The sequence below is a fragment of the Macaca mulatta genome, chromosome 13 (assembly GCF_049350105.2).
Source record: "Macaca mulatta isolate MMU2019108-1 chromosome 13, T2T-MMU8v2.0, whole genome shotgun sequence".
Lineage (NCBI taxonomy): Eukaryota > Metazoa > Chordata > Mammalia > Primates > Cercopithecidae > Macaca > Macaca mulatta.
The window spans coordinates 86,294,601-86,346,666 of record NC_133418.1 but is presented as its reverse complement, the minus strand read 5'-3'; the positions used below and the strand labels follow the sequence as shown (position 1 = coordinate 86,346,666).

At 42.9% G+C, this 52,066-nt stretch overlaps 1 long non-coding RNA gene and 1 other non-coding gene across 4 annotated transcripts; one reads left to right on the top strand and one right to left on the bottom strand.

Moving 5' to 3' along the window:
- The first annotated feature begins 1,062 nt into the window (after positions 1–1,062).
- On the top strand, positions 1,063–1,169 carry LOC114672075 (U6 spliceosomal RNA). The gene has a single exon (XR_003722265.1). It is a non-coding gene; the product is annotated as a U6 spliceosomal RNA (small nuclear RNA).
- A 9,671-nt stretch (positions 1,170–10,840) lies between these two features.
- On the bottom strand, positions 10,841–44,372 carry LOC144333791 (uncharacterized). 3 transcript variants are annotated; one of them, XR_013402847.1, is made up of 7 exons: positions 44,253–44,370; positions 38,810–38,931; positions 36,501–36,574; positions 35,129–35,246; positions 23,351–23,422; positions 19,519–19,614; positions 10,841–11,072 (listed from the first exon to the last, which is right to left on the bottom strand). It is a non-coding gene; the product is annotated as an uncharacterized LOC144333791 (long non-coding RNA). The 3 variants fall into 3 exon arrangements; XR_013402846.1 differs by lacking the exon at positions 35,129–35,246; XR_013402848.1 differs by lacking the exons at positions 35,129–35,246; positions 38,810–38,931 and having other exon boundaries at positions 44,253–44,372.
- Positions 44,373–52,066: the final 7,694 nt, after the last annotated feature.

The following is a 52,066-nucleotide window of genomic DNA, read 5'->3' as shown; positions in this document are numbered from 1 at the left end:
TCATGGTTGCTTGGTGCCTGTTGCCTCAGAATCACATAGAACCTGTTATAAGATTTTAGTTCCCCTTAACTCCTCAATAGATAACAACTGGAACATTATAAAATGTTTAGCTTTATGTTTGAGATATTCTTTCTGGTCCCACATATCAACAACAGTACTGACATCAGCTGGTCTGAAGGAACCCCCAGGATCTCACTCACCAAGGAATGCAGTTTTTACATCCTGATTATTTTATTCCCCTTACACTGACCAATCAAAAACTCCAGTTTTCCAGCCCCTCAGCCTCCATGATCATCTTAAAAGCCCCAGCCCAGAACTCCTGGGAAGAAAGGATTCGAAGTTCTCCTCCCATCTCCTCACTCGGCGCCCTCTGCTGCAAACCTTGCTGTCTCAGTGTAACTGGTCTGTTACTGTGGATCAGGCATACAACCCTGTGGGTCCTACAACATTGCCACAAAACATAATAATTGTATGGGAACACACGGCTTCCTCTGCTGTCATCTGCCCCAGTAAAGACAGTTACATTCAGTTAGTCACTTCATGTGTTACCACTCCTACGTTCAACAAACATTTATGATAAACATTTCAACCTGACCCTGTCGTAGGCCCTAATAAAAGAATAAATAAGACACAGTCCCAACCCCCTCTGTGTCCATTCCAAGTACTCATATCTTAAAGACGGCTAAGGCAGATGGTTTTATCTTTTTTCCTCCACAGACTTATGTGAGATTTCAAACACAGTGGATAACACAAATGAGGGTAAAGAGATATCCTCCCTTCATGTAACATGAAATGATGTCATTACTCAAAAGCTAAAACCACGAGCTAGAATCCTCCCCCAGTGCCATTCTTCCCACTTACGAAACAATAGCATTAGAAGCTATAGTCAAAGGCAGACTTTAACTCTCTCTGATAAACTATTAATAACAAATGCATTTTACCAAAGTTAGCAAGATCCCCATACCAACTATAAGAGCCATAAAAATGATAATATCCTTTGTCAAAGTAATTTTACTCAGGAGAATTGAAGCTTAGTCCAAACTAATATAGAAGTCATATGTGGCGCTCGCTTCGGCAGCACATATACTAAAATTGGAACGATACAGAGAAGATTAGTATGGCCCCTGCGCAAGGATGACACGCAAATTCGTGAAGCGTTCCGTATTTTTAATGAGATCACCTGGACACAGGAAGGGGAACATCACACACCGGGGCCTATTGTGGGGAGTGGGGAGCGGAGAGGGATAGCATTAGGAGATATACCTAATGTAAATGACGAGTTAATGGGTGCAGCACACCAACATGGCACATGTATACATATGTAACAAACCTGCACGTTGTGCACATGTACCCTAGAACTTAAAGTATAATAATAAAAAAAAAGAAGTCATATGTGTAGAGACGTTCACAATATTATCTATGACATCTAAGAGTCAAGAAATCGTTAGATAAATCATGATTGTCAACTAGATATACTGAGCGGTAATTATAAGACTCTTGTGACAATAAAAAACAATTTATTATTTAATGTAAAGTTTTGAAAAGTCTAATTTTTCTTCTTTTTTTTTTTTTGAGACGGAGTTTTGCTCTTGTTGCCCAGGCTGGAGTGCAGTGGCACCACGATCTTGGCTCACTGCACCCTCCACCTCCTGGGTTCAAGTGATTCTCCTGCCTCAGCCTCCCAAGTAGCTGGGATACAGGCATGCACCACCACGCTCAGCTAATTTTGCTTTTTTTTAAGTAGAGACAGGGTTTTACTATGTTGGTCAGGCTGGTCTCGAACTCCTGACCTCAAATGATCCACCCATCTCGGCCTCCCATAGTGCTGGGATTACAGGCGTGAGCCACCGTGCCTGGCCTGAAAAGTCTAATTTTTAAAAGTCTGACTGTGTGTACCAGGGCTTCCCAACCTTGGCACCATTGACGTTTTGGTCCAGCTAATTCTTCGCTGAGAGGGAGCTGTACATTGTAGAATGTTTAGCAGCATTCTTGGCCCCTACCCGCTGGATGCCACTAGCGCCACCCATCCTCAGTAGTGACAATCAAAAATGTCTCCAGACATTCCCAACTCCCCCCAAGGTGGCAAAATCACCCTGAGTTGAGAACCTTGTGTTATACTCTATGATCCACAGCTATGTAAAAATGTATGCATATGTGGACAAAGCTGGGAGGAAATTTGGAAAACTTTAAAAGGCATTTCTAATAGGATTATGAAGTTACTGAAGTTTTTAAACATCCTCTTTAATACTTTTGCAATAAAAATACTAAAGGTTAAAATTGAATACTGTTATGAGTCACAAACTCTTCTAAGGAGTTTTAATCTTTAAAAGTTATTATACAGTTTCATTATTAGCGATAATTTTAATCTCCCATTATAATGACATCAAAGGAAACTTTATTTAGTGGATTGCAAAATCATTTTTTAAAAACCCGTAAGGCCAGAACTGATATGTGATTCAGATGGAGAAGGACAGAATGACTCATTAGTACTAAGCATAATTCTTATTCCACAGAATGCTTCTTGGAGCTTGCTCAAATTCAGAAAGAATTTCTAAGGAAATTATGTATAAGAAAAAAATGAATTCAGAATGATTCCATCACTGCTACCCAACACTGGATTTGAGTAAGAACTTAATGTATGTTTGGCGTCAATGGGAAAGTCACTTAAAATATTTTGACAATTCTCAATTTTATTTTTTAAAATGTATTAAGGATTATAGCATCTAACATTCGCAGAATGTTCTACAGTGTTCATTCTCTCATTTAGTGAATTTGAGCCCAAGAAATAGAACTTCAGTTGTGAACATGTGCTGAGTAATATAAGTAGGTAATATAGAACAAAAAGTGTAGGCTACTCTAACACTGTAGGGTTGAGAAAGAATAAAATTGTCAATATTCAAATAGCCATTCTCTTCCTTGCTCCAGTAGAACAGCTGATTTTAAACTGTTTTAGAAAGTCTCAATGATATTATTCTACAAAGCAATATATCTGAGAAGTGGGTAACCCAGTGCCTAAACCTTGCCAGAGAGGCAGGTGTAGATGGTTGACAATCACCCCCTCCTGTTCTGAGGCATATGTGTGATTCCATAAATAAACGCAGGGGTATCTGATGCTTGACTTAGACAGCTATGCCTGGAGGCTTGGGGAATTTGGAGGCTGAGGAAGAAAAGAAAAGGTAAAAGGCTACAAGCAAGAATCTCAAGAGACTGGAGAGAAAAACATGGCCTCTCACTCCTCCACATTTACTCTACCCCAACCCATTTGGTCCCGTGGACCCAATTAGGTCTTTATGAAGATCAGTGTTAGAAGATGAAGGAACTTTCTCATGCCATATTGTCAGATTCAGCATGTACAGCACTGTTTGAGACCCAGGTAATAAAGGACGAGTGGGCTGGGGGCATTGCCTTCATTTCTACACAGTGGGAGCAAAGCAGTCCAGTAAGTGCTGTGTAGGACAGGGCAACAGAAAATCAGAAATTACAGGAAGGGCCCCATCAGCAGGGCCAGCACCTCCATCCAACAGATTTGGTACAAGGGACTTCTGCCAGGAGACTGGACCTTCACAGGAACATAAGCAGACTTGTCCCTAAAGACATATAGGAAGCTCACTCACAACTCCCAAATTAACTGGTGCAGATTTTATGAGGGGAAGTTATTGAAACCTTTCAGCTAGGCATTTAGTGTTATTATGAATTTTTTTGGTTTCCATGGGTTGACTAGGTATGGGAACATTCCGACTACATCTGATTTACAAAAAAAAATACCCCACCAATTCCCGGTTTTACATTTCATAGGTGTCCCTCACTTTAAAAATAAGTATTTCATAAAAGTTCACTATAAATAAGATATGAAGCAAATTCTATTTTCTCATAGGTAGCCATTTTTAAGTATAATTTACATAAGGAGTCGTCATTAAATTCTTTTTCAGTGAACAAAAATTCCAATAAGTGGATCAAAAACTTTTGATAATGAAGGACAGTGAGATGAAGGCTAGCTCAGAGTAGGCTAGGCACTGCAAGCCAATAGAGACACATCTCCAACTCTAAAAGTATTCCTCCACCATTAGCCACTGCCATGGTCACAGTTACCAGATTGTCAAATTCATATTATGAAGCCTAAGAAGTAACAGTGTAATAGCATCACTTCTGCAGGTACTATGATCATGACTCCGAATTAAAGTTCACTTAAAGCGACATAGAACAAATCAGTTCTGTGTCCATTCTGAAAGTTTAGAATGTTTTATATTGAATGAGGTGATCTGTGTTAGGGGCTATGCTAGCCGGCACACAAGGGCAAGATTCTAATCCATCAGTGGTAAGAGAACCTGTAACAGACAGCTCTCATTTTTAATAGCCGGTTTCCTCCTTATGACAGAACTCTCATTTCCTGTAAGGAACCCGATCCATGTGTCTCAAGTGGAACTGAACTCTCACTCGGGGCTACACAGCCATCATCACAGGAGTGGGCAAGTGACCCGACCAAGCCAACCAGAGTTCCCCATTTCCCTAGTCTGCTTGGTTATTCCAGAGAGATATATGTGACCAAGTAGAATGTATCAGAATCAACCCCAGGAGCTTTTTGTCAGAGCTACTGGGAAAGACTGGCTCTTTTTACCAGATTTACTAAGCTAAGAACATAGGAGCCTGGGATTGGAGAAGGTCAGAATGAAGCTGCAAGAGGTAAGCAGAGCTAAGAGATAGAAAAACAGCCCTAAAGACATCCTTTGAGCCCCTGGATCCCAGTTATGTCTGAAGCTGGTTCCACATTGACTCTTTTTTTTCTCATACCACCCATTCAGGTACAGTAGGCTTCATTGCTCCAATCCAGACAGTTTCCCAAGGTCATCAGGAGTAGAGATTCCCAGCATTTCCCAGTTGTGGGTTCCTGGGGTTTCTTCCAGGCAATGGTGCCAACAAAACAAGTGGTGGGACAACAAGAATACACAAGCACTCGATTCACTGTCTTTGTTAACTTTGACCAAAGTCAGGGCAAGAGACAACAGTTGGAACTACCTACAATCACTCCCAAGCCTGCAGAGTCTAACTAAACCTTTTTATGTAACATACACTATTTTCCTTCTGATATTATTTTATATTATTTTATTTTACTTTATTTTGAGATGGGGCACGATCTCGGCTCACTGCAGCCTCCACCTCCTGGGCGCAAGTGATCCTCCCACCTCAGCCCGCCAAATAGCTGGAACTACAGGTGCACACCACCTTGCCTGGCTAATTTTTTTGTGTTTTTTTGTAGAGACAGGGTTTTGTCATGTTGCCCAGGCTGGTCTCAAACTCCTGAGCTCATGCAATCCGCCCACCTCAGCCTTCCAAAGTGCTGGGATTATAGGCATGAGGCATGGTGCACCCAGCCAATATTATACTTTTATCAGTGGTACAAATCACTTTCAAAGCTCCACTCCAGATAGTCCCCCAAGGTTCAGTTAGCTAGACCACCTATAGTTTTGCCCCTAATTGTTTACTTTATTCAATGTGGTCTTTGTCATTATCATAAAGAGGGTGTTCTATTGTCAGAACTGGAAGGGGAGCAAAGCAGCAACCACAATCATACCAGGTGAAATTCCCATGGATTCCTGGCTCCCTTTGCATTTGTTTTCACATAAACATTCTGCAATTTCTGCCAATTTGTGTCCTTGCCTTCTCTCCCTTTCTAAAACTTCTGGCTGACAGGTTCACTTTGCCCTGAATTTACTGATTTAACTCATTTTACTTCTACTAACTAACCTAAGGAGCTTTTCTTCCTCCCACATAATAGATTCACTCTCTGAATTTCTCCTTTAGATCAAAATTGTCCATTCAACTTGAGCCACCCACTTTAGTGAACCAATAAATTCCTCTTTTGGAATTCCTCTTTTGGAATCCTACCTGTTTGGGTAGGATTTCTTTCACCAATAAGTGATTTGAGCTCCTGCCACAATCTGCTGAACTATTCAGTTCTTCTCAGGGTTTTCATTCCTACAGCCAACTATTGGGATGCTACTATGGTTTGAATCTGTCTCCCAATATTCATGTGTTGGAAACTTAATTGCCATTGTAACAGTATTAAGAGGTGGAGTCTTTAAGGTATGATTAGGCCCTGAAAATAATGTTATCTTAGGAGTGGGCTCCTAACAAATAGATAAGTTTGGCCCCTGTCCTGTCTGTCCTGTGTGCTCTCTTGCCTTTCTCCATGGTGATGACACAGCAAGAAGGCCCTCCCAAGATGCAGACCCCTCAACATTGGACTTCTCAGCCTTCAGAACTGTAAGAAATAAATTCATTTTCTTTATAAATTACCTAGTCTGTGATATTCCATTATAGCAACATAAAACAGACTAGGACAAATGCTCATTACCATACATTCTGGGATTCAAAATAAAGTTAACTAGAAAAAGGAAGGAAAGCATGGTAGAGTGACGACACTTCTGTGCCTCCTCCCAAACACCAGTGACACAATAGTAAAGGAATACACAGAAAAGAGGTTTTAGCCCCCAGCAACAAGTTGGAAAAGGAAACAAGAACAAAGAATGTTCAACAAGGCCGAGCTCGGTGGCTCAAGCCTGTAATCCCAGCACTTTGGGAGGCCGAGACGGGCGGATCACGAGGTCAGGAGATCGAGACCATCCTAGCTAACACGGTGAAACCCCATCTCTACTAAAAAAAAATACAAAAAAAAAAAAAAAACTAGCCGGGCGAGGTGGCGGGCGCCTGTAGTCCCAGCTACTTGGGAGGCTGAGGCAGGAGAATGGCGTAAACCCAGGAGGCGGAGCTTGCAGTGAGCTGAGATCGGGCCACTGCACTCTAGCCTGGGCGACAGAGCGAGACTCTGTCTCAAAAAAAAAAAAAAAAAAAAGAATGTTCAACAAACTTAGGGAAGATAGAAAGTGAATGGAGAAGTAAAAATTACTTAATAGGACAGAGGAAGTGGAAATCTAAGCATCTTGGAGGGGAACTTCAATGAGTAATGAGCTATAAACAGTCTCAGTGCTTGCAGGCAGCAAGAACCACAGAAGGTAGAAGTGAAGCTGTGACTCCAAAATTAGTAAGATTGGAGGGCTACATGTGGTTGGACTTCCAGTCTCCTGAACAACTCTCCAGCAGCCAGACCCCTGTCTGCTCACTACCCAAAAAGAGAACGGAGGTTCATACTCTGATTAACCCAACAGTCTCTGAACTTGAAGATTAAGCCACATGCAGAACAAAATGAGTTACAGAGCTGAAAAGACTGGAGTTTCATGTAAGAGACTATGTACTGAACTGTGAACATGTCAGGCATATCCCTTTCCTGCTCCCAAAATGCCAGCAACCAAGCATGTACCTACCCCCACCCCATGCCCCCCCACCACCAAACCTAATCAATCCTCTGGAGAAACTAGATAGTCTCAGAAAAAAGGCCTTCAGGCTCTGACATTACAGGGTTCTGCAATAATAAAGCTGGTTCACCATATAATCATCCTACAGAAAAGCCCTTTAGGCAACACACGTTGCCAATGCACCCAGAGTTTCCAAAGAGACTTTTTAGGAGGCACTCTTAAAAATAATAGCCAGCCAAGGATCCCAGACATTTCAAAAAAGTCTGCAACATGAAAGACAAATACCAAAACAGAGAAAAATGGAATTCAGATGTTAGAAACCAGAGAGTTCTTGACCCTGAAAAGAGTAAAGTCAAGTTACAATCACTGTTTGTGAAGCTGTTTGATCAACAGAGTTAGTGCTGCTATGGCTACAGTCTCATATCGCCAAGGATAACATTCAACTACAAGTAATAGAAAACCAGACTTCAATGGCTTAAACAAACAGCCGTTTATTTTTGTGACATAACAAGAAGTTGGAGGTGGCAGCTGCAGGCATTCGTTCAATATCTCAATCATGGCAGAAATGGCACCTCTGTAATTTTCCACTCTTCTCTTCAGGGTCCAAGATAGCTGTTGCAGTTTCAGGAATCACATATATATTGTTCAAGGCCACAGACGGAAAAAAGGAGGTAAAGATAGTACCAACTATACTGTCTTTATTGTATCATCTTATTGGTCAGAAGCATGTCATGTGGCCCCCGATTTGGCTGGGAAAGTTCATATCTATACCCGGAAATGCCATTGCTGCCCTAATAAAATTAGGATTATCTCAACAAGAAAGAAGAGGGAAATGGTCACAAAGCAGGTAACTAGCAGCGTCTATCACAGTCTTCAAAACAAATTGTAGTTCTCTGGAATTTATACTTACATAAGATCATAAATGATTTTTAGGTGGTGACATAGAAGAAAGACCTGGAAAATGTTGATGAAACTAAAGGTAGAGATTCTGGTGTTTTATCTTTCAGATGACTAGAGTTTAGCCTTTTTATAGCTGACATCACTTAAATGTCTTTCCTGTAACAAAGACCAGGAAGAAGCCACAGTTCCACAAAAATATGAGGTTATAAAGACATGGAATTCAACCTAGATGCCCATTAATGGTGGACTGGTTAAAGAAAACGTGGTAATACACACCCTGGAATACTATGCAGCCGTAAAAAGAATGAAATCATCTCTTTTACAGCAACATGGATGGAGCTGGAGACCATTATCCTAAGCAAATTAACTCAGGAACAGAAAACCAAATACTGAATGTTTTCACTTATAAGTGGGAGTTAAACATTAAGTACACATGGACTTGGCCGGGCGCGGTGGCTCAAGCCTGTAATCCCAGCACTTTGGGAGGTCGAGACGGGCGGATCACAAGGTCAGGAGATCGAGACCAGCCTGGCTAACACGGTGAAATCCCGTCTCTACTAAAAAATACAAAAAACTAGCCGGGCGAGGTGGCGGGTGCCTGTAGTCCCAGCTACTCCAGAGGCTGAGGCAGGAGAATGGCATGAACCCGGGAGGCGGAGCTTACAGTGAGCTGAGATCTGGCCACTGCACTCCAGCCTGGGCGACAGAGCGAGACTCCGTCTCAAAAACAAACAAACAAAAAAAAGTATACATGAACTCAAATAAAGGAACAACAGACACTGGAGCCTACTCAAGGGTGAAGAGTGGGAGGAGGGTGAAGATCAAAAAACTACCTGTTGAGTACTATGCTTATTACTTGGGTGAGAAAATAATCTGTACACCAAACCCCTGTGACACGCAGTTTACCCATGTATAAAACCTGCACATGTACCCCCTAAAACTGGAATAAAAGTTGGGGGGGGAAGAAGGGACATATTTTAAAAGGAGAGAGAACTTAACTTTAGAAATTAACAAATGTTCACAAAATTGAAAAAAAATATATATATGGCATTACCATAACATTTTCCAGCCATATTTCCCACCTCTAATTTCAGTTTTGGGTTTCTACATACCTTCCTGTATATGGTAAATGTTGGCTCACCAATGGCATCAAGAACAGCACCACTACAATTGCTGTAAGAATTCTCACAGGTGAATATTTGCATTTAATATCGATGGTATGTTCCAAGATAGCTATAAGAAGTATACTGTAGACTCAAATGAGAACATTACACATCACTATGCGCCAACAGTTCCCATACTCATGTCCAGTATAACCTTATTCCAGTTAGAATTCCAAATGTAGAGATCTTTGTTTTGCTTCTATTAACAGTGCCTGGAATATTGCTGGAATACAGTAGGGCTCAATGAGTATTTCTTTAATGAATGACTGAATCTCTTCGGTCATTTCCCTTTTCTCCTTACTTCCCTATTCCACCTCCCACTTCTTTTGCAGAAGAAAACCACAACATGTCTGACATGTGAGGGCCTTGACCACAAAAGATAGAATTGTCCCCTACTTCTCATTATATGCTATAGTATTTTCACACTGTGCAGCCAGCAAAATGGTTATTACCAATCACCTACAGATAGTTGAAAGTCTAGAATTTTTAAATTACATCTAAAAGATTTGATGAAGAAAAATAATTTGCATAGGCTTTACCTCTGCTCCTACTATGTGTAAAAAGCATATTGTCATGGTTGGTTGTGGATTCTTCCTGACCTGTGCCACGGGCAAATGCTCCTGTGTTTTTTAGGGTCTAGTTTTAAGGAGCGGGGAGTGAGGTGGTCAGGATAGGATGTGTTTGCAAGACCAAATACAACATAAGTTTGAAGCAGGACATTTTTAAGCAGACATTTTGATGTAGCCAGGTCAAAATGGCCCCGTAAAAGTGTAAAATCACTGTTTTTTTAAAAAAGCACAAGTAATAGATACAACAGACATTCTTGAACTTAGTTCACCTCCTATCAGCACTATCACTAAGGTACTACCTACAAATTTAATGAGTTTTTTTTTTTTTTAACTGAGAATAATGGAATCTCTTTGGGGGGGGGTGTGTATGTGTATTTTTTCCCCCAACCAGAGTCTAATGTATAGAATAAGATCAAGGATAACGTAATCAGGAGGTCTACAGAAAGCAGACTGTCCATCCTGTAGCGTAGAACAGTTTAAAAACACCATTAAAAAATTTTTCTCTGGCACAGTGGCTTACGCCCATAATCCCAACACTTTGGGAAGCCGAGGCGGGTGGATTACCTGAGGTCAGGAGTTCAAGACCAGCCTGGCCAACATGGCAAAACCCTGTCTCTACTAAAAATACAAAAATTAGCCAGGCATGGTGGTGAGCACCTGTAATCCCAGCTACTTGGGAGGCTGAGGCAGAGAAAATTGCTTAAAACCCAGGAGGCAGAGGTTGCAGTGAGCTGAGACTGCACCACTGCACTCCAGCCTGGAAAACAGAGCAAGACTCCATCTCAAAAAAAAAAAAAAAAAAAAAAAAAATTCTCCTTTTTCAGTACAAAAACCCAAGATCCTATAGCAATTCATTTTCCTATCACCCAAAAAGATTTCATCAAGCTTTACATTCTTTAATAATTTTATTAATAATATTAATCATACTAAGTAATTATTATTTTACCATCAGAAAAAGTGGGCCACTAATTTCTCAGCCTGGAGGGATTCGAGAGAGGTCCTCAGCTCCACAGCTCCCGTCGCTTTGGTTCCTTCAGAGGCAGTTCATTGGTCATTTGGGTCAGCAGATTTGCATGAGGCCTGGTAAGCCAAGGAGGAGCAATCGTTGAATAGTCCATCAGGATTGGTCGCTATGGAGAAAAAGACAAAAACAAATAGATGTCTATCATTTAACTGCTGTGGCCTGTGAGCACCAGAAGACAATGTGTGCCTCGCTGAGGGGGAGTAAAAGTCAAGGTGGAAAAGTGAATCTGAGATGAGAACCGGGTTCTAGATTCCAACTATTTGAAAACTGACCAGCCAATCAAAAGTCTCATAGCCTTGGCTTTTAAACAGTCTTCGGGATGATTCAGTCATGGGGACAGATGTCCAGTGGCATCTTCAGGATGGTGGCTCAGTGATACTGGATTGCAGCATTCTGGGGCACTGAGGGGAGGGGCTTCAGATCCAGTTGGTATCCAGGATCTTTGCTGGTCTCTGCTGTGGAAGGACTAGTTTGGTCTTATTCCTGGATGATGACCCCTGAATGAAATGTTTGTTTCTCTCTGCCACTCATGGTATTCTGCTGCCCCCACTGATGGAGTTGATGGTTTTGTCCATTTGCATTTTCGTCCTGAAGTCTCTAAATACAAGGCTTTTTGTCCAAGCACATACCTCTATTCAGGGTGTGCTGGTAAATGTTTAACTGGCTATCTCCAAATTACTTCTTGTCCTCGGGCCCCTAACTGCTCGGGGCTGTCTCTAGCATGCCTCTTCTAGGACTGTCAGTTACTCTGGTTGTGCCCTCATGGACTCTACCTAATCTCCGAATACGCCACATGTCAAGCATTTTGTCAAACAGCTTACATATATGAACTCATGCAATCCTTACAGCAACCCTGGCAAGTAGATACCAGAGGGTAGAGCGTCTCAAAGATCGCACAATGTTTCTTCTCTGGTCTCTAGGTAAATAGAGATGAGAGCTTAGGGTGGCCAGAAGCAGACAGGGACTCCAGAGAGCGGCACTGAGAAAACTGATGGTAGTGTCCCACACTCCCTTTCCCTTCAGCCCTCTTCTCATGCAAGACTGTGTTACTGGCCAAACCAGAAAGGAACTGGGGAACAGCCAGCCTTGCTGTCACCTCCTGGTCCCAGTCCTAGCCTCCACACCCCCATGGTGATCAGCCCCATTCACTTTTTTTTTTTTTTTTTTTTGAGATGGAGTCTCACTCTGTCGCCCAGGCTAGAGGGCAGTGGCGCGATCTCAGCTCACTGCAACCTCTGCCTCCCAGGTTCAAGCAATTCTCCTGCCTCAGCCTCCTGAGTAGTTGGGCTTACAGGCATATGCCACCACACTCAGTTAATTTTTTGTATTTCTAGTACAGATGGAGTTTCACCATCCTGGCCAGGTTGGTCTTGAACTCCTGACCTCAGATGATCCACCTGCCTTGGCCTCCCAAAGTGCTGGGATTACAGGCATGAGCCATGGTGTCCTGCCCCCATTCACTTTTTCAATAAATATTTATTAACTGTCTTTTATGGACAAGGTACACACTAGGTATTTCAGGGAATGCAACCGTGAGTAAACCATGATTCTCATTTGTCTTCTGAGAGATTATAATCTAGAACAGATGAGATGTGTACACAAATTATGATTTTTAAACTTTGCTACTTTATAAGTGTCAGAAGAGTTTTAGAGACAGTGAATCAAACCTCTTGTGTGACCCTATCCCCCAAATGCTCGGTGAGCATCTCTCATAGCTCAAGAGCAGCTTGCATTTAGATTGGTGATTTGTCCTTTAAAGAAATATGCCAATCACCATTAAAGATATATGGACTGAACACGGAAAAATGAAAATGGTTTATTTGTTAAAGTAGTGGAATTACGGGTGATTTTTTCCCCAGTGGTTTTGATTTACATTATCATTATATAATGGTGCTTGAGCTTTGTTATGTTTAAAAGAAAAAGTTGAAATTATTGTCATCCACAACTCAGCTCCAGGGACTGATTCCCAAGTTAGCTTAGCTCACCTCTGAATTAATCTCCTGAGGATCTTAGAAAACTCTATAGAGTTCCACAGAACACTGCCAGCTTTACATAGTCACAGCAACATATTTTTAAACCATTTGTGGATGTTTTCTATATCATATGTAACATGAAATGGTTTTTAAATGGTGTTAAACCTTTGAAAAGTGATGTGCTTGTAGAACTGTCTTCTTAAGACCCACTGTGGGATTTTTCCCCTCCCCCGCCATCCTTTTGATGTTAGTGATAACAGTCCCACAAGGGCACACTGTCAGTTAACTAGATAGGAAGTTTCATTAGGCAAACAGGTGTCAGCAGTGGCACAATCTACTCATTTATAAATGATTGTATTAGGGTTCCCTAGAGGGACAGAACTAATACACACATATAAAGGGGAGTTTATTAAGGAGTATTGACTCACACAATCACAAGGTGAGGTCCCACAATGGGCCGTCTGCAAGCTGAGGGGCAAGGAAGCCAGTCTGAGTCCCAAAATCTCAAAAGTAGGGCAACCAACAGTGCAGCCTGCAGCCTGTGGTCGAAAGTCCAAGAGTCCCAAAGCTGAACAACTTGGAGTCTGATGTTTGAGGGCAGGAAGCATCCAGCACAGGAGAAAGACAGAGGCCAGAAGACTCAACTAGTCTAGTCTTTCCTCATTCTTCTGCCTGCTTTTTATTACGGCCATGCTGCCAGCTGATTAGATTGTGCCCACGTAGGTTGAGGCTGGGTCTGTCTTTCTCAGCCCTCTGACTCAGATGTTAACCCCCCCTTTGGCAACACCCTCACAGATACACCCAGGAACAATATTTTGCATCCTTCAATCCAATCAAGTTGACACTCAATTTTAACCATCACAATGATCATTACCTGATTACTTGCATTTAACACCAATCTAAGCCAAGAGTCCTCTGATGAGAAATTGGGCTCTATAAATATGAGGAAAGATTTCTCTGAGCCCTTGGCAGCCGTTAAACTACTCCCATTAACAGCCTCCCTCATACTCTGTATAGGATTTCCCACTCATAAAGAAGGGCATGGGGACTGCATCAGCCTTTAACAAGATATGATTCCTGAAACTGCAGTCACCATCTTGGACCATGAGGAAACAAAGGAGAAAATCACAAAGGTGCCATTTCTGCCATAATTGGGATATTGAACCAATGCTTGCAGCTGCTACCTCCAACTTCTTGTTTTGTGACAATAATAAATGGCTATTTGTTTAAGCCATTATAATCTGGTGGTGGGTTGCTTGCATCTAATCCTTAGTGATATGAGACTGTGGCCATGGCAGTGCTAACATTGCCGATCAAACAGCTCTACAAGCAGTGACTGTAACTCGACTTTACTCTTTTCAGGGTCAAGAACTCTCTGCCTTCTAACATCTGAATTCCATTTTTCTCTGTTTGTTTTCGTATGTGTCTTTCACGTTGCAGGTTTTCTTGAAATGTCGGAATCCTTGGCTGGTCATTAGTTTTTAAGAGTGCCTCCTAAAAAGACTCTTTGGAAGCTCTGGGTGCATTGGCAAGGTGTGTTGCCTCAAGGGCTTTTCTGTAGGACAATTAGATGGTGAACCAGCTTTATTTTTGGGGGGACCCTGTAATGTCAGCAGCAGCCCCTCCAGAGAGATCCTTCCACCATTTCTCCTCATCAACTTCCCCTCCACTCTTCCCAACCCCAACTCCAGCCTCTCCAGTGATCTAAGACTTTCAGGAAATAACTTAGGGAAAATAGATCTTTATTTTAGAGGATGATATGGCCATATCTGAAGCTACGTGTCAAGTAATGTTATAGCAGTGCTCTATAATTCTTGGTGATATCACAGTATGCTGTACTCAGTGACAGCCTAACTGGAAAAAAAATTAAGTAGTAATAATGATATTTGACATATTGAGAACACACCATGTGCCAAGCAGTTCATTAAACACTTTATACATATTAACTCATTATCCAGCCAAGTATATGCTCAGTATCCCATTGTACCAATGAGGAAAGGGAGGCCAGGAGGTTATGTAACCTGCCTAGAGTTACACAGCTAGTGAATGGATCGTTGGAATCAGGTTTTTCGTTGTTGTTGTTGTTTTGTTTTTTGTTTGTTTTTGAGACAAAATCTCACTCTGTTGCCCAAGCTGGAGTGCAGTGGCGCAATCTCAGCTCACTGCAACTTCTACCGCCTGGGTTCAAGCTATTCTCCTGCCTCAGCCCCCTGAGTAGCTAGGACTACAGGCACCTGCCATCATGTCTGGCTAATTTTTGTATTTTTTAGTAGAGACGGCGTTTCACTATGTTGACCAGGCTGGTCTTGAACTCCTGACCTCATGATCCACCTGCCTCGGCCTCCCAAAGTGCTGGAATTACAGGCATGAGCCACCGTGCCCGGCCTGGAATCAGGTTTTCTTACAGTGCAAGCAGGTATAAGCAAATTATGTTTGGCAGGACACACTTTAAAGTCAGACTTCAAAGAATTCTCACAAAGTTCCAAGGAACATGACCTCACAATAAAAAATTATATAACACACAAAGAAACAAGCCACAATATGTGAGAGTCATCAGAAACAACAGCAAAATCAGTTTGCAAAAACTTTTGATATTAGATGATCAATTATAGATTTATTTTATAAATATATAGAATGTATTTAACATTGAAAGTATAAACAGGAGAATATAAAAACTGACAAAGCAGATCTGAACAATTAGAATAACTAAAAATTAAAAATTTTAATTGAAATAAAAAATCAAAGGGACTGGTTAGCATATTAAAAACATGAAAATTTAACAATAGGCTGCCATGACAAAAAAAAAAAAGAGAGAGCGAGAGAATCAGGCCAGGCACAGTGGCATATCCCTGTAATCCCAGCACTTTGGGAGGCCGAGGCAAGTGGATTGTTTGAGCCCAGGACTCCAAGACCAACCTGGCCAACACAGTGAGAACCCGTCTCTATCTTAAAAAGTAAAAAATATTTTAACTAAAAAAAAAACATTAGTATACTAGAAGATAGAAGTCAAGAAGTTTCTCAGAATACAGTACAAAGAGAAAAAGAGTATCTTCAAAAACCCTCTAGCAGGTGGTACATTAAAATCATATCCATTAAAATCAGACATTTAAAAATGATGGCCACTATCATCACATCTATCAAATATTGTACTGGGGTCTAAGCAGCCCAATAAGATAAGAAAGAAATAACTGGAAAAGTAGAAAGAAAACTGTGGTTATTTGAAAATGACAGAATCTGATGGAATAATCTCCAGATAAATTCTTAGAATAAGTAAGGTTCTTAGACACAAAAATCAGTTCACAAATACCAACAGCATTTCTATAAAGTACAAGATATAATAACATTAGTTTTTAAAATACCATTAAAATGGCAATGAAAACTATAAAGTGATTAGAAATAAATCCAGCAAGTTATTTGTGTAACAGCTATGTGTAGAACAATATTGCATTTGTGTCCTATTGCTGCTGTAACACATGACCACAAACTTCGCATCTTAAAACAACCCAAGTTTATTATCTTACTGTTCTGGAGGTCAGTAGTAGGAGAGAGTTTTATGGGCCAAAATCAAGTTGTCATAGCCACATTCTTCCTGGAGGCTCTAGGAGAGAACCTTTTCATTGCCTTTTCCATGTGATACAGGCTGCCTGCATTTCTTGGCTAGTGGCCCCTTTCTCGATCTTCAAATTCAAACCCTGCTTCAGTCCTCACATCTTCTCTCTGACTTTGACCCTCTTGTCTCCCTCTTATAAAACCCTTGTGATTACATTGGGCCCATCTAGATAACTCAGATGTAATGTAACATATCACAGGCTCTGGGCATTAGGACATGGACATCTTGGCAGGTGGCATTATTCTGTCTACTGCAAATATAAATGGAAAGACATATCAGGTTTTTTGTTTTTTTGGGTTTTTTTTAGGTGAGATCTCACTCTTAGCCCAGGCTGGAGTGCAGCAGTGCAACCATGCCTCATTGCTGCCTCAATCTTCTGGGCTAAAGCAATCCTCTTGCCTCAGCCTCCCAAGTAGCTGGGACTACAGGCATATGCCATCATGCCCAGCTAATTTTGTATTTTGTGTAGAGACACAGTCTCACCATCTTTCCCAGGCTGGTCTCGAACTTCTGGCCTCAAGTAATCCTCCTGCCTCGGCCTCCAAAAGTGCTGGGATTGTAGGTGTGAATCACCACACCTAGCTAAGACATACCTTTTTCATAAACAGAACATCATAAAGATGTCTGTTCTCTCAAACTGATTTATAGATTCCATGCAATTCTGAATCATACGCCATTAGGTTTTTTTTTTTTAATTAAACTTTACAAGTTTTTTCTAGCATTTATATGAAAGAACTAAGTGCTGAGTATAGGCAAGACACTCCTGAAGAACAGATGCCCTACTGGATATTAAGACTTAGTATGAAGCTATAATATTTAAGACTTAGTGGTATTGATCAGAGACAAATCCACCAGGAGAACAGACTCATGTACAGACCTGATATATGATAGAACTGTACTGCATGAGGTCATAGAAGCAAGCATACACTATAATTGCATTGATGCAAAAGTTGAAAACAGGAAATATCAAGCAATATATTATTTAGACACACACACACACGCGTATGGTAATACTACAAAGAAAAGCAAGGCATAAAATTTACGACTGGTAACCCCAAGACTGGGACGGTTGAGACTGGAGAGTTTTACATAGTGCTTTCCAAAGTACTGCTAATGTTCTACTTCTTAAGCTGAATGTGGGGTGTAGAGGTGTTAATTTTATTATTAGTCTTTTTTTTTTTTTTTTTTTTTTTGAGACAGAGTCTCACCATCACCCAGGCTGGAGTGCAGTGGTGCAATCTCAATCTCATCTTACTGCAACCTCTGCCTCCCAGGTTCAAGCGATTCTCATGCCTCAGCCTCCAGAGTAGCTGGGATTACAGGTGTGCACCGCCATGCTTAGCTAACTTTTGTATTTTCAATAGAGACAAGGTTCCACCATATTAGCCAGGCTGGTCTCGAACTCCTGACCTCAAGCAATCCTCCCACCTCAGCCTCCCAAAGTGCTGGGATTACAGGGGTGAACCACTGAGCCCAGCTTATTATTAGTCTTTAAATTGTGCAATATGTTATAGATACCCTTTTGTTTGAATACTATCTTCATATTTTTAATTTAAAAGGTAATCTGAGTTCATTTAAAAATCTCCTTTAAAACAAGTTAAAATGCATAAAACAATGTAAAGTTAAAGTATCAGTGTTGTATCCAGTTCATATAATCAGATAAACATTAAGACTACGTTAGAAAATGACATAGAAGTCATTAATAAACAAATTCACACAAGAAGAAATCTAAATGGCAATTAAATATATGGAATTTAAAAAAGAAACTTCCATCAATCTAGTAGTTTAAAAATCAAATATTTAAATATTATCGCCTCTCTAATTCAAAGGGGGTTAAAAATATCATACTGGTTGTTGGTATGATACTGCTGATAGGCAAACACATCGACAAGAATTTGTGAAAAAACAATTTATCAATACCTGTCAAGGGTCCTAAAGTGTTTATGCCCTTTTGTTAAATAATACAATTTCCCGAAATCTGTACTAGAGATAATTCTTATATATCAAGAAATATTTTTGTGACAAAAAAATAATATTAACTAAATGCTTATGCTGGTGCCAAGCATGGTGCTAAATCCGCCCCACAAATTAGGAGACTTGGGTTACTGCCAACACTACTCAGCCTGGAGATACTAGGAGGGTCAGGATCGAAACCCAGCAGTGTGATTTCAGAGCCCATATTTTTAAGTGCCACACCATATTGTAGCATTGCAACCTGGTTTCTAATTGTTGAGAGAGAAAAAAAAATTTTAATGATTAAATAACCAATATGAGACAATTATTCAAAATGAAAATGAAAGAAAAAAACCTAGAAATGACCTGAATGTTCAGTAACAGCCAAACAGCAAAATTAAGCATGGTATATTTATATGTAATAGGCAGGGGGAAACCACTCATTTCAAAAATTTTAATAAGTGGAAAAAATACATCTTAAAATTGAATAAATGTGGTATTGTGATTCAGTGCAAATGTATCACTGTTATAATTAAACTAAAAATTAAAGTCCTACTGATAATGGGTCGATAGTATCATCTTAATCATCTTAGCAAAGAACCACACATTGTTTTGTTTTGTTTTGTTTTTTTAAGACGGAGTCTCGCTGTGTCTCCCAGGCTGGAGTACAATGGCGCGATCTTGGCTCACTGCAACCTCCATCTCCTGGGTTCAAGCGATTCTCCTGCCTCAGCCTCCTGAGTAGCTGGGATTACAGGTGCCCACCATCATGCCCAGCTAATTTTTGTAGAGATGGGGTTTCTCCATGTTGGCCAGGCAGGTCTTGAACTCCTGACCTCAGGTGATCTGCCCAACTCGGCCTCCCAAAGTGCTGGGATTACAGGCATGAGCCACTGCACCCAGCCCACACATTCTTTATTTCTACTTTAATCTAATGTGAATAGATAACGCATTCATTCATTCACATTGTCCAAGCAGCAAACAAATATAAAAATATACACAATAGGAAGTCTCACCCCTACTCCGCTCCAGGGCCCACTGGTTTCCATTCTCAGCCTCAAATGGGTTGTCAATACTAGTATTTTCTTGTCTGGCCTTCCAGAAGGCTGTTCCTAGTCAAAGACAATATACATACATTCTTTGTCCTCTTCCTTTTTTATACAAATTATAAAAGACTATACACATTTCTCCAGTAAGTTACTTTTTGCATTTAATAGATCTTGAAGATCTGTCTAAATCAATACAAAAGCACTTACTCATTTTTTAATAGCTATATAGTATTCCACAGTGTAGCTATGCCATAAATAATTTAACAAGGTCTATACTGATTGACATTTATGTTGCTTCCAATTTTTTTTCTAAAAAACTTTTCTGGGCCGGGCGCGGTGGCTCACGCCTGTAATCCCAGCACTTTGGGAGGCCGAGACGGGCGCATCAGGAGGTCAGGAGATCGAGACCATCCTGGCTAACACAATGAAAACCCGTCTCCACTAAAAATACAAAAAAATTAGCCGGGCGTGGTGGCGGCGCCTGTAGTCCCAGCTACTCGGGAGGCTGAGGCAGGAGAATGGCGGGAACCCGGGAGGCGGAGCTTGCAGTGAGCCGAGATCGCGCCATTGCACTCCAGCCTGGGCGACAGAGCGAGACTCCGCCTCAAAAAAAAAAAAAAAAAAAAAAAAAAAATTTCTGAAGTGACCATTTCTTTTGCTATTACAAAAAAAAAAAGCAATGAATAATATTCATTCAATACTATCTCTAGAAATCATTATTAAAAGTATAATAGAATGCTGGGTCCAAATGTACATACACTTGTAATTTTTAAAAATAATTTCAACTTTTGGGCCAGGCACGGTGGCTCATGCCTGTAATTCCAGCACTTTGGGAGGCCGAGGCGGGCAGATGACGAGGTCAGGAGATCAAGACAATCCCGGCTAATATGGTGAAAACCCCATCTCTACTAAAAATACAAAAAATTAGCTGGGCTTGGTGGCGGGTGCCTGTAGTCCCAGCTACTCAGGAGGCTGAAGCAGGAGAATGGCGTGAACACAGAAGGCGGAGCTTGCAGTGAGCCGAGATTGTGTCACTGCACTCCAGCCTGGGAGACAGAGTGAGACACCATCTCAAAAAAATAATAACAACAATATAATAATAATAATAATAATTTTAAGTAGTCCCCAGTGTCTTTGTTGCCGCCTTTATGTCCATGGGTACCCAATGTTTAGCTCCTACTTATAAGTAAGAACATGCAGTATTTGGTTTTCTGTTCCTGCATTAATTTGCTTAGGATAATGGCCTCCAGCTGCAACTATGTTGCTGCAAAGGATATGATTTTGGTTTTTTTTAAATGCACAATTGTAATTTTAATGGATACCGCTAATCTCTAATCGGCTAACATCTTGATGCTGTTAGGCTTCCTACCAAGAACATAGTCTACCTTTCCATTTGTCCCAGGCTCTTTTTGTGAAGAGCAACACAATCTGGATCCATTACTTTTCAAAAAGCAGTGCGTATATGCAAAACTTTACCCACCAATGATTTCAGCGACGCACCCTAAAAAAAGTTAAAAGGAAATGGGTCACTATGTTAATACTAAATAATCTATCAGGGCAGGTGGGATTTGGGATTATATGGGTATTCTTCTTTATTCTTTCTTGCATTTTCGCCCATACCCTGGGCGACAGAGCGAGACTCTGTCTCAAAAAAGAAAAAAAAAAAATTCTTTTTTCTTTAATCACAGAATAGTCAGTAACTTTCAAAGTAATAAAATTTAGCATCATTCACCAGAGAAAAAGCAATATAAATCTATGAAAATTTGCCCCAAAGGATTAGGTACTTTGAGAAGAAATTTTAAACTGTCTAGATAAAGCACATTCCCCCTTTGACCTAACCATGTCCCTGTATCAGATGACAAACTCATGAAAGACCAGTAAAGAGGAAGCTGTACCCTTGCTCTGAGTTTGACCTTTCTCAAAGCAGAATGTGGTTTTACTAAAATAAGAAAATAATCTATCAAGGTCATGCAGTACTTGATTGTTATCTTACAAAATTTGGCAGAAGTTTTGCCCTAAACATATGAGCAATGCTGACAATTCCATTACAAAATTTATTTAAGCTGGTGCCACTGCTGCTGATGTATAATCTCATTTTAAGAAACTTCATTGTTTTTGGAAATCACAGTTTTAGAGATTCGTAATTTGATTTTTAAGTAGGATAATTTAAATAAAGATTGCCTGAAAGGAAAAATTCTAATATAATTGAGACTCATTGGAGGAAAATTTTACTGAGAATTTCCTTTAGGGGACATTTCCTATGTAGTACAAATGACTTTTCCCTTTTAGTCAATTTTTATAATAATTCTTTTTTATGGCCCCAAACCTTTTGTTTGTTGTTGTCATTATGTTTTGTATATTTGAAATGGGGTCTTACTGTGTCACCCAGGCTGGAATGCAGTGGCACCAATCATAGCTCACTGCAGCTTCAAACTCCTGGGCTAGGTGTCCCTCCTGCCTCAGCCTTCCAAGTAGCTAGGACTACAGGCACATGCCACCTCACCTGACTTATTTTTTAAAATAATTTTTGTAGATACCAGGTCTTGGTATTTTACCCAGGCTGGTCTTGAAATCCTAGCCTCAAGTGATTATCCTGCCTTGGCCTGGCAAAGCACTGGGATTACAGGCATGAGCCACTATATCTCAAAACCTCTTGAACTTCTTATTCTGGGAAGAAGAAAAGATGGAAGAAAAGGAAAGCAGGTCTTAAAATCCTGGGGGAAGAAGAGGAAGGACCATCCTTAATTACATTAAGGGCTCATCCTAGGCAAAATTACAAGGAAGTTTCCTCTTCTTCTTCTATCATACCTCCTAGTATCCTTTCCAACTTACCTATTTTGTATTTCTTCAAACTCTTGCTCCTAGCCAGATGTCAAACATGGACAGCTATCTAATAAACAAATCATCACCGAGATGGTTTCCCTTTCCAAAGAATATTCATATTTCTAAAGACCAAACAAACATAAGTCTGATAGTGGTATTTTAGAAAATATGAGAGAGCATTGGGTGCAGTGGCTCATGCCTGTAATCCCAGCACTTTGGGTGGCCAAGGCAGGTGGATAACTTGAGGTGAGAAGTTCAAGATCAGCCTGGGTAACATGGTGAAACCTTGTCTCTACCAAAAATACAAAAGTTAGCCAGGCGTGATGGTGCACACCTGTGGTCCCAGTTACTGGGGAGGCTGAGATGGGAGGATTGCTAGAGCCCAGGATGCAGAAGTTGTAGTGAGCCGAGATTGTACCACTGTACTCCATCCTGGGTGACACAGTAAAACCTTGTCTCAAAAAATAAAAAAAAAGAAAGAAAATATGAGAGGCTGGTGGAAAAACATAGGAGGCTTTTATCAGCATCCCTGACTCACAACACACAGGTTAGTCACATATGCCACCTGCTTAAGATTAGTGCCAGGTCCCCAAAATGCCCTAGAGAAAATATCTTGATTACTTCTGCCTTCAAATAAAGAAAGAGGGAAAAGATTTAAAGTGACAGCATATAGATTTTGTTCTTTGAAGCAAAAGAAAACCTCCAAATCATACATCATTAGGGTTTCATTTAACGTACTCAAAATATATTTAAACTATTAGATACAGGAGATTCACAAAGTCTTCATAGAAAAATTAAAAATGAAGATATATACCACATCCAATGTATATCTCAGTACCAGAAATAATTAATCCTCCCAATTATAGGAGGATTTTTTGTTACTTGGCAGGTCACTGAGTTTTTCCAGATTAGGGGCAATGAAAGCTCCCACCTACTATATATTTTTATTCTCCTGGCTGGGTGCAGTGGCTCATACCTGTAATCCCAGCACTTTGGGAGGTCAGGGCAGGTGGATCGCTTGAGGCCAGGAGTTCCAGCGAGACTCCATCTCAAAAAAAAAAAAAAAAGAAAGAAAGAAAGATAATGAGTGAGTTTTCCTGAGATCTGGTTGGGTAGCACCTCCCCTTTCTTTATCCTGCTCTGCCATAAGGCCTGCTTGCTTCCCCTTCACCTTCTGCCATGATTGTAAATTTCCTGAGGCCACCCAGCCATGCTTCCTGTACAACCTGTGGAACTGTGAGTCAATTAAATCTCTTTCTTCATAAATTACCCAGTCTCAGGTAGTTCTTTATCACACTGTGAGAACAGATTAATACAGTTACCAAGAGACTAAGATGCAGAATTGTAGCAGGGAGAAGTCAAGATATATCTAGAAGACAGCATCCCACTAGATCTGACGGCTAGAGGGGACTCACAGACCACTTCTTCAAGGCCTGGTGTCTGGGGATACAGCTGCCACCTGGCATACCCCAATCCAGCAGGGAAAACTGGAAGTCCCAAGATTAAGAGCAAGCAGCAAGAACTCCATCAGAAAAGGGAGGGAGGGAGGGAGGGAGGAAGGAAGGGAGGGAGGGAGGGAGGGAGGGAGGGAGGGACGGACGGCAGGCCGGCCGTGGTGGCTCACACCTGTAATCTCAGCACTTTGGGAGGCTGAGGTGGGCGGGTCACGAGGTCAGAAGATCGAGACCATCCTGGCTAACATGGTGAAACCCCGTTTCTACTAAAAATACAAAAATTAGCTGGGCGTGGTGGCACATGCCTGTAGTCCCAGCTACTCGGGAGGCGGAGTCAGGAGAATGGTGTGAGCCCGGGGGGTGGAGCTTGTAGTGAGCCAAGATCGCACCACTGCGCTCCAGCCTGGGCGACAGAGTAACACGAAAGAAAGAAAAGGAGGGAGGGAGGGAGAGAGGGGGGCGGGCAGGCAGGCCGGGCTCGGTGGCTCACGCCTGTAATCCCAGCACTTTGGAAGGCCGAGGCGGGCGGATCACGAGGTCAGGAGATCGAGACCATCGCGGCTAACACGGTGAAACCCTGTCTCTACTAAAAATACAAAAATTAGCTGGGCGTGGTGGCACATACCTGTAGTCCCAGCTACTAGGGAGGCTGAGGCAGGAGAATGGTGTGAGCCTGGGAGGTGGAGCTTATAGTGAGCCGAAGTCGCGCAACTCTCAATTCCATAAGGCAAGAAAACTTTATACTTTTCTGTATTTTTAATTTAAAATTTTTAAAAATGGAAGAGACTGAAGACAAGGGGGTGAATTCATAAAGGATTCCTGAAGAAGATGAGTTTTCAGTATGTATGTAATGTACCCCTAAATGTAAAAAATGGACCTTGGAGGAGTTTTCCTTTTGGATCCTGTGATGACACAGAAAGCACAATTAATAGTCCCTGTTTTTCAGAAGCTAGTTCGGGATATAAAAATTAGCTATGTGAAACACTCAGTGACCAATATATACTAAGAGTTTAAAGTTATCATTTATTACTAATAAAAGAGAAAGCAAAAAATTACTCAGAATGAATGATCCAGAATTTTTCATGACCCCATCTCAAATATATCATCTCCATTTCTTTCAACTTTCCCACCCACTGTCATCTACACCTATGCCATCATCACATCAATGATGCCTTTGGAATGGTCTTAAACTAAAAACGAAGGAAGGAAGAAAAGGAGGTAGGGAGGGAAGGAGAAAGAGAAAGAATGGGGGGACAAAGGAGGGAGGGAAGGAGACAAAGAGGGAGAAAGAAGGAGGGATGGAGAGAGACAAGGAGGAAAGAGAGCAGAGAGCTCAATGTATATTGATAACTCACTAATGGGCAGGATTATCATTCATTCTAGAAAAAAAGGAAAAAGCAGATAAACCCACAATATCACACTGGACAATAAGAAGTTTTCTTTTTTGAGGGACAAGAGCAAAAGTTGTCCTAAAAGGATACAAATCTCCAACCCTGTGACTAAAATATACCAGAATATTTTTGGCTCTTTTGGGTTGGCTATTTTTATGAGTATATGATTTCAACACAAATCCTTCTTCTTCATGTTTCTCAATCCTGTGTGTATCCACTGAAGTTCTTTTTTTTTTTTTTTTTTTTTTTTTTTTGAGACGGAGTCTCACTCTCGTCCAGGCTGGAGTGCAGTGGCACTATCTTGGCTCACCGCAAGCTACGCCTCCAGGGTTCCTGCCATTCTCCTGCCTCAGCCTCCCGAGTAGCTGGGACTACAGGCGCCCACCACCACGCCCAGCTCTTTTTTTTTTTTTTGTATTTTTAGTGGAGACGGGTTTCACCGTTAGCCAGGATGGTCTCGATCTCCTGACTTTGTGATCCTCCTGCCTCAGCCTCCCAAAGTGTTGGGAATACAGGCGTGAGCCACCACGCCCGGCCTCCACTGAAGTTCTTGATGTCATTTTTTGTGTTAGGTCTTTTTCTTTTTAAGAATAATTCATGGCCGGCGCTGTGCAACCCTCCAAGTGTGAAGTGACAGCCCTGTGTGTGATCTCCCCAAGTTTGCGTTTTCAACATTAAAGTTTACTTTTTATTAAAAAAAAAAAAAAGAAAAGAATAATTCATGGCTAGGTGCAGTGGCTCACGCCTGTAATCTAAGCACTTTGGGAGGCTGAGGCAGGCGGATCACCTGAGGTCAGGAGTTCAAGACCAGCCTGGCCAACATGGTGAAACCCCGTGTCTACTAAAAATGCAAAAATTAGCCAGGTGTGGTGGTGCATGCCTGTAATTCCAGCTACTCGGGAGGTTGAGGCAGGAGAATCGCTTGAACCCAGGAGGCAAAGGTTGCAGTGAGCCGAGGTAGCACCATTACACTCCAGCCTGGGCAAAAGTGCGAGACTCTGTCTCAGAAAAAAAAAAAAAAAAAAAAAGAATAATTCATTTCATTATCTCGCTATCTTTGAGTACCATGGTATCAATTAACAACATAAGCCACAGGACACCTGTCAACAGGAGACGTTGCCACAGCTGCAGAACTCACCTATGCCATAAAGCTGCATTTACATTTTGTCTTTGAGAGTTTGAATAAAATCTGATTTCATTACTATGCTATTGAGCACATTTATAGTGTAAGCATTCATAAACACCCCTCCATGATAAGATGTCTCAATTGCCCTTTTTTCCTGAACTGCTGAAGCCTGAGATGCTACCTGTGAACAGCCTAAAATGTGAGGTCAGAGTCAGGCTAAAAGTATATAAAACAGTATGTCTTTCCCAGAGAAAATTTTTAAAAAGAAATTCTGATGCAGATAAAATATTTAAATGAAGGGGGAAAGTAAAAACATGCAAGCCACTCTGAAACTAAATAATGGTAAATTATAACAGCTTTCAACAATACTTAGTTCTCATGAAAAGTATTTACCATGGCAACCATTGCATCCAACTGCTCTTAAACAAGGAATAAATTCAAGAGATCTATTGTACAGCATGGTGACTATAGTTAAAGACAATAATATTGTATTCTTGAGAAATGCTAAGAGAGTGGATGTTAAGTGTTCTCACTACAAAAATGATAACTATATGAGGTAATGTATTTGTTAATTAGCTAGCTTTAACCATTCCACAATGTAAGATATACTTTAAAACATTACGTTGTATAAATTCTTATAATTTCATATCAATTTTTTTAAATAAATAAATTTAGTTTGTTCAGCAGCAATAAAAAATAAGTAATTTAAAATTTTAAATTTTTAAAATTACAGGTGGCTCACACCTGTAATCCCAGCACTTTGGGAGGCCGAGCCTGGCAGATGACCTGAGGTCAGGAATTCCAGACCAGCCTGGCCAACATGGTGAAACTCTCTCTCTACTAAAATCACAAAAATTAGCCCGGTGTGGTGGTGGGCGCCTGTAATTCCAGCTACTCAGGAGGCTGAGGCAGGAGAATCGCTGGGACCCGAGAGGCAGAGGTTGCAGTGGGCTGAGATCACTCCATTGCACTCCAGCCTGGGAGACAGAGCAAGACTCCATCTCAAAAACAAATGGCTAGGCGCGGTGGCTTATGCCTGTAATCCCAGCATTTTGGGAGGCTGAGGTGGGCAGATCACCTGAGGTTAGGAGTTCAAGACCAGCCTGCTCAATATGGTGAAACCCTGTCTCTACTAAAAATACAAAAATTAGCCAGGTATGGTGGCGGGCACCTGTAGTCCTAGCTACTCGAGAGGCTGAGACAGGAGAATTGCTTGAACCTGGGAGGCAGAGGTTGCAGTGAGCTGAGATCATGCCACTGTACTCCAGCCTGGGCAATAGAGTGAGACTCTGTCTCAAAAAAAAGTAAAAAATAAAAAATAAAAAATAAATTTGAAGAAAATTGTTCTTAAGCAGGTCCCAAACTATAACAAAAAAGGGAAGCAAAAAAAGGTTATCTCCTAGAATTATACACTTTCCCTACACATGCTTATCCATTTTTACGAACTCAAAAGCTCACCTTAAAAACAATAGCACCTTTTGACCCAGCATGTCACTTCTGCTTCTAAGTACAAATATTAGAGAAGCACTCACAAGATAATATGTACATAAACATACATAGCAACAATGGAATTACAAAAATTTGAAAATGAACTACATTTCCATCAATAAAAAGAGAGTTAAATGAATTATACATATAATTCATACTAAACTACACAGCACTTATGAAACTGAACAACTTGAACTACATATAACAACAATAGTTAATCTCACAGATAAAAAGTTGAGCAAAAAAGCAGGTTGAGGAAGATTACAGTATGTAGCACTAAGCCAGATATGGTGGCTCAGGCTTGTAATCCCAGCTACTCAGGAGGATGAGGCAGAAGGATAACTTGAGACCAGCCTGGGAAACATAGCAAGACTCTGTCACTTAAAAATATATGTATATATATATTTTTTCATATTCATATGAAATATAAATATAAGTATTTATATATAAATATATATTATCTATACATATTTACTAAATATGTAGCACTACTAGAAGTATACCAAATAAACATTTTGGCATAAAGTCAATAAATTGAAATCAATATTTAGTTGAGGAGAAAATGAATATTAACATCAAAGAATTATTTCTGGGGTACAAGAACAAACCTGAAATCATGGCCAGGTGCAGTGGCTCATGCCTGTAATCCCAACACTTTGGGAGGCCAAGGCAGGTGAATAACCTGAGTTCAAGAGTTCAAGACCAGCCTGGCCAACATGGCAAAACTCCGTCTCCACTAAAAATACAAAAAATTAGCCAGGTATGGTGGCAAGCACATGTAATCCCAGTTACTCGAGAGGCTGAGGCAGGAGAATAACTTGAACCTGGGAGGCAGAGGCTACAGTGAGCTGAGATCACGCTATAGTATTCCAACCTGGGCGACAGAATGAGACTCTGTCTCAAAAAAAAAAAAAAAAAAAGAAGAAACCTGAAATTATATGTAAAACATTGATGGCTATTGTATTATTAATTTTAGTAGTAATTGCATTATAGCACATGAACACTATTTCTTTAGCACTGTCAGATGCTGTGTTGCTCTCGTAGTCACCGATCTGCCCATGTGTAATAACAAAAAAACACTCGCTTGCACCTGAGTTCAGTTGAGGAGCAAGATATTTGGGGGTCATCTAATTTTTCTCTAATACTTTTTTCTTTTCTTTATATATTTTATATTTTTATTAGGTTTGACTCAAAAACTGATTCGTTATAGATGTTGTACATGAATTTGGAGTTTTTCTTGGTGAAATTTTGAGATGACAAAATTAATATTCTACTGTAAACGTATCCTCATAAAGGCCAAGCGCTATGGCTCACACCTGTAATCCCAGCACTTTGGGAAGCCGAGGCAGGCAGATCACTTGAGGTCAGGAGTTCAAGACCAGCCTGACCAACATGGTGAAACCCCATCTCTACTAAAAATACAAAAATTAGCAGGGCATGGTGGCAGCTGCCTGTAATGCCAGCAACTCGGGAGGCTGAGGATGAAGAAGTCCTTGAACTTGGGAGGCAGCAGTTGCAGTGAGCCAAGATTGGGTCACTGTGCTCCATGCTGGGCAACAGAGTGAAACTCGGTCTCAAAAAAAAAAAAAAAAAAATTATCCTCATAAAGAAAAAAGAGGCCATGCTTGCAATCCTAGCACTTGGGGTGGCTCATGCTTGCAATCCTAGCACTTGGGGATGAGACAGGCAGATCATTTGGGGTCAAGAGTTTGAGACCAGCCTAGCCAACATGGTGAAACCCCATCTTTACTAAAAATACAATTAGCCTGGCATGGTGGCGCAGGCCTATAGTCCCAGCTACTTGGGGGACTGAGGCAGGAGAATTGCTTGAGCCCAGGAGGCAGAGGTTGCAGTGAGCCAAGACTGTGCCATTACACTCCAGCCTGGGTAACAGAGCGAGACTCTGTCTCAAAAAAATAAATAAATAAATAAAATAAAAAAGAGAAAATAATTTCCAAATGACACTTTTTCTTAACACTCATGATCTAAATGGAATTTAAAAGCTAAAAGTCAAATAGAGTTCTTAAAGATTATTTGTTTTGGATACTAGTATACAAGCAACTGTAAAATGATTGAAATTATAATATAATGTCTATTATTCTAACTTGTATTATTTTTATAAGGCGCTATCAAGTCAATAAAAGTCTACCATTCTTCCTAAAATTGTCAACGAATACACTGTCAATATTTTAACTATTTATTTCCCTATTTAACTATTAAAAAGTTCTTAATAATTTTGTATGTAAATTAACAGCTTTCAAAATAGTAATTATTACAGCATATTCCTCTTGCAATAATAAATATACATTTGTACTTCAACCTACTGAAAATCTCAACATACACAGGAATACAAAGATATTTTCAGTACCAGTTATATCTAGAATATGCTTAACTATGTTTGGAAATGACTTTCCAGCTATTAACAATAAATTGAAATAACATGTCTTGTGTAACTGCTACCATGGCCTAAATAACTATGATCTGCCTACACAATCACATGACTGGGCCTCGACCGCTGAACCAAGTGCCAGAAACTACACTGAAATAGGCATTCCACTGTTTGGCTTTCCAAAACCCAAAGCTGAGGCAGGAATTGTAGTCCTTCCCTCATCTTGAAGTTTAAAATATGCAGAAACAACCTGATTTTGTTTAGAGAGCATCATATGAGTATTTATCACAATTATAAAGATATGCCTGAGAATAGACATGAATTTGATTCTTTTTGGGGAGAAGGTGGGGAATGCAATGGGGAAAGATACACAAAAGGGCCAATTGTGTTTGTAGTGTTTTTTGTTTGTTTGTTTTAAGATGGAGTCTCACTCCTGTCACCCAGGCTGGAGTGCAGTGGCGTGATCTTGGGTCACTGCAACCTCTGCCTCCCAGGTTCAAGTGATTCTCTTGCCTCAGCCTCCTGAGTAGCTGGGATTACAGGGGTGTGCCACTACGCCTCACTAATTTTTTTTTTTTTTGAGACGGAGTCTCGCTCTGCCGCCCAGGCTGGAGTGCAGTGGCCGGATCTCAGCTCACTGCAAGCTCCGCCTCCCGGGTTTACGCCATTCTCCTGCCTCAGCCTCCCGAGTAGCTGGGACTACAGGCGCCCGCCACCTCGCCCGGCTAGTTTTTTGTATTTTTTAGTAGAGACGGGGTTTCACCATGTTAGCCAGGATGGTCTCGATCTCCCGACCTCGTGATCCGCCCGTCTCGGCCTCCCAAAGTGCTGGGATTACAGGCTTGAGCCACCGCGCCCGGCCTGCCTCACTAATTTTTGTATTTTTTGTAGAGATGGGGTTTCATCATGTTGGCCAGGCTGATCTTGAACTCCTGACCTCACATGATCCCCCTGCCTCAGCCTCCCAAAGTACTGGGATTACAGGCAAGAGCCGCTGCACCTGGCCTGTAGTGTTTTATTTCTTAAGCAAAATTTGGAACTTGAGTGTTTATTATTCTCTATCTCTTTTTTGCATGGCAAAATATTTTAATAGCAAAAGGGTAAGAAAAATAGCAGCTAAGCAAACCCTGTGATTATTAAGAAGCCCATACATTCTAGAAACCAGAAATATTACTTTCTCATTTATGAACTTTGTAATTTGGAAAAAATATTTGAAAATAGGGACTTTTCTTCAGAGAAGACATTATTGGTTTTTTTTTGTTTGTTTGTTTGTTTGTTTTTTTTTTTTTTTTGGAGACGGAGTCTTGCGCTGTCGCCTAGGCTGCAGTGCAGTGGGACGATCTCGGCTCACTGCAAGCTCTGCCTCCCGGTTTCAAGCCATTTTCCATTCTCCTGCCTCAGCCTTCTGAGTAGCTGGAACCACAGGCGCCCACCACCACGCCTGGGTAATTTTTTGTATTTTTAGTAGAGACACAGTTTCACCGTGTTAGCCAGGATGGTCTCGATCTCCTGACCTTGTGATCTGCCTGCCTCGGCTTCCCAAAGTGCTGGGATTATGGGCATGAGCCACCGCGCCCAGCCGACATTATTGGTTATTAAAGTGATGCCGACTACGTTCACTCTGCCAGAACCTAGTAGAGAAATCACTGTGACAATGGGTTTTGCAAGAGAAGATTTATTCCCAGGGCAGCCCAGCAAGGTGGTGGAATAGCAGCTCTCAAATCTGCCTCTCCAAAGATAAGGCTTAGGAATATTTATGGGTTAGAATAGTGGGGTGGTCTAAGGAATGGGGAAAGATGACTGGCAGTGGGGAAAAAGAAGTAATCAGTGATCTGTGCAAGCATAGTCCGGGTTCGTGGCTCTTCACAGGATGCATGTTCAGAAAATAGTGTTAGCATGATTTGAAGGTGGAGTTTTTGGGCCTCTGACATCAAAAGGCCACGTCTCATGCATCTGAACAGGTCCAGTTGAAGGGGAGGTGGTCTCAACCGGTTTGAACAGAACAGGAGCTGCTCTCAAGTTCCTGACAAACAACTTAAGCAACTGTTACCATGGTGACATATACATCAGAAACGTTATCAGTAAGGTAACCAGTGAAGGTTAAGTAATAGCATTTAGCAGCATGGCTTTTAGATATATGGGTAAAAAAATTAGCAAAAAGCAACCAACCAAAAGAAAGCCAGGCCAGATTAAATTTGGCAGACCGAGCCAGATTATCAGATTAGCCCTTCAGTTTCGAAAGCATCCACTTAATGAGTGATTTATGTAAATCTCAAAAAATAAAATAAAAATAAGAAAAAGCTAACTTTCTAGTCAATCATTTTATTTATTTATTTATTTTTGAGACGGGGTCTCGCTCTGTCGCCCAGGCTGGAGTGCAGTGGCGTGATCTCGGCTTACTGCAAGCTCCGCCTCCCGGGTTCACGCCATTCTCCTGCCTCAGCCTCCCGAGTAGCTGTGACTACAGGTGCCCGCCACCATGCCCGGATAATTTTTTGTTTTTAGTAGGCATGGGGTATCACTGTGTTAGCCAGGATGGTCTCGATCTCTTGACCTCATGATCCGCCCACCTTGGCCTCCCAAAGTGCTGGGATTACAGGCGTGAGCCACTGTGCCCCACCTTTATTTCATTATTTTATTTTATTTCTTGAGACAGGGTCTTGCTCTGTTGACCAGGCTGGAGTGGGATGGCGCCATATCCACTCACTGCAACCTCCACCTCCCGGGTTCGAGTGACTCTCCCAGATCAGCCTCCTGAATAGCTGGGACTACAGGTGTGTGCCACCATGCCTGGCTAATTTTCGTATTTTTAGTAGAGATGGGGTTTTGCCGTGTTGGCCTGATTGGTCTCCAACTTCTGGTCTCAAGTGATCCACCAGCCTAGGCCTCCCAAAGTGCTAGAATTACAGGCGTGAGCCACCTCCTCCAGCCTACTGGGTCATTTTAAATAGCAAACTGATACAAAATGTCTTTCTGCTACAGCAATCATAATTAAAGGCAAAAGAAAACAAATAGGTCAAAAAAAAGAAACTTGGTAGTCTGATCCTGATTGAAACCAAATGAACAAGATTCAAATCTGCAGTCGTGAGGGGCAAATAAGATGTCTACCTTAAGTGGTAGTAACCCAGTATCAAAAGCCAACTCACTGGGATGTCCCCTCAATTCTGTTTGGGCACAGCTTTCTTTTCTACTATTATCTGGTACAAATCTGGTTTTCTCTACATCTCCTCAACCTCTGACCAGAAAGCCTTCGCCTTGGAACCTCTTGGTGATAGTTGTTTGCCCGTGCTAAACAACCTCATTTCCTGTTTTCTCTTTTATCTCAACACAACAGGTACAGAGTGGAGGATGTAACAAGTTAGAGGGAATGTTGCAACAATAATGAAAGCAATTAGTCTTGAGTCTTAGGTTTCCTTGCTGGTTTTCATTTCAGTAGATTTATTTCTTGTGAATAACACTTAAAGTGGACAGGGCCTGTACAGATACCAGGGGAGAAGAAAAGGCACGTGACTCCAGTGTCACTGTCAATGAACAGCTTGTCTGCCCGCTTCTGGCATTGGGTAAATTTTGTTTTTGTTTTTAATTAAAGCCTTACCTATCATCAGACCCTCAATTTCTTTCTTTTCTTTTTTTGAGATGGGAGTTTTGCTCTTATTGCCAAGGCTGGAGTGCAGTGGCATGATCTTGGCTCACTGTAACCTCCACCTCCCAGGTTCAAGCGATTCTCCTGCCTCAGCCTCCGGAATAGCTGGGATTACCCTGCCACCACGCCTGGCTAATTTTTGTGTTTTTAGTAGAGACCGAGTTTCACCGTATTGGTCAGGCTAGTCTCGAACTCTTGGCCTCAGGTGATCTGCCCTCCTTGGCCTCCTAAAGTGCTGGGATTACAGGCGTGAGCTACTGTGCCCGGCCCCAGACCTTGAGTTTCTTTTTGAGTTTTGTAATTTTATATCTACTTTATGTCTTTATAAATCTCACTTACCTTAAAGAAAGGCTGAACTATAAGACAGCCACAATTTAGAAAACAGCATGATTATTTAGGACAGTGCAATGAGGAAAGAAATAAAGTGCTTAGAAATTTTGCTTTCACTAAGTGCAGTATGAAATCAGTTCCTTCACAACAAACTCTCCTACAGCAGATGAATTGCCTTTCATGATATATTTAAATTTAAGTATCTACCCTGCAGCTCATTTTTATAGTGTTTTCTACTGACTTTCTAGCAGAAAATCTGGCTCTTTTAAACATTTTTGCTCAAATAGAAATTAAATGAGTGGTTGCCTGGCGGTGGGGTTTGGGGTACAGGTAGGATTGACTCCTCTGGGGTGGGAGTTCCTTTTGGAAATGATGGAAATGTTCTAAACTTGGATTTTGGTGGTAGTTGCACAGTTCTGTGAATATGCTAAAACCATCGAATTGTACACTTTAAATGGGTGAATTTTATGGTATGTGAATTATATCTTGATAAAGATGGTTTTTAAAAATCTATTCTGGAGGAAGAATCTAAAAGAGGAAGACTGCCATAAGAGAGAAGTTAGAGGTCTCTTAGATTTAGGTGATTTCTTTGCTAAAGTGGAGAGCCCAAGAAACCAATGACAGACTTTGTTGGTCAGCCTGGTCTCGAACTACCGACTTCAGGTGATCTGCCCGCCTCGGAGTCGCAGAGTGCTGGGATTACAGGCATGAGCCACCATGCCCAGCACTGACTTTTTTGTTAACGTACTGTTATTGCTGTTGAAACCAATATCCTGTTATTTGTGAGCAAAAGCACTCGAATAAAGGCCAGGAGTGGTGGCTTACGCCTGTAATCCCAACATTTTGACAGGCAGATCGCTTGAGCTCAGGAGTTTGAGACCAGCCTGGGCAACATGGTGAAACTCCATTACTACAAAAAATACAAAAAATTACCTGGGCATGGTTGCATATGCCTGTAGTCTCAGCTACCCACGAGGCTGAGGTAGGAGAATGGCTTGAGTCCAGGAGGCAGGGGTTTCAGTGAGCCAAGATCTTGCCACTGCACTCCAGCCTGGGTGACAGAGGTGAGAGGTGACAGTGTGCTAGCAGCCCTCACTCTCAGCGCCTCCTCGGCCTCGGCGTCCACTATAGTGTCACTTCAGGAGCCCTGCAGCCCGCCAGGCACCGTGGGAGCCCCTCTCTGGGCTGGCTAAGGCCCGAGCCTCCTCCCACTGCTTGCGGTGCCCACTGCTTGCGGTGAGGTGTAGAGGGAGAGGCGCGGGCGGGAACCCGGGCTGTGCTTGCGGGCCAGTGTGAGTTCCGGCGGGCGCGGACTCGGGCTCGCCGGGCCCCGCACACTGAGCCGCGGGCCGGCACCGCTGGTCCAGGGCAGTGAGGGGCTTAGCACCCCGGCCAGCAGCTTTGGAGGTTGCGATCCAGCAGTGCCGGCCCCACCGGCGCCACACTCAGATTCTCACTGGGCCTTAGCTGCCTCCCCGCGGGGTAGGGCTCGTGACCTGCGGCCCGCCATGTCTGAGCTCCTCCCTCTGTGGTGGGCTTCCGCAAGGCCTGAGCCTCCCCAATGGGCGCCGCCCTCTGCTCCGCGGCGCCCGGTCCCATCCACAGCCCAAGGGCTGAGGAGTGAAGGCGCGGCTCGGGACTGGCGGGCAGCTCTGCCTGCAGCCCCGGTGCAGGATCCACTCGGTGAAGCCAGCTGGGCTCCTGAACCAGATGGGGACTTGGAGAACTTTTATATCTAACTGGAGGATTGTATGTGCACCAATCAGCACCCTGTGTCTAGCTCAGGGTTTGTAAATACACCAATCAGCACTCTGTGTCTAGCTCAGGGTTTGTAAATACACCAATCAGCTCTCTGTAAAATAGACCAATCAGCTCTCTGCAAAATGGACCAATCAGCAGGATGTGGGTGGGGCCAGATAAGGGAATAAAAGCAGGCTGCCGGAGCCAGCCAGTGGCAGTTTTCTCAGGTCCCTTTCCACATTGTGGAAGGTTTGTTCTTTTCCTGTTTGCAATAAATCTTGCTGCCGCTCCTTCTTTGGGTTCGTGCTGCCTTTATGAGCTGCAACATTCCTGGCAAAGGTCTGCAACTTCACTTCTGAAGCCAGTGAGACCACAAACCCACAGGGAAGAATGAACAACTCCAGACGCACTGCCTTTAAGAGCTATAAGACTCACCAGGAAGGTCTGCAGCTTTTTTTCTGATATCAAGACCACGAACCCACCAGAAGGAAGAAACTCCAGACACATCTGAATGTCTGAAGGAACAAACTCCAGACACACCATCTTTAAGAACTGTAACACTCACTGCGAGGGTCCACGGCTTCATTCTTGAAGTCAGTGAGGCCAAGAACCCACCAATTCCGGACACAGAGGGAGACCCTGTATCAAAAGAAAAGGAGAAAAAGAAAAAACAGTCTAATAAGCCAACTCTGAGATGTTCATAATTTATAATTATGTAAACATGTCAGTGTCTAAAGTGAGTTTGTTTTAATGACCAGAGGTGGCTTCTTGTGAACAGAGAAGAGCATTTGTTGTTAATTGGGTTTTTAATTACTATATAATTTATTGAAGAAACATTTTTCTTAAATTTTTAAGTTTAAAATAGTTCAGCTTACTTATAAATGTGATAAGTGACATACTAGAGATCTGTGCAAAGAGAAAAAGAAAAAAAATTTTCACAGAGAAGCGTTTGAGCTAGGGCTTAAATAACGAAAAGAAAAGAAAATTTAAGGCAGAAAAAATAGCACATGGGGTCCTAAAAGGGTGTATTATGTTAGATGTCCATGTGAGGCAGGAAAAATAGAGATAAGGCTGGAAAGTAAACGAAAGCCAAATTGCTTAAAGTCTTACTTATACCAGACTAAGCAGCTGAAAGTTTATCCTATTGAAAATTGAGGTTGGGCATGGTGGCTCATGCCTGTAATCCCAGCACTTTGGGAGGCTGAGGTGGGTGGATAACTTGAGGTCAGAAGTTCGAGACCAGCCTGGCCAACATGGTGAAACCCCATCTCTACTAAAACTACAAAAATTAGCAGGGCGTGGTGGTGGGTGCCTGTAATCCCAGCTGCTCGGGAGGCTGAGGCAGGAGAATCACTTGAGCATGGGAGGCAGAGGTTGCAGTGAGCCAAGATCGTACCACTGCACACCAGCCTAGGCAACAGAGCAAGACTCTGTCTCAAAAACAAAAAAAAAAAAGAAAAGAAAATTGGAAGCTCTTAAGAATTTTTTATGATCTTCTGGGTATTTTAGAAAGATGCTCTGCAGCTGTGAGGAAGAGACTGGAGGAGGCCATAGGTAGAGAGGCCATTTGGAGACAATTATGGTGTAACTAATAAGAGAGGACACGAGTCTGAACCAAGAGAAGCCCCACTGCATAGGCTGCAGCAGGCCACTGCTACTACAACACCAGGGCTTCGGTCTAGGTCCTAGTGTTGGCCACACAGAAACCCAGTCACTGGAGCAGTGAGTATTACCAGGGAAGAAGGCTTTAATTGGGGGCTACAGCCAAGGAATTGAGAGATCAGTCTGAAATCTATCTCCCTGATCAACTAAAATTAGGGGTTTATATAGCAAGGAAGAAATGAAACTACATGCAGGAAAACAGGAATTAGGGAGGGGTGAGGAAGAGGAGTTGGTCAACAGGAAGCAGGTGGTGGGTTAGGCAGTCATGATGGGTGAGGTGTCTGGTATCTCACTGTCCTGATGCAGCGATCTGGTAAGTTTCAGCTTTCTGATACTATGGGAGGCATGATGGTTGGTTTCCTACAATGGAACTCAGAGAAGACAAATGGAACTTACTCAAGTTTTAAGACTAAGAGGGTTAATTCATATGTTTATTCAGAAGAAACTATAAACATTAGTTGTATGCGACAATTGGGCAGATTTCACCACCAGGGCAGGCGACAAGTGGGGGACAAAGCAGACGCTCAGGGTTCACAGTCAGAGCCGAGGGCAAGTCACGTCTGTCATGGAAAGGGGGCCAGTGTTCCCAAGATGCATTGCCAAGGCTGTGCAGGACCACGGGACCAGTGCAGGACCTGCAGGACCTTCAGTTCAGGACCACATGCTAACTGCTACAGGCTGCAGCTTCAGAAGCCAGCAGAGCACACAGAAAATAGGTGGATGAAGGAGAGAGAAGGCAGGGGACCCAGCAGGGGCCTGTGGCTCTTCCTGCTGTGGTGAAGACTCATAAGCCATACTACTCTCTCTTCTCCATACATCTGTTCACCACGTTAGGAGAAGAAGCAGGAAGACAGGGAGATTATTGAGATAATTCAACCAAGAGAAACTGAACATAGCTAAATGAATTGTGTCAATGATCAGCATTACCATGCTTTAAACCAGATAGCACATCTCGATCATCCTCACCACCAACGACAACAACTAACCAAGTGAGTGGTGGCTTAAGAGAAGACCAGAGCAGCTATAGACAAAATGATAGGAAAACCTATTTCATCTGCACAACAAAGTTGGAGCACAAGTTAAATTATGCAACTCTCTTGGGGAAGCCAAGCCGGGAAGATCATTTGAGGAATTTGAGACCAGCTTGGACAACATTGTGAAACCACATCTCTACTAAAAATACAAAAATTAGCTGGGCATGGTGGTACGCACCTGTAATCCCAGCTGCACGGGAGGCTGAAGCAGGAGAATCACTTGAACTCGGGGGGCGGAGTTTGTGGTGAGCTGAGATTATACCACTGCGCTCCAGCCTGGGAGACAGAGCGAGACTCCATCTCGAGAAAAAAGAAAAAAAAAAAAAAAATTATGCAACTTTGATACAGAAGCACAGAAAAAGAAGTGTTGAAGATACAAACATTGGCTGATAATATCCAGCACTGTCCAGGGAAGACACCGAATCTTGGGAGCATCAGTAGTTCGTCATCAGAGAGGAACTCTCCCTTGTGAAGCATGGACTTTCCTTGGGCATGTACATTTCCTAGCCAGCTCTTTGCAGCAACTCAGGCTCATAAAATTGCCCTTGTTTTTTTTTTTTTGTTTTGTTTTGTTTTTTTTTTTTGAGATGGAATCTCGGTCTGTCACACAGTGGCATGATCTCTGCTCACTGCAACCTCCGCCTCCCGGGTTCAAGGGATTCTCCTGCCTCAGCCACCCAAGTAGCTGGGATTACAGGCGCCCACCACCATGCCCAGGTAATTTTTGTATTCTTATTAGAGTCGGGGTTTCACCGTGTTGGCCAGGCTGGTCTGGAACTCCTGACCTCAGGTGATCCACCCTTCCTCAGCCTCCCAAAGTGCTGGGATTACAGGACTGAGCCACCATGCCTGGCAGGCCCTTGATTGTTAATTCTTCTAATTCATCATCACCAGTTCTTCCATACTAGGAAAGGGAGATTAGAACATTCCAGGCCCTGGAAGAGGATAATTTCTTTTAAATAAATAGATAGGCTTTTATCTTATATACCAGTCCTTAAAAGTGTAGCTGGGGTTAGTCTCTAAGCAGGATGAATCCCAGGGCACTGACAATACTGAGTTTCTTGCCTGAAAGACTGAGGACCAGACCCTGGACTAAAAGGTGAATTTGCACTTGGCTAGTTTCTCCCGACAACACCGCTAACTTCCTGTCCTGTCCCTTCCATTAGTGTCATGTCACACTGCCAACTCCACCTTGGATGAACAAACAAACTCATGGAAGTAAAGCACAGTTTGGCCAGGTGCACATATTTCCTCCAAGCTCCTATTCTTGCCCTGTGATGCACTCCAGGTGTGTTGGCCAAGCTGTGGCCTCATGGACTCATCCCTAAATCACCTCCCATCACCTATTCCACTCTATTCTGACCTACTGTCAAAGTTCTGGCTGCTGATTTTTATATTCCTTCTATTTATTTTCCCACTGTTCCTGTTGGATTTGGCTTTGGTTTACTCGAAAGCCCTGAGTGACGCCTTTTCTATTTCAGCCCATCTTCCTTTACGCCAGCCCTGAACAGAAGGGCTGTTCTCCTACCCGGCCCTCCCTGGCCTTGCAGACAGGACTCAGGACCAGAGAGCCATCCAGGGGACATTCACCACATCAGAAGAAGGTCAAATTGGCATCAGCCAAGCTAGATTCAGCATTAGATGTGGAGGTGCCAACAATCTCCAGAACCTTTGGCCAGGCTGTACCTCCGGGATCTGAGATCAGCACACTCTACAGAGAGACAGGGACACATTCAGCAGGACTGCTGATTCCCCAGGGAGGCTCTGAGAAAGTAGCGCTTCAGGAAGCAGCATCTGGGAGCTGATCGTGCTCCTACTTGGCAGCACAGAGCTGTCCCGTCCCTCCCACTGTTCCAGACGCAGTGATGATGGAGCAAACAGCACTGCACTGTGGCTGCAGCAGCTCGAGCTCACAGCCAAGTCACACAAACTGAACATGTTCCCTGCCCATTGCGTACTATTTGGGGGTAGACATTGGAGCCAGGCAGGCCTGAGTTTGAATACCAGTGTGACTCTTTGGCCCCAGTCCCCTTTTAGCCTCAGTTTTCTCAGCTATTAAATGACAGTGGTTATACCTCCCTCACGGATTAAACCATATAAAAATGCACAGCATGCACATCACTTGATACAGCAGACACTGACCAATGTGAATTCTGATTCCTTTTCCGGAGAGTCTGATTCCAACCTGCGGCAGAATCTCCGGGATCCTAAAGTAGATGTGCTCCACGGAGACATCCTCTGTACTCAGCCGTCCTTCTGCCTGGCCCTTCAGGAGCAGGGCCATAACCTGAGTCAGATGGGGCTCTTCCTTCAGAGCATGATTGAATAGGCTTCATGGGAAGGAGTGGTGCTGAGGGTGAGGGACTCAAAACAATGTATACCACTTTGTTTTCAAACTTCAGTGAGCGTGGGAATCATTTAGAGAGTTTATTAAAAATAGAGGCCAGGGCCAGGTGCAGTGGTTCACGCCTGTAATTCCAGCACTTTGGGAGGCCAAGGCGGGCGGATCACTTGAGGTCAGGAGGTCGAGACCAGCCTGGGCAACATGGTAAAACCCCATCTCTACCAAAAATACAAAAATTAGCCTGGCATGGTGGCAGCTACTAGGGAGTCCAAAGCACGAGAATCTCTTGAATCTGGGAGGCAGAGGTTGTAGTGAGCCAATATCATCACACCACTGCATTCCAGCCTGGGTGACGGAGCAAGATTCCGTCTCAGAAAAAAAAAAAAAAAAAAAATAGAGGCCAGGTCACTCCTTAGACTTACTGCTATTAAATAAAATTTAGAGGCGGCCATTGGTTTGGACTGAGCTCCTGCACTAGGCCTGACAGACCAAACCAAAATAGTCACTCATGCTGAAGCTCTACCCCACCGAGTTGAAAATAAGTTGTTTATCTGACCTTCCCAGAAATTGAGAATGAAATAATAGCCCAGTCCCCAAGCTATTTGAGCTGGTCGGTTTGAGCTGGTATGATAAGAAAATCTTCTCTACTTCAACCTTTACATGGAAAGGAAATTTGAAACCACCAATCCACTTTTCATTCTCTGTTTCTGCTTCTCTCCCCTCTTCTCTGTTTCTAAATCCGACCTCCTCTGCTCAGCTTATCGGAACACTCATCGTTCTTTATGGAATGAGGTATTGCTCAATTCTAGAATTGTAAATAAAAGCCAAGTAAGATCTTTAAACTGGCCGGGTATAGTGGCTCACACCTGCAGCCCCAGCACTTTGGGAGGCTGAAGCAGGAAGATCATTTGAGCCCAGGAGTTCAAGACCAGCCTGGGCAAAACAGTGAGACTCCAACTCTATAAACAACTATTTTTTTTTGTTTTCTTTTTTTGAGACAGACTTTCCCTCTATTACTCAGGCTGGAGTGCAGTGGTGCAATCACAGCTCACAGTAGCCTGGATCTCCCAGGATCAAGTGAGCCTCCTGTCTCAGTCTCCAGAGTAGCCAGGACTATAGGCATGCACCACTATGTCTGGCTAATTTTTTTTTTTTTTTTAGTAGAGACAAGAACTTATTGTGTTGCTCAGGCTGGTCTCAAACTCCTGAGTTTAAGTGATCCTCCCACCTTGGCCTCCCAAAGTGCTGGGTTTACAAGCATAAGCCACCATGCCTGGCCTACAAAATTTTTTTAAAGAATTAGCTGAGGCCGGGCGTGGTGGCTCATGCCTGTAATCCCAGCACTTTGGGAGCCCGAGGTGGTCGGATCATGAGGTCAGGAGATCGAGACCATCTTGGCTAACACGGTGAAACCCCATCTCTACTAAAAATACAAAAAATTAGCCGGGCGTGGTGGCGGGCACCTGTAGTCCCAGCTACTCGGGAGGCTGAGGCAGGAGAATGGCGTGAACCCGGGAGGCAGAGCTTGCAGTGAGCCGAGATCATGCCATTGCACTCCAGCCTGGGCGACAGAGCAAGACTCCATCTCAAAAAAAAAAAAAAAAAAAAAAAAGAATTAGCTGAGTGTGGTGGCACAAATCTGTATCTCAACTACTTGGGAGGTTAAGGTAGAAGGATCGCTTGAGCCCAGGAGTCAAGGCTACAGTGAGCTATGATGGTGTTACTGCACTCCAGCCTGAGCCACATAGCAAGACACTGTCTCTAATAAATATATAGTCTTGTCCCTTGGAATCTCCTGAGTTATAAGGGGTTTTTTAATGTGCTAATGAGATGACTCAAGATGGGGGGGCCCTAGATAGCTTCAGGATGGGGGCTGGTTGCCAGAATAACCAACCAAGAGATTTGAGGATTAGAACTGTCAGGCCAACTTCCCTAGCGGGTTGGGGGAGGAGTGAGTTAAAGACTGAGTTTGATTATCAAAGACAAAGACTTGATTAATCTTGCCTATGTAATGAAACCTCCACAAAAACCCCTAACCAATGGGTTTGGTGAGTTTCTGGGTTGGTAAAAATATTGATGTGCTGGAAAGGTGGGGCGCCAAGAGAGGGCACAGAAGCTCTGCGCCACCCCACCCCCATATCTTGCCCTATGCATCTTTTTCATTTGGCTTTTCCTGAGTTTTAGCCTTTATAAGAAACCAGTGAGCACATGTAAGGTATTTTTCTGAGTTCTGTGAGTCATCCTAGTGAATTAACAAATCTGAAAGGAGGTCATGGAAATCCTCACATTTGTAGTGGTCTGGGCGGAAGTGTGGGTAGTCTGGGCACCCTATTTGCAGCTGGTATCTGAAGACAGGGGCAGTCTTGTGAGACTAAGCCCTTTAACTTGTGGGGTCTGACGCTAACTCCAGATAGAACATGTCAAAATTGAATTTGGGACACCCAATTGGTGTCATGGAATTGGTTGGTGTGATTGGGTGTCAGAGCTGGTGTCAGAAAAAAACACTGCACAGGAACCTGTCACATTTGCCCTCTCCTGACTTCATCTGGCCCTTGTATAACCACACATCTTTATAGAATGTGGTTAAGCTCAGAAGAAACTGCCAATTCCACTGCAATTCTCTGACCTAGATTCAGTGTTAGCCTTTTGAAGAGACGCAGAAGCGAGGCTTACATTTCTCTGTTCAAGCCTGCCCAAGGCAGGGCTGGATTTGCCTGCGGGCCTCTGATCTTCTTCTGACTACAGTCCACACTGCACCCAGTGGGCTGTTCCAACGGACCACGGAGCATAGGACCTCAGCTCTAGAACAGGGCAGAACACACTTGCTGGCCATCTGATGGACTCACTGCCTGCCCTGACTGTGGAGGGACCCTGTCTTGTAACCCTGGCCACATGGGGTCTGCCAGAGCCATCTTATCTGGCTAGATTTTTGCTCTAGTTCCTCTCGGCTTTTTATCAGTAGTTCAGTTTTTCCTAGGGCCCCAAAGTTGCTGAAATAAACTCGCTCAGCCATTTCCACTTGAATGTGCCCCAGGAGTCCAGGTAAAGGATCTGCTGAAAAGACTTCCCTCTTGCCCCTGAGGTCGCAGCCATGCTGCTGTCCCAGTGTGTGTGGTTAAATGCCATCTCCTCCCCTCCTTGCCTTCCCTTCTCTCTTTCCTTCTGGAGAGGCCACACAGTTTCATCAATCAATGCCACCTGTCTTAGTCCATTTGTGCTGCTGTAACAAAACTACCTGAGACTAGGTAATTTATCAACAACAGAAATTGTTTCTCACAGTTCTGGACGCCGGGAAGTCCAAAATGAAGGTACTTGGTGCCTGGTTAGGGTCAGGTCTCTCCTTCTAAGGTGGTGCCTTGAAGTCTGTGTCCTCACGTAGTGGGAGGGAAGGAAGGGCAAAAGCGCCTAAACTGGTTTTCTCCAGCCTCTTATAAGCCACTAATCCATTCATGAGGGCGGAACCTTCATGACATCATCACTTCCCAAAAGGTCTCACTTCTTAATACTACCACAGTGGGGATTTAGTTTCAACATGAATTTTAGAGGGGATACATTCAAACCACAGCACCACCCGTCTTGGTGTACCTACTGGTACACTTGAAACCATTCAAAAGGGCTTCATTCTCAGTCTTTTTTTTTTTCCCCCCCAAAAATGTGGCGTTTCTTGACAGGAACTTCCTCTGCTAGGACCCCATTCAGAACAAAGTTAATCTGGTCAATGAGTGTCTCCCTGACCTGCAAGGAAGAATTTGGTAAGCTATGGCACAAAATCAAGGGACATGACTGAGGCTCAAAGAGCTGTAGAATTCCAAGTGGAATTTGCTGGCCAAGCTTCTATGTTGAGCAGAGGCTGAAGTCATCCACAGAGAGGCTTTATTGGGACTACCGGGAAACACTGCAGAGCTCCCATTAGTTAGTGGAAGATCCTACCAGCTGCAAAGCCATCCCTGGGGACCTCATCTGGATACGACTTGGGATAGTGTCCCAGCTAACTCCCAGTCACTTGGTCCAAGGAAATTCCTTACTGTAACTACACTGGGTCAGTGCTGACTCCTGGAAACCTCTTCTGCCAACTCTGTCTCAGTCTCCTGTCACTTGAAGTTCTCCATGTCTTTCACGGGCTCCTGCTCTGCGAGGGTTGGGGGGAAACCCTGCATGACTTGAGCTCTTCTGTTGACAAACCCGTTGCCATCAAAATGGCTCTTTTACTCTGTACAGTCACCCTCTGAGCATAGTGAACATCTCCGTGTAGAGCTGTTTCAGACCTTCCCACTGCGATCCTCAGGGTCCCTAGCTCCACACTCATAAGTGCACCATCGTCTAAAGTAAAAGTGCTGTGTTCTTCTAGATCCCAGAAAATCACCTGACTCCTCTGTTTTCTCACCTTGGGTCATGCCTGAAGTGCATCTGACACCCCAGGTGTGTGCTCATAAACACCTAGCGACCAGTACACACCCAAGACACAGGCTCAGATTCTCAATGTATATGAAGGATGGGAGGAAAGGGGATGCACTGCCAACCCTCCAAGGTCCCCCGAAAGTATATATTTAAATACCATCAACAATTAATAAAGAATGTGGCAGAGTTTTAGTTATTCCCCCAATGTCTTCTCTTTTTTGCTACATTAACAGAATGCCTAGATTAATGATTATACATTTCCAAACCCCCGCTGCAGTTTGATATGATTATTTGAATATAAGTTCTGGCCAATGGAATGTGAGGGGAAGTGATGCATGGAACTTTCAGGATGTGTGCTTAAAGAAAGGGGCTGGCCAGGCGCGGTGGCTCACACTTGTAATCCCGGCACTTTGGGAGGCCAAGATGGGAGGATCACTTGCAGTCAGGAGTTCAAGACCAGCCTGACCAACATGGTGAAACCTCGTCTCCACCAAAAATACAAAAATTTGCCAGGCATGGTGGCACATGCCTGTAATCCCAACTACTTGGGAGGCTGAGGCAGGAGAATCACTTGAATCCAGGAGGCAGAGGTTGCAGTGAGCTGAGATGGCACCATTGCACTTCAGCCTGGGCAACAAGAGTGAGGCTCTGTCTCAAAAAAAAAAAAGAGAGGGGCCATGCCACTTCTCCAATATTCCCTCCCCTGTCCCCTTTCTTATCCTTCTGTGGACATGGTGGCATCCTTGGCCAAGTGGACTTCAAGCCATACCCCACTAGGGGATGGTGAGACAACAAGTCAGAAGAGGACTAGGTCCCAGATTACCATAGTGAGTGCAGCTGCCATACTACCCCTGGATCACCTATTGAGTGAATCAATCAGCCAGGGCCCTGATCATTACTGAACATCCTTTTTGGATATGCCAAAAAAGCAGAAAGAAATGGCCTGACTGCTCTTTAGTCGGCCATTTCTCAGGGTTACATTTGTATGAGTAGCCTTGAGGGATGAGGTAACATCTCCCAGAAAAAAAGCAGGCTTGCTTGCCACTCTATAAAAGTGGTAGATTTCAGCTGCAGTGTGAGTCCACTATGTGCACAGTGTTTACCTGGTTCTCTCTGTGTTGTCTTCATGGGTCTTGGGGGACATGGGGAACTAGCCCCAAAATCATGAGTATGCTACTTGTTGTGCAGTGAGTAATAAAATCCTTTGTCTCACCGTGCCTGGCCTGTTTTGCAATTTTTAATATTATATAAATGATATATATGTATCCTTTTGTCACTGCTTTTTTTGCCCCCTCCCCCCCCTTAACATTGTAGTTATGAAATTCATGTCTGAAGATCTGTGGAGTCCTAGCACAATCATTTTCCTGTTTTCTCATCTTCCATTGCATGAATATACCACAATTTGCTTATCTGCTCTTCAACTGAAAAACCTTGTTTGTCTCAGATGAAGGCATCTTCTGCCAGCATCCATGCAATAGTAATTTATTACCTTGCAAGTAGGACAAAATTCCAGAACCTGACATACCTTCCTCTGACTCCATTCCGGAGATAGGATACTGTAGGATAGTGTGGGGATGCTAGAGATCATTAGGTAAAAAAAGCAGGACTGAAAATAAGGCCAAACTAATAGGAGACAAAACCAATAGGATGAGAAAAACAAGTCTTACTGACAGTTTTAGTCTAGAGTCATCCATGCCTGGAGGCTGTTTTTAGGAGAGAAATCATCTTGTCTCTCTCTTAAACCAAATCCAAAACTGCTATTTTGGATTTCTGTCACATGCAGCCAGTCCTAATCCTAACTAATCAAAGAGTAACTTCTCCAAGTTCTGATTTGGCAAAAAAAATCATGATTATATCTTGTTGGATATTTATCTTTCAAGCTGACCACATACAATCCATTCAAAAGCAAGATATTATAAGAGTGAGACGTGCACATTAGTTGGTACCTCTTGAACAGGTGGTGTCAGATAGGAATTATGAAGACCACACTGGCCAGGTGCGGTGGCTCATGCCTGTAATCCCAACACACTGGGAGGCCGAGGCAGGAGTATTACTTGAGTCCAGGAGTTCAAGACCAGCCTAGGCAACATGGCGAAACCCTGTCTCTACAAAAAATATAAATATCAGTCAGGTGTGGCGGCACGCGCATGTACTCCCAGCTACTTGGTGGGTTTATGTGGATCGCTTGAGCTCAGGAAGTTGAGGCTGCAGTGAGCAATGACTGAGCCACTGCACTCCAGCCTAGGTGACAGAGCAAGACACTGTCTCAAAAATAAATAAATAAATAAATAGGAAGAACATACTATGCATGGCTCCTATAGTTAGCAGATATCAAAGGCACTGTTACTGGATCAAGCTGTCAAATTTTTGAAAGCGACTTCTCCACATTTATTTAAGAATTTTTTTTTTTTTTTTTTTTTTTTGAGATGGAATATTGCTCAGTCACCCAGGCTGGAGTGCAGTGGCACAATCTCTGCTCACTGCAACTACCATCTCCTGGGTTCAAGTCTCAGCATCCTGAGTAGCTGGGATTACAGGCACCCACCATCATGCCCAGCTAATTTTTGTATTTTAGTAGAGACAGGGTTTCACCATGTTGGCCAGGGTGGTCTTGAACTCCTGACCTCAGGTGATCCACCCGCCTCGGCCTCCAAAAGTGCTAGGATTACATTCATGAGCCACCGTGCCTGGCCGAGTAAGATAATTTTTTAAAGCTGCTTGAATGTTATTTTCTTCCATTAATTAGATTAATCCATGCTTTTAAATGTAAGATTCCCTATTACAGGGAATAGAGCCCAGATGAAGTTGGAGAGCAAATCGCTAATCTGCCTTGTCCCCAGAGTTCTTTCTAGTATGTCGGCAGCTTGTTTTTTGAGAAATAGCAGGGTAATTGGAAATATTGAGAAAGGTTCCAGTAAGGTTTTATCACTACTACATAAATCAGGAGACCAGGGCAGACACAGATAAAACAAGAATCAGTGTGAGGCTGTGGCAACGCCTGCTACTGAACCTCGGACAAAATGTCAGAAGCTCTTCTGTGAGACACAGGTATTTTGATAAGTCAAAATATTCTAAATGCTTGATTTCTCAACCATAATTCCCTGTGTAGTTATTTCTGATTTCCAACTTCTAACATGTTCACAATTCTCTAATGAGATTAGCACCATCACTCTATTTTGGATGCATGTTGTTTTTGCCAGCTCGGCATTCATTCTCACCTTGGGAACAGCATCCAGATTTTCCCTTGGGGAACCACTCATCCCTACTCCCAATCCATATTGTTGAATGAGGCTGATGCTACCTTACCAAGCACCAGGTAATTGGTTCACAAGGGCACATGATTCAAGCCTGCCCAGTGAGATTCAATACTGAGACTTTTGTGAATATACTGGGAATGAGAAACTTGTTTTATACTTAGATTGCAACTGTAGGATAACCTGGTGATGGTGCTAATTTCACACGTCGACCTCCTGAGTAGCTGGGATTACAGGTGCCCACCACCACACCCAGCTAATTTTTTTTTCTTTTTTTTTTTTGAGACGGAGTTTCACTCTTGTTGCTCAGGCTAGAGTGCAATGGCGAGATCTCTGCTCGCCGCAACCTCTGCCTCCTGGGTGCAAGCGATTCTCCTGCCTCAGCCTCCTGAGTAGCTGGGATTACAGGCATGTGCCACCACACCCGGCTAATTTTTTTGTATTTTTAGTAGAGACAGGGTTTCACCATGTTGGCAAGGCTGGTTGCCAACCCCTGACCTCAAGTTATCCGCCTGCCTCAGTCTCCCAAAGTGCTGGGATTATGGGCGTGAGGCACCCCGCCTGGCCTGTTTTGCAATTTTTAACATTATATAAATGATATATATGCATCCTTTTGTCACTGCTATTTTTGTTCCCCCCCCGCCAACTTAACATTTTAGTTATGAAATTCAGGTCTGAGGATCTGTGGAGTCCTAGCGCAATCATTTTCCTATTTTCTCATCTTCCATTGCATGGATATGCCACAATTTGCTTATCTGCTTTTCACCTGAAGAACCTGAAGTTGTTTCCACATTTTTATTCTTATACATAATATGGCTATAAATATTCTTACATGCATACGCAAAATATCATCCAGAGTATATTACAAGGAATGAGGTGTTGCTGGTTTATGTGCAACTTGACTTAGATATCAACAATTTGTCCTCCAGAGTGGTTTTACCAACTGAGACATCCACCAGCTGTGTATAAGAGATGCTTCACATTCTCTCCAGCATTCAGTCATTCACTCAACACATATTTATTAGTGACCTACTAGTTTGTTCTACTTACTGGTATGCAGTAGTGACAGTTCCCACTCTCTTGTAGCTTCCATTCTCTTGGCACTAGATATCCAATAACAAATAAACGAATGAATATATAATACATCCGGAAGTGATAAGTGCCTTCTTTTTTCACTGCAACCTCTGCCTCCCGGGTTCAAGTGATTCTCCCAAGTAGCTGGGATTACAGGCGCGCACCACCATGCATGACTAATTTTTTTTTTTTTGAGAGGGAGTCTCTGTCACCAGGCTAGAGTGCAGTGATCCCAACTCACTGCAACCTCCGACTCCCCGGTTCAAGTGATTCTCCTGCCTCAGCTACCTGAGTAGCTAGGATTATAGGCATGCGCCACCACGTCCATCTAATTTTTATATTTTTAGTACAGCTGGGGTTTCACCATGTTGGCCAGGATGATCTCGATCTCCTGACCTTGTGATCTGCCTGCCTCGGCCTACCAAAGTGCTGGGATTACAGGCATGAGCCACAGTGCCCGGCCCTAATTTTTGTATTTTCAGTAGAGACAGGGTTTCACCATGTTGGCCAGGCTGGTCTTGAACTCCTGACAAGTGATCCACCTTCTTCCGCCTCCCAAAGTACTGGGATTACAGGCGTGAGCCACTGCACCTGGCTGAGTGTCTTGTTTTGAGGCTCTGTGGGTACAAAGGACTAGCCCTTCTTCCTGGAGACTTCTTTATTTACGGTAAGTGAATGCAATGCCCTCATGAGCCCAACATGACCTAATTCAAGAGAACAACTTTTAAAACTTGTAATTACCATAAAATTAGAAGATTAACATTTTACATTGCTATAATGTGTTAAAATATACAGTATTTTGGAATCCATGTTCTCAGATGACCTATATAACACCAGGCAGTATATGAGGAAGTGCTGAAGTGTTCCCATCTTTGCAGTCACGCTGCCCAGAATTAAATCTTGGTTTCCTGACTTACCAACCTGGTGACCTTGAACTCTGTGAACTTAACCTGTCTAAGTCTCAGTTTCTGTACCAGATAATAGTGCCTGACTCATAAGGGTGCTTATCACGGTGCACACTAAGTTTTTAGCATGGTGTCCAGTACATTTTACTACCAGTCAATTAATAATAATTGAATAGGCCAACCATGTGACATTATTCCTCTTTTACAGATGAGGAAACTGAGGTTCTCAGTGGCTGCACAAATTGTCCAGCCAGGAAATACTGGTGCCTGTTTAACCCAGGTCTTCTGATACCAGAGCCAATTTTCTACTACAACATTGCTTGTATATATAAATGTATCAGGATTCATCCAATAATTATTTATTGAACATCTACTATATGATAGTTACTTGGTGCTTGGTGCTAGGAAATTCTAAAATAATCCTAACAGGGCTAGTCATCTTTGAGCAACCCTGAAAGCACACATATCCTGAGGCAGGTCCCGGCATTCTGTTTCATCCAGCATTGGCTAGTGATGAAGTGTGAAGATTTTATTGACACTTTTTTTTGTTGTTGTTGTTTTTAGATGGAGTCTCGCTCTGTTGCCCAGGCTAGAGTGCAGTGGCGCGATCTCGGCTCACTGCAGGCTCCACCTCCCGTGTCCACGCCATTCTCCTGCCTCAGCCTCCCGCGTAGCTGGGGCTACAGGTGCCTGCCACCATGCCTGGCTAATTTTTTGTATTTTTAGTAGAGACGGGGTTTCACCATGTTAGCCAGGATGGTCTCGATCTCCTGACCTCGTGATCCGCCCACCTTGGCTTCCCAAAGTGTTGGGATTATAGGCGTGAGCCACCGCGCCTGGCCTTATTGACACTTTTATAGGGGATGGAGATGAGGATTGTATCACATTTGACTGTAAGCTCCTTGAGGGCAAAGACCAACTTTTACTTATCAGTGTATAACCACTACTTAGCACAGTGTCTAGCACATACTCATTGAGTATTTGATGAATGAGCAACATGCCATGCAGTCAAATTTAATCCATTTTCTTAAATAACTTCTCACATGCAACACACCATGCAGTCAAATTTAAAGCATCTTCCTAAATAACTTCTCACATGCCCCCCATAATGCCTTCCCCAGCAGCTGCTCCAAAATCTTTGATGAAATTGAGTTGAATTAAACTGTGAAGGCTTGGTGCAGTGGCTCACGGCTGTAATCCCAGCACTTTGGGAGGCCAAGGCAGGCAGATCACTTGAGGTCAGGAATTTGAGACCAGCCTGGCCAACATGGCAAAACCCATCTCTACTAAAGATACAAAAATTAGCCAGGCATGGTGGTGCACACCTGTAGTCCCAGCTACACAGGAGACTGAGGCAGGAGAATAGCTTGAACCCGGGAGGCAGAGATTACAGTGAGCCCAGATTATGCCACTGCACTTCAGCCTGGGTGACAGAGAAAGACTCTGTCTCAAACAATAAA